Source organism: Podarcis raffonei, chromosome 3, assembly GCF_027172205.1.
Source record: "Podarcis raffonei isolate rPodRaf1 chromosome 3, rPodRaf1.pri, whole genome shotgun sequence".
Classification (NCBI taxonomy): Eukaryota; Metazoa; Chordata; class Lepidosauria; order Squamata; family Lacertidae; genus Podarcis; species Podarcis raffonei.
The window spans coordinates 61,330,949-61,391,896 of NC_070604.1; the positions used below are offsets into that span (position 1 = coordinate 61,330,949).

The window sequence follows — 60,948 nt, forward strand, 5'->3', positions numbered from 1 at the left end:
AGTGGTCTAAATACTTCTGCGAAGACATCAAAAGTGGGAGAGGAATTTTGAAAGAAATGTCTAGGTCTGAGAGTCTGTTTAATGTCACTTCAGCTAATGCAAACAAACAACTTGTGTTGGCGCTGCTTTTTAAAAAAAGATATGACAGAGTGTAACAGTAATTAAAAGTTATGATGGATAAACAAAGCACACATAGTAAATTAAAAAATACATGTGTAGCTCAAAATAACATATATAACCCTGCATTGCTCAAAGAGATAATGTTTTTAGTGTGTGCACTGTCCATTGATATGAGGCCACAAAAATGTTTTGACTTTTAATGATGACTCAACCTGAAACACCATCAAAGTCTGACATACTACTAAAATATCCACAGAAAGTGAAAATATAGCTGCTACAATCCAAAGCCATGAGGAATTCAATCCCATGAGCATGAAAAAACGCAGAGGATTCTTTTCTAATATAAATAGCAGGGAAAGAGGTTTTTTAATTTTTTATCTGACAGATGGTGATTTCAAAAGTCCTCATCTCTATGAGCTAGTAAGAAGATACTTATTATACCAAGCAAAGCTTGAGTCTGAGATGTAACCTTCTTTAAGTAGCCAGAGTGCCAATTCATAAGGTTGATGAGTGGAACAATTTCCTCAGCTGAGAATTGGCTGGATGTGTTTATGGTTCTTATACAGCAAATAGACCATCCTCTCTAGTCATTTTGAAGTAATAATGGTATACAGAATATTGTGGGGAACTAGACGTATATACTGGTCGCTTTAGGACATTTTGGACTAGGACTTGTGAGAAAATGTGGCTAGTTGCAGGGCTTTTTGGAAGTATCCCTGGTCTTGGCGACTGCAAGTTTTATCTGTTCATTCCACCAAGGACATTTCCTTAAAATACCAAGCACCTCATCTGCTTTTATGATAAGGTTCTTAACAGACATTCTTTACATGCTCAGTGAAGACACATCTGTCTGTCTGTGTGAAGATGCTGCATTATGCAGCATGATAGAAATATTTCCACGAATGCATGGCCTATGGGGAGAACTCCAGTGCAGCTGAAGTTTTCTGCAAATGCCATAATGAACGTATGAGGTTGGAGGCTGCTGCTGTGGTGTCACCCTCCATGTCTGTTCACTGAATGCGCAAGGAGCATCTCTCAGGGGCTCCTATGCCATTTCTCAGGCCAAACTGCCCCACAGTTAGTAAGGATATACAATAAAACGTTAAAAGCATCAAAAGCTAAGTAAATTCTCGAAATAAAATACAAAACCAGCACAAAACAAATAGCACATGTTACTCAGTACCAAAATTTAACCCACAAAGACCAATGGATGTGTTTTGTTTTTTAAGTGTGTTGAAAAGAGTTCAGAGACAGGGCCTGCCTAACATCATTAAAAATGAGGAGCTACTGCAGAAAAGTCCCTGTCTCATAAGCCTGGTAGTTTTTTCAGATGGGTGTCTCAGTAGATTGCTTCTCTCTTTGGCTTAATAGGTTTTCCTAATGTCAGTCATAACGAGACGTTTCTAGCCCTCATGGGTAAAAAAAATCCATTTTAACTCCTATAGTCAGCAGAAGGTCCCTGTTAGCTATGAATGTATATGGGTGGTTTTCAAGGCTGGGAAATACTGGGCCCTGGGGAGAGCTAGAACTGCGTGAGCTTGGAGATCACAGGAGCAAACCTAGGTTTGGGAACATAGATGTGGGCACCACAGTGCGGTAACTAATGTGGTATCTGGAATTGGATTTTGGCTTACACTGTGGATTAGGCTTCCACAAAGCCCCAGGGTTTAGAGGATTTGTGGGCTGCTTTTCTGGTGGCACTTTGCTGGAGAGACTAGAGCAGACAGTTTGCATGCAGAAGGTGTGAGACTCAATACCCAGCATCTAATCTCCAGTTAAAAGGATCATGTAGCAGGTGATGATGGTAAAGGTCTGTGCCTAAGACTGGCTGCTGCTGGGCAGGGCATGGAATGTGGGGCTGGATGAACAAATAACTTGACCCAGGAAAAGCTGATCATTGTGATGGAACAGTGAATTAGTGCAAATGATAGGAACTGAGCCCAGGTCAGTTGATGGAGTGTGGAGCAAGCACAACCTGTGAAATGATGTTGCAACTTCCATGTCATTTGTTTAAAGTTGTTATTACTCACTTAGGTAACCTTCTTGAAGTGAAGATGCCGATGTCTTTTTGCTAAAGTATGTGTACCCTCCACCAGTGCGTATCGGCTTCTCATGATGAAAGCTATAAAGCAAGAAGGGATATTATAGAAAGATCACTTCCCAGATCCTATGAAACAGAGCTATCCCACTCCCCTATAACATTCACTCATTCTAATAGCAAATGCAGTACTCCTGTGCTGATGGAAATTAAACCAGAAAGGATCTCAAGTGGTATTAAGCATGCTTGAGATAACCTCAAATATTGCAGCAGTGATGATTTAAAAAACCACAACAACCTTAAAGAGGGCAACTCCCACAAAGCCCAATAAGAACTGGACATCCTCAAACATCAAAAGACCCATGGGAAGTTGAGTGTCTATTGGAAAAGAAAAATGGGAAAACAGGAGGAAGAGTGAAGTGGCTTCCTGGGTCCCCAAACATATTACAGTATCCCAGAGAAGAGCATCTCTGAACAGGAGCAATCCTGTTAGGCGGAATACGGCAACCTTTTGGCAGTGGTCACCATCATTGTGAGTTTAAAATAGGCTGTGCCAAGCATTTTCTGATTTTAATATTTATTTAGTATATTCATCACATGGAAATAAATTGTCACTCAGTCAATACTCACTTCATAGATCATGGACATTGTTTAGAGCTTTTAAATGTGCTTTAAATGTATTGCCTAAAGGCAAACATTTCCACTGACTCTTTCAAATACTGCAGGGCTGTGACCATAGCTTCAATTCTTGTTATCACACGATAAAATGACGCCACGATGTGGTGTCTGAAAGCATTAAAGGTAAAGGTACCCCTGCCTGTACGGGCCAGTCATGTCCGACTCTAGGGTTGTGCGCCCATCTCACTTAAGAGGCCGGGGGCCAGCGCTGTCCGGAGACACTTCCAGGTCACGTGGCCAGCGTGACAAAGCTGCATCTGGCGAACCAGCGCAGCACACGGAAACGCCGTTTACCTATAAAGCGGTACCTATTTATCTACTTGCACTTAAGAGTGCTTTCGAACTGCTAGGTGGGCAGGAGCTGGGACCGAAAGACGGGAGCTCACCCCGCCGCGGGGGTTCGAACCGCCGCCCATACGATCGGCAAGTCCTAGGCGTTGAGGTTTTACCCACAGCGCCACCCGCGTCCCTGTCTGAAAGCATTTCCATGCTGCAAAACAAGCTGCTGTACAGTGGATATTTTGTAGATTATGGCCTGGAGCATCTGTCTGGAACAAACTGTGGCCCTCCAGATGGTGTTGGACTACACCTTACATCATCCCTGGTCACTGGCTGTGCTGGCTGGGGCTAATGGAAGTTGTAGTCCAGAAACATTTGGAGGGCTGCAGGTTGTGCACCCCTGGCCTAGGATCATAGAGGTGGAGGAGGCCTAGGCCATCTAGTCAACACCACTGCTCAATGCAGAAAATCTAGAGCTAGAACATGTCCAACATGTGGCTGACCTGCCTGTATTTGAAGATCGAGAGCCCACCATCACCCTAAGTAATTGGTCCCAGTAATGAACTGCTCTTACTCCCAGTGTTCAGTCACAATGCACCCCCCTATTCCTCAGTCCCACTAGAACTTAGCCTGTCCTCTGAGAGCAAGTTTTTGTTCGGAAGACACTTCAGAAGATTAAGAGGTAGAATAATGGTGGATATACTTGGGGAAGAAATGTAATCTGAAAGTCAGCTTCCTCAATCAATGGGAAGATTAACAACTTTGGGAAGAAAAAGAACTCAGCCCTTTCTTTGATGTTATTATTAGCTGCAAAGAAATACTTTCAAGAATTAAGTGACTTGCTACAGTTAACTTTCACAGGAAGTACTATAAAGCCGGAAATCTCATTTGTCAGAAGTTTGCACTCGGTCTCTCTCTTTTTTTCTGTAGAAAACAATGAAGCATATTCTAATACAGATTTCCTTTATTTAAGATCATTAGCCAAGTTGGTTTACCACTGATCCAGCCTAAAAAATTCTTGTTGAGAATTGAGACAGGATAAGTAGCTGTGTAGAATAGCAGGTACATATTATAATAAACTCTTAGCAATAGTAGGTACATATTATAATAAACTCAAAGCTATGCTAAAGGGGGAAAAAGTAGACATATTTAGTAAGTTATAACAGAATAACCACCACTGCTGGCTAAATTTGAATTTTGTTGTAAGTCAGGGGTAGATGAATTGCAACCTCACTACTATAATTTAATGACTAAGACAATTACTGCTCTACAGGTGATGTTTTGGGTGGGGGACCCTCATGTGTTGGTTTACATTAATGCTGTCCAGTGTGGCTTAAAATGGAGTTTGACAGCTTTAAAGGCTGATTAGGAAAATTCATGGAGAAAATTCATAATAGCTAATAGAATGTCCAAATTCAGAGGTGGTATTCTGGGAGCCAAACAACATGGGAAGCTGCTTCCTACCGCATTTGTGTGGATTTCCAAGAAGCTTTTGGCTGCCCATTGTTGGAAGTAGAATTTAGACAGGATCAGGGATCAGAAAGCTATGACCTTCCAGGTGTTGGTGGACTACAACCCCCATCATCCTTGACTATTAGCCATTTTGGCTAGGGCTGATGGATGCTGCAGTCCAGCTATATCTGGAAGGCCACAGGTTCCCTTACAGATTAGATGGACCATTGATTCCACATATTGTTGTGCCCCGAAGGGATGGCATCAACATGTTAAGTGAAATCAATGCAGGATCAAATTACACAACCCCACACTGCCACTAAAGGTAAAGGTACCCCTGACCATTAGGTCCAGTTGTGGATGACTCTGGGGTTGCGGCGCTCATCTCACTCTATAGGCCAAGGGAGCAGACGTTTGTCCACAGACAGTTTTTCTGGGTCATATGGCCAGCATAACTAAGCTGCTTCTGGCGAAACCAGAGCAGCGCACAAAAACGCCGTTTACCTTCCTGCCGGAGCAGTACCTATTTATCTACTTGCACTTGACGTGCTTTCGAACAGCTAGGTGGGCAGGAGCTAGGACTGAACAACAGGAGCTCACCCTGTTGCAGGGATTTGAACCACTGACCTTCCGATTGGCAAGCCCAGTCCAAATCCCAGCTCATATCTCAGCACCTACTTTCATCACTGCTTAACTCTTGAGGGTAGAAAAAGAATACTCTTAACTCCGTCTGAATGAAATCTGATTCACATTTTTCTCCCCCTCCCTGCCACTTCTAGGTACACTAATAATAATAATAATAATAATAATAATAATAATAATAATAATAATAATATCTTTATTGTCATTGCCCCCTCTCGGGGACAACGAAATTACTTGACTGCTCCATAAAAACACTAATTAAAACAATACAGTATAGTACAGCAAGGAAGATTAGATGACTTTCAAAGTCCAGGCTTCCCATTCAGGGCCGAGATCGCTTTGGAGAAGAAGCTGTTCTTAAGACGCCTCGTTCTTGTCTTCATCGTCCTGTATCTCCGTCCCGACGGCAGGAGCTCGAAGAGACAGTGACCAGGATGCGATGGATCTTTTACTATGTCCAGTGCCTTCCTATGGCACCTTGTGGCATAAATCTGCTCTAAGGTGGAGAGTGGGCAGCCAACAATGCTCTCTGCTGCCTTAACAACTCTGCACAACCCCATCCTGTCCTGGGTAGTACAGCTTCCGTACCACACACATAAGCCATAAGTGAGCACGCTCTCAATGGCACAGTGATAGAAGGCAAGCAGCAGTTTCTGCGGAAGATGGTTTTTCCTTAGAATTCTCAAAAATATATCCAAGAATGGCTTGACCATCCTAAAGAATGGATTACTCATATATTCAGTTTAGCTTCTACCAGCCACCAGCCACATACATGTTCTCTACCAACATAGAGTTTCAAAGTTGGGAGGGGCTAACTGCAGTTATTTATGATAACACATCTATGATATCATGCTAGCATTCAGTAACATAATGCAGCATAACTTTTAAGACCCTAAAACTACAGTCAAATTCTTGGCTGCTGGCTCCTCCTTGTTTAGTAATGCAACATGCATTATGTGACATCATGCATTATGTGACATTAATGCGTTGTTAGTTTCCTCCACCTGCACAAGTAGCAGACAATCAAGTCAAGTAGCTTCCCAGCCTTGCAAGATAATGATGCCACAGCAAAGATTTTCTACTGCTAAACTTTATGAGGAAAAGCAAAGGAGAGGCTTGATGCCCAATACAGTGGTACCTTGGGTTACATACGCTTCAGGTTACACACTCTGCTAACCCAGAAATAGTGCTTCAGGTTAAGAACTTTGCTTCAGGATAAGAACAAAAATCGGGCTCCGGTGGTGCGGCAGCAGCAGGAGGCCCCATTAGTTAAAGTGGTGCTTCAGGTTAAGAACGGACCTCTGGAACGAATTAAGTACTTAACCTGAGGTACCACTGTATGTGGTTTCAGCCTTAGGCTCCTCAAAGCTCTACACGGTCACTGCATTGCTATAGAGTTAATTGTGTATTCTCTAATGTAACTGCAGGTGCTTTATCTAACCACCTGCACCTCAGTATATTTGAAGAGAAGCCTTGTAGTGCATCATGCAAAACATCAGCCTGCATCAGAGATTGTAGATGGGAGAACAAAGTAGACAAATAGATATTAGCACACACACAATTTGTAGTTACATGATGAATCATTTCAGATGTCATCTCTGGACATTAGGAATCATTTCCCCATTTGATTATCTGACCATTTAGCAGGCAACACTATTGCTTTTGTCCTTAAAGAGGATACTTACTGTTTCTGAATGTTTCTGTCACAGCCATAGCAGAGTCCATGGAGAGGCTGGTTGTGGATTAACTCTACACAATAACTCAAAGGTTCTGATATCTTTTTGATCAACTGTGCTTGTTCCCAAAAAGGAACATACCTAGACAAAACCAGAGAATAGATGTTTTAAATACATTTGTTATAAGATTAGCCATAGAAAAGTCAACAACTTATATATAATATCATATGCCAGCAGAGTTAAGGAAGCTATTAACAAGAAGAAGGCAAATTGATAAACACATCACTAAAAAGATGAATACCAATAAATGAAAACCAATAAAAAGATGAAAACCCATTTCATATAACTTTTAGGTATATTAGAAGCAAGAAACTTCTTATGGAGGCAGTTGGACCTGTGAATGACAAAGGAGTCAAAGGTAGAAAGAGTAGATTGCAAAGAAGCAGAATGAACTCTTTGCACCTACCTTCACAGGAGAAGATGCAGGGCAGATCCCTTTGCCTGAATTCTCTCTCAGGAAGGGAATCTGAGGAACTGATCAAGCAGCAACCACAGAAAAACAATGTACTGGGCCTTACTAGCAAACTAGAAATGATAAAGTACTAGATCCAGATGTCATGACAGATGTGTGATGTTACCCATGTGACAGAGGTATGTTACATTATGCACAGTGTGGAGAAAGCAGATGGAGAAAAGTTTTTTTCCCTCTCTTAATAAAGCCGAACATTAGAAGATTCAGGACAGATAAAATCAAACACTTCTCACAGCATATTGTAAAACTGTGAAATTCACTACCGCAAGATGTAATGATTCCCACCAACGTGGGGAATTAAAGGGGAATTGGAAAAATTCAGAAATGATAAGGCTAACAATGGCTACTAGTCATGATAGTCAGTGAGGGGGGGAGTATTTGATCCCCTGCTAAATTTGCCCATTTCCTACCCAGCCCCTGAGATCATCTTCTGAGGCCCTCCTTTGTTTGCCTCCTCCTCGAGTGATCCGGAGGGTGGCAACACAAAAACGAGCCTTCTCTGCAGTTGCTCCCCATCTGTGGAATGCTCTCCCCAGGGAAGTTTGCCTGGCGCCTTCATTATACACAGGCAAAAATGTTCCTTTTTAACTAGGCCTTTGGTTGATCTGATTTACATCCTATGCCCTTTTAAAATGTGTGGGGTGTTTTTTTTTGGGGGGGGGGTATATCTTGATTTTATTCTGTGAACTGCACTGAGACTCCCGGGTATAGGGAGGTATAGAAATTCTAATAATAATAATAATAATAATAATAATAATAATAATAATAATACGTGACCCCATAGCTCCCTAGGTGATGAATAACCAGACAAGACAACAGCACATAGATTCTTGCATTGCAGGGGGCTGGACTATATAAACAACTACCTGACATTCAGAAGACATCTTAAGGCAGCCCTGTTCGGGGAAGTTTTTAATGTATGACATATTAGTGTATTTTTGGTCTTTGTGGAAGCCGCCCAGAGTGGCTGGGGAAACCCAGCCAGATGGGCGGGCTACAAATAATAAATTATTATTATTATTATTATTATTATTATTATTATTATTATTACCCTCATGGTCCTTTCCAGCTCTTCAATTCTGTGATTCTATGTCATGCTTGTGAGCGTCCCATAGGCATGTGAGAACAGCATGCTGCACTAGATGGGTCTAGCAGCCCTCTAGCGTTCTAACAGTGAAGCCATTTGAAAACTGTTTTGCATTTGTACTGCAGGCATGTTCATTGATATTAGTTGACCCTGGCGCAGTGTCCTTGAAAGGTGAGGTCTTACAATGTCAGCCTGTAAAGTGGATGCCATGGATATAGAGTTTTACTTCAACCTTTTTTCTTTCTCCCCCCCCCCCCTTATTGGCAAAGCAGCCCATTCTAGAGATGAAAGAAACCCATCTTGAGTTATGGCAGTTGTTCGCCATGCACAACATGTTTTTCAAAACAGTGGCGTCTTCTGCACCCTGTTTGGCCCACCTTCCCTTTTTATTTTCAGCATCAGAAAGAAGGTGTGGGCGCCACACACTCTGATGAGCAACACAGGAACCAAAGATAAAATGAAGAGCATCTTCTCTGTCCCATAAATAAGACCTTTGCTGCCAACGCTTTGAGTCTAAGCCATGGATGCAAAGCAAAGATGAGGTAGCTGTAAAATCTGGCTTCTCTCTGGAAGATACATTTTAAAAGGTAATTTATTGCTAGATGTTGCATGATCATCAAATTACATTCACTTTCCATTACCACCAAAGGTGAATGTTTACTGTTTGCCCAGGGAAGTTGTGGAATCTCCATTGAAGGCCTTTAGGGAAAAAATATCTGTCAGGCATGATTTAAAGCGTATACCAATTCCTCGTTAGTTTTGGGTGGCTTTAATGAAGGCTCCTTTCCAGTGTTTCATTTTTAAGGTTTTTTTTTAAAGGCTGCAATACCTCATCCTCTTTGCAGGCTCATTCATTTCTGCAGACTTATTTTTACAGAGTTAAGGAATTTAGTTACTAAAGTGTCAAGGAGAGAATCCAAAGAAATCCTGATTCTGAACTTCCAATGGCCACCAAAATTGCAGAAAACTTCATTTTTTTATTTTATTTTTTATTTCTTATTTTTGAGGTTTAAAGCAGCACTGCTGAATTAGAAGTTAAATGAATTTGGGTGGGAAAAATTCTCAGGCAAATTTTCCTATTTCCTATTTTGCTTTCATTTCTTAGCCTATGTTACTGTTGTTTTGGATTTGCCTTTAAATTCTGGGCCAATTCACATGCATTTCTGGGGAAGTACACTCCTCATGTGAGATATTTGTCTAGAATCATTTCCATATGACAGCTGCTGCATTTTCAAGTCATCTTCCTGAGGTAAGTTCTCTAACTGTCATGTATGAGTGATTTCAAACAAGCCAAAAGAGCTGGAAAAGTTCCTGCATGATTTAGCTAAAGGGTTTTTTTATGATTTGGGGTGAGGGAATTACTTTAGTAAAGCATTTGGGGACTCTGGCTGATGGCAGCTATTAGCAAGGTAAGTTGCTGGCTGAGGGCTTAGGAGGAACCAAGATGTTGTCTGAGGAACACAGTATGAAGATTTCTGTAGAAAATACTGTAATAGCCTTCTAGCCCAAAATCATATATATATTTAATGTTACTGTTCCAGTTTAGTGAGAATGGTGAAACAGCTGAGGTAAAATTGCTGCATGCTATCTCCCTCCAATGGCAAATGATGGTATTTGTTCCCCAAATAAAAGATGTTTTCTAGTTATCATTTAATATCTAATATTCATAAGGATTTTCTCATTTAGGGGAAAAACACCACCTCATCTGCCTAGTAGAATTTATGGAATGAGTTGTCTCTGAAACACAGAAGCTAGAAAACAGAAGAAATATCAGAGAAGCCCATTTATCAGAATTATCAAAATCAATGCTGAATCTGAAGTGGACAGATTTGCAAACCATGGTATACAGTAAATCGTTAATCTGATGTTTCTTTATTTGCCAGAAAAATATGATAATAGATGCCAGAGATGAAAAATGCTATCATCTACTGGTAAAGCCATTCTGCGTTATCCATGCAACAGGCCAATTTCTATGAAAATAATAAATGGAGATAAATCAGCTTTCAGAAAGGGGAGAAAATGTCAGCATCACAGGAAACCTTACTGCTGACATCAAAAGGAAATTTCAGGCTGAAACTGCTGAATTATAATTTAGGAGAAAATTAAATTGCAGACTTGAATTGAGACAATCAGAGGTTCAAGAAACTTTCTGATTTAGCTGCCTGACAGGAACTGTGAAATAAGACTTTTATCAACCTCAGAAGCAGGGACTGCACTGGCTTTCTAGGCAACAACTGACACTGGTCTGGTATATATTATTGTCTCTGCAAGCTTTAATCTAATTGGTTGGACCTTGAATCATTCAATTCCCCCAGTTACTGCACTCAAACAACTCTTTCTTAAAATAGATCTAAGTTCATCAGGTGACTCAATGGTACAAGGTGTGTATTGGCTAACTAATTTGAACTTTGGAGCACTGGAATAAAAATAAGTACCAAAGTGGGGTTGTTGTTTTTCCTTCCAAAAGTATCACAGGGAAAGGAAATAAAGTCCAAATGAAAAACTCTGCTAACTAAACAAACATTCAGAGATCTGAGTGGAACATGCCATGGAAACCTTATTAGACACTTGAAACAGCTCTTAGCACATAGCGTTCCCTCTCACCGGTTCCTACAGGAAATACTAGCGAACAAATATTTATTTCCCAAATTTGGGTCATGCTGGGAAATAATATTTTGTATGTTCCTTATTGTAGAGCATTAGAATCAAAGCATCCCAACTTTTTGTACCCGCTCAGTAGAAACTATATGCCCAATATTCAAGGTGGGTTGTTGTTGTGTTTTGAAACAGTGGTTTTTCCTCCACATATAGTGATGAAAACCCAGTTAGAGATTTAGATACATCTTCTACTAGAGGACCCAAGTAATTTGGGTGCAGGCCAAACACATCAGTTACGTTCTCGTTACGCTTCTTTGCTCCCATTCATAGCCAGGCCTACAGCCAACCACTTTGGAAAGTTAAAGGGAGCTGCATGTTCTTGAGTTGTGATCAAATGTTTCCTCACATATAGGCTGGGTGGGAAAGTGGGGTGTTCGAAGGTCAAGTAGACATTCATTAATGGGAGGAGAATGGGACTGGAGTTTTGTGGCGGGGATGAGATAGGTAAGGTTTCTAAGAGCATACTGCAAACCAGAAATGATTTGCACTTCAGGGAAGGGAAACAGTTTTGGTCAAAGGGGCTTAGCCATTCTCCAAAAAGAAAACAGCAGGACTCTCGTCTCTTGATGAAGCCTAAAGCTGGTCAGCATTGAATCAGGTGATGTTCTGACAACACTTCAGCAGTGAAATTGAAAAACTCTGCCGGTGGAGATTCTGTCCACATCAGACAAAATGTTGTTGTGATTTATGTCAGTAGTTATTTTTTGTCCCTCACTTAAAGAATAACTGCAGCTTAACAGGCCAAACTTATCATTATTGCTATTGATTATGTCTCTTGCCTTTTACATGAAAGTGTCACCAAACAGGGAGTGCCATAAATTACTGCTTCTCATTAGCCCAGGGCTGGCTCTGTTATGTAGCAGGTGGTACCACAATGGTGGGATAGAATAAGGTAAGAATTCATGCCTCAGTATTTATTATTTCTTTAGGAGATTTCTTAAGGTGCTCAAAATTCCCATCAAACAGTGCACAAAAAAGTTAAAACACAGCTAAATTGCACAAACCAATTAAAAAACAATATAAATGATCATTAAAACACAAGTATAATCAATGCAATTTTTTAATGTTGGAAACTAAACTACAGTTTTTTTAAAAAAAAGTTGGGCTCAGTGTAGGTGGAGGGAGAGGGGGCACAATTTGTGCTCTGTTTGAGGTAGCACAACAACTTGGGCCGACACTGCATACTTCTGAAAAGAAAACTGCCTGAGGCACTGAGGGTCGATTCACAAAACATGACAGTCTTATGAGAGCACATAAAGTACTGCTGATGCAGTCATGGCCTGGCCATAATAACATGGCAGCACAGTTTGTGGGCACATGGCATTTTTAGAGACCCTTTTAAATTTTGTTCAGTTGTACTGTCCTAGGAAACACTGGATTTTGAAGACAACCATTATTCTTTGCATCAATTTTGACAAGTTGTTAAAAGGGGGGGGGGAAGAATCCTTGCTGGCAATTTTTGTGGCCAGTGACTGTGGCTGCACAGCCAAACATCCACACACTTCTGACAGTGCTGATATTAAAATCTGTCCACTGTTTAACAGAATGTTTTGGGATAGTTCCATTGCTCTGCTGCTTGAACATATGCCTGTCATAAGGTGAGATTATCTGAATATTCGGTCTACCGTGATCTGCGTAAGTTGTTTTAGCAGTCATGTACCAACCGCAAATACTTGCCTTTCTCCTTCCTGTGTCACTGAGCTTTCTCCCTTTACCCAAGACACCCTGGCAGGCTTCCACAGACAGCTGTCTCGCTCACCTTGACTCGGTCATATTTATTAACTCCATCTGGATAAACACAGCTGATTAGAAGTAGCCTGGCTACCTTAACTCAGCAGACCCCCCCTCTTCAGAACCTCTGGGTCAAAGTAGCAAGCTGTCTTGATTGTCACAGATGCCTCAACAGGGTTGTATAGAAATAACTGGTGTCTCTGAGCCTGTGCAGCAGGAATGGAAGCTTCCAAAAAAACATATTTGTGAATGTTAGCAGCGCAAAGGAAATAACATCACTGGTACAAATTAAATAGCAGGGCTGAGGCTTACTAAGTACACAAGATGTAGCTTCTTTTCTACAATCACATGGTATATAATTTCTGTGAAACAAATAAATAATAGCTGCTGCGGAAAGGTCAGATATGGGATGCCCTGCTGATGGCATATGCATTACATACAGTGTTAAAGAAAGTCAGAGAGCCTGTTAACCACAGTGACTGGGCAAATGTATGTTCCAGTCAGGTAAAGAGGGGAAATTTCTACATACCCCAAATGTCTCTGCCCTAGAACAGCTGGCCATAGAACCAATAAGAGGGCAGGCCACCCTGGACTTCAGTGGCACCTAAGGCCTGGTGCAAGATGCAAGTGTTGCTGAACTAACTGGTAACAGTGATCATGGTGCTATCAAATCCAACATCTATGTAAGTGAACAATTAGACTGCAGAAGACAACACATTAGACTTCAGAAGAGGACATTTCTGAATGAAGCCAAATCTTGGAATATTTAGGTTAAAAATGTATTCCATATGCCTCTGAGTACCAGTTGCTGGAGATCATGAGTGAGGATAGCACTGTTGAACTCTTAACTTTCTCAGGGACTTCCCATGGAGGTCTGATTGGCCACTGTGACAACAGAACGCTGAACTAGAAAGACTTCCGGGTCAATTTTGTGGGTTTTTTTCTGTGACATACCTGACCATTCCAATTGTTCACGTGGGAGTGAATAATCCTTTCCCATTATGCTGTATTATGGGTTTGGAAGTGAGTCTGAATGAATGGCAGATCAGTTGAGGTACCTGCAGAAGCTCCAGGCTGGTGCAGTGATTGGGCCCAATGCTCATCAGGGCAGGCTGTGAGACTGGGTCAGGCAGATTCCAGGTCAAGTCAGCCTCACCCCTCACTCGGAACACCTGTTTCAGGCTTTCTGCTGAACTCCAGTTTTGGGGGTGCCACTGGTGAGCCTTCTGTTTGGCAGGCAGAAGGGGGGGGTTGCCAGCATCAACTGAGTGGCAGCCTGTCAGTGACACAGCTGGCAAGATGCCAGCTGAGCTGACTGAAGCAACAGAGGGAAGCCTCAATCCAACCCACCACCAGCACCACCAAGCATAAGGAGGAAGATCAGATTACAGCCTAAGGCTTTAGTGAAGAGATAATTCTCTAATTGTAAGGTGGCCTTCTCTGTCCGAACATCGCACACAAATGTTATTGTTAAGAGATTGTTATGTGTCATACACAGTGATCATGAGAAGAGAATAAGAAGAAGAGAAGAGTTTGGATTTGATATCCCGCTTTATCACTACCCTAAGGAGTCTCAAAGCGACTAACATTTTCCTTTCCCTTCTTCCCCCACAACACTCTGTGAGGTGAGTGGGACTGAGAGACTTCAAAGAAGTGTGACTGGCCCAAGGTCACCCAGCAGCTGCATGTGGAGGAGCGGAGACGCGAACCAGGTTCACCAGATTAGAAAGGATGCCATCTTTTAGGATGCTGTATACTAATTGACACATTTAATTTAAGATTGCTTCCTTTCCTCTTCAGTATTGCATTATCAGTATGAAGAAAATATGTGTTCGACTATTATTATTACTATTATTACTATTATTTTTATTTTAAAAAGTGGCTCAGAATCAACCATTCAGTGTGAAGATTGCAAAGAATCGCAGGGATGGATCTCTCTTTTTTCAGCAGATGGCCAATGCCTGAGGCTATTCTGTGTCTTTTTAGGGGTTTTTCCCAGGCTTGTAACTGCAACAGCAAAGTTGTTGCTCATCCTGGCTCAGAAAACAGCTTAGCAAATGGCAACAAAGGCATTTCTTATAACAAAGTGCTCCACCATTCTTTTCCATATTACCCACTCTTTTCTGTAAGGAAAACTTTATTTTAAAAAATCGAATGATGTCTCAAAAAAAAATCCCAGAAATAGCACATCTTCAAGTTTTAAAGCAATATGAAATGCTTTTAATGTACAGTTCAGCAAGTTCAAAAAATAATAATCATGGTTTCAGCCCTACAGCTTTTGCATGGAATGGTTTTTAGATTTAATCTCTAATGTGAGGACGCTGCTGGCTCTAGATACCTCCTGCCTTCTGCCATCCATACATTTGGCTGGCCTTGCCCCCCTCCCCACTTTTGGCTGAATGTTTGGTGAGAATGAGAAAGTGCCAAATCTAATTCATATCCTGCCTTTCTCCTTCCATGAATTCCAAGGTGCCATAATGTGTGTCTCACTCATCTAAAAACAGCTGGTGGCCTCAGAGGCCTTCAGACCATAACCCCTTGTGTGTAGGACCTTGTGTGCATAGTGATATGTGCATAAGGATTCTTCTCCTGCTTACTAAATGAGTAAGTGGTGGGGGTGTAAATGGGGCATGCATCAACACTAGAGGTTGACAGACATGATCCTACTTCCCAGGACTAGGCAGAGCTTGTCTAAGGTCCAAGGCAGGAGTCTTTTTGGAATAAATTTATAAACTCAAGTAGCATAAGTCCCGTGGGCCCCTGGTGGGGGTCCCCAGCCAGTTTAAGGCCCAGGGCAAGTATACCCAGCTGTCCCCCCCCCACCTTTGCATGATCCTTCTACTTCCCCCTTCTACTTATTGTTCACAATAATGTCATGCACATTTTGGTGTATGAAACATATGCCCAACTAAGCCTTCCATGGGAAAACAACATCAATGTGAATAGAGCTGTGATAGATCCCTCTGACACATCACATCATCCTGAGTATTTCGGTATGACATCTTTTGGTTCCAACTTATTGAAGTTAAACCATGCATCAACTAGGCTGATTATTATCCACAAAGCAAGTTTACCTTGAAGATCATATCCCCTCGGCCCAACAAAATGTACAAACTGGAATATTTCACCAATACAACTGATTGCATTGCTTAGTTTACAGATGCCCCACTCACTGAGGCAGAGCAAACTGCTCATTGCTCTCATCACTTTGCTTTTTAGAGATCTATTTTCTCCTGTTACCATAAGGTGGCAGCATCCACTCACAAAACACAACTACTGTGCCAAGTACCGTATTTTTTGCTCTATAAGACTCACTTTTTCTTTCCTAAAAAGTAAGGGGAAATGTGTGTGCGTCTTATGGAGCGAATGCAGGCTGCGCAGCTATCACAGAAGCCAGAACAGCAAGAGGGATTGCTGCTTTCACTGCGCAGCGATCCCTCTTGCTGTTCTGGCTTCTGAGATTCAGAATATTTTTTTTCTTGTTTTCCTCCTCCAAAAACTAGGTGCGTCTTGTGGTCTGGTGCGTCTTATAGAGCGAAAAATACGGTAATTTGTGAGCAAGTCTCCATCGTCTTTCTGGCAGGTTTTCCTTTGTGGGAGTTTAGCTTTGGTTTATACCCACCCTTGGAAATGTTTGTATGGATTGAGCAGTGGGATAGTTCTGCAAAACAGAAGCCCAGAGGTGCCTTTGCCATTCTTTAACTAAGGATCTTCAAAGGGAAGACTCCAGCATGAAACTGCTGAATTTAGAAGTGGTTGTGATAAAAGGAGCAAGTAAATTGGCTGAGGTATTGCCAGCTATGTTAGACTTTAGATATCACTGGAGGCAAGCCAGTTTTTCATCCAAATAACCCCAAGAAAGGTATTAAACAAATTTGTATCCTATCCCAGATCCCCCTAGATAAGTTTCTCTTCAATTCATTTACCCCCAATTACTTTCCCAACAGATCCTGCTCCAAATCAATTAAAATATGCTTTAATTATCCTCCCAAATAATCCACAGCCGTAGAAAATTTATTTTCGCAGTCAGTATCCTGCCTAGTATCAATATTGCACTTTAATTCAATGTTCACCAATTTTATTACCCACCCAGAAAAACTTAGAGAAAGATGCTCCATGGGGCCATTCCTAGCCATGCTGTAAGTTGGTATGAAAGGTGTTCCATGATGGTAAAAAATTGTATGGCAGCCTGCATGTTGAGGGGCAGGTTCAGGTTCAGGTTAATAGCTAGTGCTGCATTTGTCTAGGCAAATGGAAAGCAAAGAAAGGCTGTTGGAACAATGTGGGGGATACATAAAAAGGTAAAGGTAAAGGGGCCCCTGGCCATTAGGTCCAGTCATGACCGACTCTGGGGTTGCGGTGCTCGTCTCGCTTTATTGGCTGAGGGAACCGGCGTACAGCTTCCGGGTCATGTGGCCAGCATGACTAAGCCACTTCTGGCAAACCAGAGCAGCACATGGAAACACCGTTTACCTTCCTGCTGGAGCGGTACCTATTTATCTACTTGCACTTTGACGTGCTTTCGAACTGCTAGGTTGGCAGGAGCAGGGACTGAGCAATGGGAGCTCACACTATCACGGGGATTTGAACCGCCGACCTTCTGATTGGCAACTCCTAGGCTCTGTAGTTTACATGGTATAGGTAAAGGTACCCCTGCCTGTACGGGCCAGTCGTGACCGACTCTAGGGTTGTGCGCCCATCTCACTTAAGAGGCCGGGGGCCAGCGCTGTCCAGAGACACTTCCGGGTCACGTGGCCAGCGTGACGAAGCTGCTCTGGCGAGCCTGCACCAGCGCAGCACACGGAAATGCAGTTTACCTTCCCACTATAAAGTGGTACCTATTTATCTACTTGCACTTAGGGGTGCTTTTGAACTGCTAGGTGGGCAGGAGCTGGGACCGAACGACGGGAGCTCACCCCGCTGTGGGGATTCGAACCACCAACCATATGATCGGCAAGTCCTAGGCGCTGAGGTTTTACCCACAGCGCCACCCGCGTCCCGTAGTTTATATATGATAAGGTAAATTGTGGTGGTGAGTGAGCAGATAGTCACAAATATATGCATACATTCATAAGGAAGAGCTTGAGATGAAGACAGGGGATTTAAAACTTAGAGTTCTACTGGCCTGTGAGATTGTTGGCCCCTTATCTTTTCCAGTAATTCATGTGGTAGGTCCAAAGCCTGATTGGAAGATGAAATATAAGCTTCCATGAATTCCTCTAATCTTCTTTTAAAGCCACCCAAGTTGGTGGCCATCAAAACAGCTTGTGGGAGCCAATTCCCTAGTTTGGCTATGCTGTATTAAAAGGTCCTGAATATTCCACCATTCAGCTTTTTTGAAGAGGAAGAAAAACTTTTGTCTGTCCACTTTCTCCGCACTGTGCATAATTTTATACTTCTCCATCATATCTCCTGCTACTTACATTTTCTCTAAGTTAAAAAGCCCCAAATGCTGTAAGCATTCCTCAGAGGGGAGCGGCTCCAGCCCCTGATCATTTCACTTGCTCTTTTCTGAGCCTTTTCTAGTAAAGGGTAAAATATTAAGGCATAACGCGGATGGAGGAATAGTTTGCAGCACACTTTGGGCTACAATGGGAGTGGAATCTAATGTTAAAAAGGGAGGGTGATAACAGTTACAACTTACATACACTTAGGCACTGAGACTATCAACAGTACTGCAGTGAAAGTAAAATATCATATATACCAGAGGTTTTCTGGGTATTCACCCAGAGGTTTTCAAACTTTTTGAGTCCATGACTCCCTTGACCAACTATATTCTTTCTGTGGTACCCCTGTGGGATTCAGGAGCCCAGTTATGTCACCCCTTGCCTGCAGAGCTGGCAGCCTCTCACCCTTTTTCGAACACCCTCCCTTGTGGAGTATTCCCTCAGCCTCCTCTCCTCTCCCCTCTCCTTGGGAGTCCTCTGGGCAACTACAGCTGCTGTCCCTGGTCTCTGAACTGCCCCCTCCTGCCCCAAAGAGAGGTGCCTCCCAGAGGCATCATTGGTCTGTGGAGCTTATAGCCAGGGCTGCTGCAACAAACAGCTGTGCAAGCTTTTGGGAGGGAGAGACATGAGAAGGCATCAGAGGAGAGAGGGAAGGAAAGAGGGACAGAGGCCAGTGTTGCTCTCAGTACCCTGGTCCATCATTCAAGGCACCCCAGGGTGCCACGACACACTGGTTTAAAACCACTGATAGATAGATTGAATCTATCATCTATCTATCTATCTATCTATCATCTATCTATCTATCTATCTATCTATCTATCATCATCAACATCATCATCATCATCATCTATCATCTATCTATCATGTGTGTATCAATTCTTATTTCTAGTAGACTATTCAGTTACATGCCTCATCAGTTAGTGGATTGTATCAAAAAATTCCACACACAGGACACCACTTTCATTCTTCTCAGCTCTGCACAGATGTCACATTGTCAGAAACAAGCTGTATCATAAACCTTTCCTTTTCTGGAATTCAATACTGTACCATACAGCAATATGGCATACCATTGTGACATTTGTAGCTTGTCAGCAGACCACGTTTTCCATAAACACTCACATAAATTACATAATTTTCACAGACTAAGCTATTTCCTGTTTCTGAAGAAAAAACTTTTCACTTCTTCCCACTAACCCCTCAGGAAGAATTCATTGCAACACTTTATTGATAGCTCCGATGTCTCCAGAACCACCAAATGATCATTATCAGGAAATGGAATGTGAGGGATTGTTTCTCTTTTTTCAACCCACTAAGCCAATTAACAGATTTGCCTTTCCATTCAGAGGCAGCCACAATGGTAGTTCTGGTTTCGTCAGCCTAAATGCAGCAGAGACAGATTATGTCACGCTGCTTCACAAAAATATCTCCGGCAGACTGTTTGTGACAGAAATAAGTGTGCTGTTTCAGACAAAGGCTGCTTGTTCTGCTCGCTCACCCGATGCTCCGTAGCACTTTAAGTCTGTGAGAGCTGCTGCTACAGACATCCATCAAGGTCAAATGGCAAACTGGCAAATTGACCAAAATAAATGAGGCATGTATATGTAAGATGGAGGGCTTGTATTCACAAGAAAAAGGGCAGAGGGAGCATTAATGTACACTGCAGCTGGAAAAGTGGTTCTTGAAGAGTTTTAAATAATATCCTGCAATAGTGCAGTTCTCATGCTTCACAACAGTTATACTCCCTGAAAAGTTTTGTTTGTTTTGTTTAAGAGCATTAAGTGTTGAGAGGCCTCTTAATGATACCACACTAATTTCATGAAATGCTGTTGCCAAATAAGTGAATAAACCAGAGACTAGAAGTGCTGCATCACTGGGACACCACAAGTTGCCCTGTTATGCAATTGTGATCTGAAGACCTCTTCATATGTTTGTTGCCTCTTGGTGCTGTCCTTCTGGGGCCAGTCAGAGTGAGCAAGAAGCAGTGCTAAGCTCCAAGGGGCTCTGGTGGTCAGCCATGGAGATCCCTGCTGAGGTGGGCTTCAGGAAATGCTCATTGATACCAACTCCTATTGCCAGCTCTGCAGTGTGGAAAAGTGATGTAGATGTTTGGCCCCTTTGCCTCTGATCCCCTTTTCCCAACCCGTTCCCTGAATTTCAGCCCTATATTTCTAAGGTAAAGACAGGTCAGAAACCCTGGATACAGTAAGAGCGTTCACTCTCTCTCTCTGTTTTTCCATAGAAAACAGCACATGGAGGATTAAGCACCCCTCTCCTACTGCTTCCCCTTTTCCATGAGTGCTTTGAAACAAGAAAAATAGCTGCCAAGCTAATGCTACACACAGCTTTACTGAAAGATGTAGTTTGGCTGGGAAGCTCAGTGGTATTAGCAGCTGCATAACACAAGGTGGGGACAGGGAATCACACAACAGGTCTTGTTTTCCCATCCCTGCCAAGAAGAACGTCACTCATGGAATAGATTCCTGGTGTCATAAGGTAAGGTAAAAAGTAAAGGACCTCTGGACAGTTAAGTCCAGTAGTCAAAGGCGACTATGGGGTACAGTGCTCATCTTGCTTCAGGCCAAGGGACAGGGCGTTTGCCCACAGAAAGCTTTCCAAGTCATGTGGCCAGCATGTCTAAACTGCTTCTGGCACAACAGAACACCGTGACAGAAGCCAGAGCATATGGAAACCCCATTTACCTTCCCACTACAGCGGTACCTATTTATCTACTTGCACTGGTGTGCTTTCAAACTGCTAGGTTGGCAGGAGCTGGGACAGAGCAACGGGAGCTCACTCCGCCGTGGGGATTTGAACTGCCAACCTTCTGATTGGCCAGCCCAAGAGGCTCAGTGATTTAGACCACAGCACCACTTGCTCCCTGGTGTCATACTGCTCTCAAAAAACACCTTAGAATGCCGCCGCCCCATGCCAAATCCTGAATGACAGGTGGAAATTTTCTACAGTGTTGATATACTGAAATTTTCTTCCTGGAACTGGAGTAATTTATATATGGAAACAATGTGGAATCACAATATTCCCTTAGCAAGAGATTATTCAAAGCCTAGTGACATTAGAAACAGGGGGGAGGGGAGCATAAATGCATCCAAAAGAAACACTGTTGAAAGCAAAACTGATCATTTTCATGAGGCAATAAATGTTTCTATATCTGTAGATCTGGTGGTTGTAATGGCTGGTTACTATAATAACCACTGGGAAATAATAGAACAACATAATAGCAAGTTAAATAGCAACGGATTGAATACACATCTCGATTATGACAAAGCTGCTTCTGAGTTAACTGTCTGTGAACTGTGTTTATTTTAACAGTTGCAGCAAAAGAAAGTGGTAGAGAGTTACTTTCTTCTAAACTAGCAACATCAGTTATATCCATGCGGTTCCCTCACTGTGAGAAGCCAAGTTACAGGGAACCAGGCAGAGGGCCTTCTCGGTAGTGGCGCCCGCCCTGTGGAACGCCCTCCCACCAGATGTCAAAGAGAACAACAACTATCAGACTTTTAGAAGACATCTGAAGGCAGCCCTATTTAGGGAAGCTTTTAATGTTTGATGTATTAGAGGATTTTAATATTTTTTTGGAAGCCGCCCAGAGTGGCTGGGGAAGCCCAGCCAGATGGGCGGGGTACAAATAATAAATTATTATTATTATTATTATTATTATTATTATTATTATTATTATTATTCAGACATTGCTGCAAATTTAAATAGAGGGAGGGCCAACGGATGTGATTCTGTTCCTCATGCTAACATGCACATAAGAGAAATACAAAGAAAATACAAAATACTAATCTAAAATGATGAAACTGCATTCAATCTGTAAAACCAACAGAAAGAAAGACTATCCGGCATTACTTCCCTGAAAATGCCTGGTTGCTAAACAAACTTTCAGAGCATGTGGCACCTGTATGCCTCCTCCTTCCCCAATTTTGTCCCTGGCAACTCAGCCAAAAGTAACTTCCTGGTCCAGAAGAATAGCTATATGCATATTCTTTGGACTTATGTATTTGTGACTTGATTTTGTATCTGACGTTACACCATCAGCCAGCTGAACCATTGCATCCATTTTTAAGGGTGGGGGAATATTAAAAATATCTAAAGTGATTTCTTTCCTATCATGTGCTCTGCTACTGCATATAATCACACAATCAAAATCCCACGATCACTGCAGTGTCAGGCTCATGAGAAGTAGCTTTAGAACACAAATGTTAAGAAATTCCAATTTAAAAGCACAAATGGCATTTGACCTAATTCTTGCCAATGTTAACGCTGCCCTCGGGATTATGTATAGCATAAATAAATACAGACAGGAATCTGATAAAGCTTTTGAATCCTGACAAAATGTAAGCAGTGTGGAGTAATACAAAGAGGAAATTAATCTCAAGGGTTATTGTCAAAGGCTTAAATTCAACTAAACTTGGATAAAATGATCTTGAAGAGTCTTTTCTTCTTCATTATATGTAACATTACAAGATGGGTGAAAGGCCTGAGCTTTGAAATTTCAAATGAATAATTGCAATGATTTGTGGAAACATGTGCCAAACCTGGTACGTATAAGTCTGAAAGAAAAGTTGTACAAGCTGCTTTTTCATTGGTGCTTAACTCCTCAAAGGGATAATCATACAGTATTTATAATGGCTCTAACGAACACAGTTGGAGATGTAAATCATATGGTCTGGTCCTGTCCAGAATATATGGTCCTTTTGGCTTATGGCAATTCATGAAATTGAATAATTCACAGAATATGCTCTTTCTAGGAATCCTTTGGTTAGCCAGCTTCATTATGTTTATGATATGGTTCACATAGAAGCCAGAGAGATGGTTATTCACTTACTGAGAAGTGTGTGGATGGTAATCAGTCCCAACTGGAAAAAGCCTAACCCTCCTATATTGGACGATTGGTTATTGAAACCACGGGACATAGTTCAGATATGTAAGTTGTTAAATGTGGTTAGAATGTGAGAGGAAAAAGCATGACAATCCATTTATTGAGAAGTGGAGTCTGTTTATTTACTAAATACTAATAACTAAATAACTAATAACTAAATACAGGATAATATTAATCCATATACTGTTAGGAACATTATAAAATTTAGCTGAAATTGCAAATAATAATTGAAAAGGATATTTTATTTCATTATTATTATGGACTGAAGGATCAATATCTTTCTTTATTAAACCAAAATGTATCTTTCGGAAACTTGTACATTAACAAGTTAACATTGCAGGTCAAATGCCTGTCAGAATATAAATATCTTGGCCAATCAGCAAGGAGACTGGGGAATTAAAAAAAAACCTCCCAGGTAAGGAGTTCTACCATATAAACATGATGAAGACCCTTTTCTTCATCCCAACAAGCATCTAATGTTGTATTATCACAATGTTGTATTATCACATCACAGCCATACCTTGAGATATCTCCCCACAAGTAGGAAAAGCAACCATGAACCTAAAGAAAGAAAAGAATGAATTATTTTAAGTTAACATCTGTTGAGACTCTGACAAGATTTAAGGAGGACATGCTGAAAGGCTCTAAAAAAGCAGACAATATCAGCCCCATATCATGACTATATTCATCAGATATCTCAGCCTCTCTCCAAAGACCGATTTGTTTGTTTCTGTGGCAGCATACTAGCTGCCCCTAGCATGGGCCAGGGATAAACAAGTTTTAAGGCAATTGAAGGTGGCATTCCCTGTCCCATGATGCAAGATTACATCTTTGCATTTCTTTTGCATTAATATTTCCTCTGATCGAAACCCTTGTGCCAGTTTTGTTTTCTGGATTGAGAAAAGTGAGGAATGCAAGTGCACACTAAGGTTAACTGTAAAATACAGTTGTACCTTGGAAGTCAAACGGAATCTGTTCCAGAAGTCCGTTCGACTTCCAAAATGTTTGGAAATCCAAATGCGGCTTCTGATTGGCTGCAGGAAGCTCCGTCAGATGTTCGGCTTCCCAAAATAACCAGAACAGTCACTTCTGGGTTTGCAGCGTTCAGGAGCTGAAATGTTTGGGAACTAAGCTGTTCGAAAATCAAGGTATGACTGTACACAATTCTTATCTGCTTCAAATCTGTGCTTCAATTATGTGGGAGAGAGCTTTGGGAGGAATTCAACATAACCGTAAGAAGATTGCTCTGTCACTGAAAGCATTTCTGTTTTTCTGATGGAAGGATCTCCTCTCTCTCTTCTGCTGTGCGCTGCTCTGGAGCTGCTACCATGGCCTAACAGGTTACTCCAATATGTGTGTGACATTAACATTCAGATGAAGTCTCTAGTGCCTCATACTCTGTGCTGTTTCTATAGGAGAGTTCAGTGCCAGTGTATGTGTGTGGAGAAACAAAAGTCCATCTATGATAATCATACACAAACATGTTCCATTATGCTCCTTTCCCACTGTTTCTGAACTGTACTTACCAATGTTTATTACTCACAGCTATTGTAAAGGGATGTAGACTTAGTATGCCGAAACTGTACATGCCAATAAACAACTGAACAAGCAATTGACAGGCGTTATACTTTACTGCCTGTTTTTGTACAAGTGTGCAAGGTCAAAGGATGTTAGGCGACAAGTTCTTACCTTTTTGTTCTCACTGTTGCATTTAGGTCCAACATATTCCATTTCCACCTGAGTTTCGATTTTTGGCAATCTGTATCCTGATTTCCAGCTCTTTCCCTCCATTGCTGGGAATTTAGTATTTACACATTTGCTTCCATATTGTTTTGTTAGAAATGTCCTTTTGCGCATGTTTGCATATATTGCTGAATCAGACTTCTATTTCTTTGCCAGGTGTGATCTTTAAAAAAGCCTGCTGCCGTCAAAGCATAAACGATCCAGTGCTGCTTGCTATCAACGTTAGGAGTTTTATCTTCTAAATGCCTTTTGCCTGAATGACTTTCCATTATCTCAGAACCAAAACAGAATGGTTGGTAACAACAAAGTTGCATTTGTTCATATTCTGTTAGGTTGACTGCTCATGAAAAAGGAATAGGGCTTTGTTATATTTATTCCAAACCAAGTCAACAAAGGCCTTCTGCCATAAACACACATTTACCAAGCAATGAAAAGCCATATTTGGTAAAACACACCTACTTGTACCTACTTTGTAACCATTTGTATAGCTGTTCAGAAAGCGTAGAAGCTTTTTCTCATATGGCTAGCAGTGAAAAGTAAACAGGAAATCAAAGGTAAGGTATCTAAACTGTAAATTTCTCCAAAACCATTGGAAAAGTGAAGTGAGAACATTTGTTTGAATGGCTGCAATCTGCTAAGCATGTTTACTGGGAAGTACATTTACCTCAGATCAATGGGATTCCTTCCAAGTAAACATTTATAAAAGTTGTATAAAATAGCATTTCCATTTATGGCCAAATGATGTGGCTGAAGCTAATAGTATTTATCATGTCAAGTAAGCTGGCAATTTTTAATGCATAAAGTCACACATTATGACAGTACACTTGAATGGCAGACCAGAATATCAGGGTAAATTGCTAATCTGAGTGAGGGTTTTTCCCCCCACACAGACACAGGACCTCTTATATGGATAATAACCAGCCAGTATCACAGAAACAGACTTCTCTGATTCTGCTTCATTCATGTTTGTGATTTACAACACTTTTATGGCTTTTGTTGAAGGAGTAAAAAAGTATGCAGAACTAATATGGCACTGGCAAGAGCCAGCTCTACAGAAAACCACCTTTTTATCTTACATTTATCAAGAGCAGAGGTGAAATAATTCAACAAACTTCATGATTATTAAGGTTACATAGATAAAGTTTAGTTTATTACAATGGTATCCAAATACAGAGCAGCTTTTTTCATGGTGTGATGTGCCAGGATGAATAAAATGAAACAATACCAATCAATTTAGATTGCAAAAAAGAAATATCCCCCCCCTTTCAAATGAGGTGAACGCTATTTTGAAATGAATTTAGTTTATTAATATGTAAAAAAATAAATCTACAAGAGCAACAGTGCAAACATTTCAGGACTTGCATGGCACACAAAAATGAAAGTGAGTACAATCAGAGTTATTATACAAAAGGCCCACTCTTTCTTGCAGCAGTGGTTGACGTGTACAGAACAATCAATAGAGTTAAAAACAGATTGCAGTTTAAGCAGGAAGTTGAACTACAGACAATTGGTTCTGTCCTGTATGGTCTTTCTATTTGAGGTGGTGAAGTTATCATTCCTTGTATCTGAAATTAAAAATGAAATAAAATTATAAGCTGCATATACTACTGGGCTCTATAAAGAATTTAGCTGACATCTGTGCCTTATCTATATTATTGATGTATGATAGTTTAAGTCAGGGTGCAGATCCAAACTTCAGCTGTTTTTGGAGTACAGTTCCCATCATCCCTAACCACTGGTCCTGCTAGGGATGATGGGCATTGTAGTCCAAAAACAGGTGGAGGGCCGAGTTTGGGAAATCCTGATCTAAGTAAGCACCAGTACCAACAACAGGGAATACTCTGGCAATTTATTATTATTATTAAGCATTTACACTTATTTACACAGATTTATTCATCCCAACTAAACCCGATGGCCATAATCAACAGCTAGTTACTTTCTTAATGCCCTTAATATCTATTATCTAAATTCTTGCTACCTTCTAGCTGCTGAGAGTACTAGGTGTCTTGATAAGACTTTGCATTATCCCTCCTTTATAGAATTTGTGGTTACTAAAATACTTTGCAAATCCCCAAGACCATTCATACACCAAATCAGTATATTCAGCCAAGATATAAGTGAGCCCTTTTAAAGCACCTTTTGCTTCAGTCTTCACACCATCTGACAGGAAAGCAAGCAAGTCTTTCATTAATGATACTTTCCTGTTTTGTCTGAACTGGGAAATGATAGTAAACAGCTTTCAAACAAATCAGGATATTAATCAGACTTCAACCACAGCTTCTTATCCTGGCTTGTTCTAATGCCATTAACCAGTTGGAAGGAAATGGGAAAGAATAGTTAATGGAAGACTTCCTGGTTTGTTCACTCACTCATGCAAAGAGAGGAGTGATGGAGCTGGGTGCAAACTCAAATGGCTCATTCATATATTGCCTTATTAATCTCAGGTATGATTGTCCAATATGTTCCACAGAAAACTGAACTAGATGGTTTGATCAGGCAAGTCAATTCTTACATTGTTAAAGGATGCATTTTGACTACTGAGTTACATCCCCTCCTTCATGATGATTTGTGGTGTGATTTAGCATGGTGGCATCTGCCCTTTGGAACTCCCTCCCACTGCATATCAGACAGGTGCCTTTATCCTGGTTGGTATCTGTTCTGGACATGAATAGATTTTATATAGAGCAGGGATGTCCAACAGGTTGTTCGGGATTGACTGGTCAATCCCTGGGATGTTTTGATAGATAGCAGTAGATTGCTGGCTCCTTCATCTGTCCCTGCCCCCTCGCTGAAGCAGAAGTCCTTTGCGAGAAGTTTTCACTGCGAGGCTGAGTGTCTCAGTAGCAAACTCTTGGTGAGCACCTTTTTTTTAGCTATTTGACCTAAGCCCCTAAATTAACAAATATTACCTCCCTAAAAAAGGCTCAACAACATTGACCTGAACCCCTAAAAAAAGGGAGGATCTCTAAAAAAAAGTTCAACAAATTTGACCTGAATCCCCCCCCAAAATGGGAGGATTTTCCCTAAAAAAAAATCTCGAGAACTTTGACCTGAACCCCAAGGAAAAGGGGTAGATCACTGCCAGGTTTTAATCGTGTGAGTAGATCGCCGTCTCTTGGAAGTTGGACATCCCTGATATAGAGAACTGTTATATATATATATATATATATATATATATATATATATATATGCCATTTTATTGTAAATCACTTTGGCATTCCTCATGATAAATGATTCATAAATGAAATAAATAATAATTAAAATATCTGATGCAATCCAATCACCCTTTCCAACTTACAACCATGACACATTAATAAAATATACAGATTAGCAGTAGTTCAAGCAGTTTTTGGGTTTTTTTTTTTTAAGGATTGCACTTACTGTCCACTCTGCATTGTCAGTCTTGGTACATCTTACATTCACTGGTAACCTAAGAACAAAGTCATTGTAGGAAAGGCCCTGTTCTTTGGACCATTTAAACTTGTTCATTGCATCCATGAAAGACAGGTTTTTGTATTGTTTTGGACTCTTGATAATGAATGGCCAAGTCCTGAATTAAAAGCAAAATGAAACAAAACCCACCATTACTACAATAATAGTACCAAATGTTTAGAATGCTGCCTCTCTGAAAGAAAAATATATTTTTATCTGCTGTGGTATTACTGTATTAATACCAGCAACAACAGAATGACTAATGCATCCATTCTTGTCAATATTTATAATGAAAAGTTCCAATGAGCCAACTTTTATGCAGGAAATGCATCCCTTAACCAGGAAGCCTGCACATGAGTCCCTGACCAACCTATGGAAGAGGGAACCCTATAGATCAGAGGTTTTCAACCTTTTTGAGTCCATGGCTCCCTTGACCAACTACATTCTTTCTGCATCACCCCTGTGGGGCTCAGGAGCCCAGTTATATCACCCCTTACCTACAGAACTAGCAGCCTCTCACTCTTTTTTGAAAACCCTCCCTTGTAGAATGTTCCTTCAACTTTCTCTCCTCTCCCCTCTACTTGGGAGTCCTCTGGGCAGTCGCTGTTGCCACTCCTGGTCTCTGAGCTGTCCCCCTGCCCCACAGGGGCCTGGGAAGAGGATGTCCTCAGCCTTAGTGGCCCAAGGGAGACTGGCCAAAGGTGAATGTGAGGCTACCCCCTAACCTTGGGAGGCAGCAGGCACTGCTGGGCCTGCATGGTGGAAAGGCTACCTTTCAGCACTGGGCACTCAGCTCCAAGGCGGGCCTTGCACACAGCAAGCACAAGAAAAGCTAGTGCACCACCTGTCTGCCCGGCCTCCCACTTGTCTGTCCATTCCCAACAGCAAGGGCTGGTGGTCTAGCTGGCTGGGCTCCCTTGCCTGCTTGCATGCTTACTCCGAGGCCGCCTCAGCTCCTGGCAACCAGCATCTCTGGCCAGCCTCAGAGATACCAGGGCTGATGCAACAAACAGCTTCACAAGCCTTTGGGAGGCAGAGACATGAGAGAACATCAGAAGAGGGAGCGAAGGAAAGAGGGACAGAGGCCACTGTTGCTCGCGGCACCCCTGGCTATCCTTCAAGGCACCTCAAGGTGCCATGGCATACTGGTTGAAAACCACTGCTCTAGAGCATGTGAAGCATGGTGCATCTTGCCCACACCTCCAAATTTTAATACATTGATTATGTTAAGTATTGCATATCTTAAGGACTGCCTTCTCTCCAATGAGTGATATATCAAATGCGATATATAGTTTTGCACCACCTCAGCCTATGAAACCACCTTGCTTACCTCACTGGTCTGTATATTTCTTTAACTCCAATAAACTGAAGTTGTTCCATTATGTCTGGGATACTTGCACATCGGGTAAGATTTATTCTTGGATAATACAGAAGGTAGGATAGGCACATTTCATTTCTGGTGCTAAGACCACCCTAAAAATGTGAACAAATCAACAATACACACTTTTTTCCAGGATTTTTTCAGATCACTTGATACCTTTGTTGTGGCTTTATGAAGAATGTTTCCTAAACATTATCAATAATCATAAGAAAATGCAGATCATGTCCAAAGCAAGAGCAACAAATAAAACTATAAACTGTATGAATGGCATCCAAGCCATTGTTAATTTGCTTGCTGACTGCAAAACTTTTATTCTTTTCTTACTGCAGCTGAAGTAAAACAGTAGATGGATTATTCATAACAGGTGCTGCCAGACAACTGCAAAAGGTTTAAAAAAATAAAGAAAATCTTTCTTCTAGAAGCCTTCCTGCTGTGTCTTTTTTTTCTGAACTAGGACTGTGTGTGCAAATTTCAGAAAGGTAGTGTTGGCAGACAATTCAGTCCTAGAATCTAAGCTTCTCTGCTTGTTCCCAAACCTGACTACTACTGCCCTCTGGTGTTACCTCTGTATATCCATCATGGTTGCTGCTGCTGCCACTGTGTACATAAAACACTAAAAGGATGGCAAGAAAAAGGAGTAGCAGTTAAGGATATAGGACACAGGGCAGTGGCAAAGCCCACTGCCCAAATAACCTTGTTCTCTGTACCGTCAAAGTAAAAGTTGGATTTTGTGGCCCCAAACCCACAAGTAAATAACAGAGCCTTAATATGGTACATACAAGCTAACCAAAAAGTATGCTAAAGGGAGGTTAATATCTTATTTGCTGTGTAACTGCCATTAAAAATGACCCACGCAGGTGAGTCTTATGTCCAAAATATGTAAAGAATCACCAATGGCAATGAGGTCATTGTAATATATAAAGCATCGTTCTTGAATATTAGATTGGGTCTATTATGGTACACTAAAATTATAGGCAGCAAAGAGGGCCAGATGCAATTTCTCTGGCATCAGAAGTAAATCTGCTTTATAAGTTTAATAGATCATCTACAGCAAAGCTCTAGCAGCCTTGCAGCTATCTGCCAAGAGTACCTAAATGCCTCAAAACAACATTTCCTGCAACATTTTTATCTGAAGACATTTTCATTCTGCCATGTCATAAAGTTTCTTACCCAAGTCATATGTGATCGATTTAGGGTACTGTAATGACATTCGGTGACCAGATTATCTCCCTGAAACACAACATTTAAGGCAAACACTGTTACAAATGATAATGTTTAAGACATTTTTTTGGTGACTGTTTTAAAATATCTTAACAGTTTTGAGAATTTGAGTTTTAATATTTTGTTTTTTGAAAATGTAGAGGGTAGGCTGAAATTTTACTTTGTGCCATGTGGCATTTATATTTATCAGTAAAAGTGTATGTAACAATTAATTTGTTAAAAGGAACGGTAAAATACATTGTAACACAGATTCCAGTTTTCACTGTTTCTTAGAACCAAAATCTACAAGCAACACAATCACAAAAATCACACCTTTTTCTGGATTTGTGGTCAAATAGCAGCAATGCATTTCACTGCTGAATTACAGCATTCTCTCTTATAGCATAGTTTCTTTTCTTCATTACCAAAACAGAAGCAGCAAAGACCATAGAAAGAAAGGTTTTGTTGCTCCGAATATTTGGGATTTGGTTAGGAAGATAGTAGACCCATAGAGCCATCCCAGCCAATGAGAAGCAGAGTGGAGTGGCAAATCTCTCTCACTGGATCATGGGCAGAAATGAAATATTTAAGCCAGGAGGAAGCAACACTTTTAGTTTGTAACTTCACCAGCAGGTTCATGTAAAACTCTAGAAAGCAGTTGCCCCTAATGAAGACAGAAAAGGCAAAATACTCTGCCCTGCTAAATTTAATTGTTCAGGGCCACTTTAGTCGGCCAGAAAAGCAAGACCTGTGATACTATTTTCAGAAAGGACATTCATAGGTAAGAATAAAATATTTTTTTCTCTGATCAAGGGCAAGTCACTGCATGCACCTTGCTTACAAGCAATGTAGCAAAGTGGCATCTTTGGAAAAGCGTTCCGGAACAGCCAAGTTCAACTCTTCCCTGCACACCCCCACCAAGGTCTTCACAATAATCCTGAGAGATAGTGTCAGCCGACCCAGTGTCAGCCAGCGAGCTTCAGGTATACTTCCTTGGGTTTTGGTCCCATGGGACCCAACATAACTTACTTCTGTGTAAACATGGAAAGGATTGGCCTGCTCAGCTGCACACTTTCTTGGGAGTAACAGTCAAAAAACTCAATGGAAGTTATATCTAAATATACATGCAAGGGATTGTGTTGGTAACACAGCAGGCTGTGCCTTGGAACCAGTAAGTCTGCTACGTTCCTGCAATCTGACTGGGGGCAAATGAGGCACAACTGGGTTAGGGATAGGGATGAGGTGCGCCTCTCATATGGATGTATTCTGTTCTCAGTGGCATCCAATGAATGATAGGCCCCTCTTATACGTTACTGTGGAAGCACACCATGGCCTGAGAAAGATAGAAACTGGGACATCAAATGCATATGTTAAGTGGGCCTGTGAGGCATATGTGGCTGAGAGCTCATTCGAATGTACTTGCGTACAGCCAGTCCAGTCACCACCACACAAAGGATTAAACATTTTGTAGGTCACTGCAGATACTTCTAAATATTCATTTGCAATAGTGTGGGGAAAGCTTAATACTGCAAGGAGTGGTAGTAGCAGAACAAAACAGCTGCCCAAAGCAGGCAGATAACTTTTGGAGGATTATAAAGTGGCCAGCACATGCCCAGTGGTCATGTTTATGAATCTTAATACTCTTATTATTGGGGACAATAATGACAACACATCTCAATCAATGACACTAGGGTCATCTATATGCCACTGCATGCATCTCTCTCTCTCTCTTGATATCTCTTTTGTTATTTAGTAGTCTATTTGGGAGCTCAGAAGCAAGTTGACTATTTGAAGTAATATTTGATCTCCCCACAATAATAAAGTTGCTACAGGCAGCAAATTTTCCATGTTTGCAAATGCATAACAGTATTTGTCATGACTAGCCATCCTCAGAGCCCTGAGGTCTATCAGACAGGCTGCAACTGACAAATGCTGACAGATTTATATGGTGAGGAGCCTTTCAGTCTCAAGTTTCTGCAACTAATATTTAACTCTTATGGCAACCCAAAGTTCTTATCAGTAACAAAAACAGCAACAGCCCAAAGGAAAAGCTTATCTTAAACAGAACATCAGTTTAGAATGAAAGGCTGTGAACAGAGAATTAGGAATTGGAAAAAAACAAGAGCTTGAAAATGATTCATGCAAGTAAACATTAGGTTCATTGGAATATGAAGTAATAACTTTTACTGATAAGCCACAGCACAAGACGTGCAAATGTATGTAATTGTAGCCTAATTACCCTTCTTTAACAAGACATGCTGATTTGGGGTGGGGCCATGACTGGGGAGAGAAGTGAGGAGGAGGGGGGCTTAACCTGTCATTTCTCTACTCCAAATGGAAGCTTCTCTTTCCCTTCCCCCATCCCTGCATGGAACAAAATGTGTGTTTTGCAATGGCAAACATGAACTTTTGGTCCATGCTGTTGAGGAGGAAAAATGGGGGACAGCTCAGCTTGGAGAAATGGCACAATGGCAAAAGTATTATTAAATGAAAGAAGCACTGATTCCTACTGGCAAGATGGTCCTTTCTTCTTTCAGATACTGAAACTCCTGGAAGTTGAAGTCAAACTCATCATCATAGGCCAGAAGTTCCTGCTCGTCACCCTTGCGGAAATGACGCATCCTTATACCTCTACCTGCAAGGTGTGCATGGAGGAGCACTGCAAACACATGAATTCCACTTGGCCTCTCAGCATCCAGGGCCTGAAAAGGACCAGTGAAACTTATCAGATTACCACAGAGGGTGAGAGGACATTCAGAATTAGAAGAGCATATAGACTGCATTGTAATATGCTTACAAAAGCCATTATCCCCTCACCACACACACACACTGTAGACAGAATGTTAAAATAATTCCTGCACACATAAGAATTTATTCCTTTTCAAAATAATAATTTTAAGGCAGAGACAGTCCTACAAAAGGGAAAAAGAAAGAATCCTTTAAAAAACCTAACAGCAAAAACCATGGAAGCATGTGTAGATTTATAGAGCAGTAATTCAAGTTGTCAACTTAGTCACTGTCCTATGATGGCTGACCAGCAGAACAGACTTTTGAGCTGCTTTTGCTTTCCTTAAAACACTCAGACGTTTGCAAGGTGGTGAGGGAGAGTTTGGGAGCTAGAAAATTAAGCAAACTCAGTCTTTAATCACCTCAACTATTCCTGCTTTGTAAGTTCTCACATCCAATCTCCTCAACAGCCCTTCCAGACCAGTCTATTCCCTCCCTCCATGAGTTTCCAAACACAGTATTATTCAGTATTTTAAATAGCATTGTTCATTCATTGTTTTGCATATGTGCCATTTATTCAAAGTGGAACTCTCTTCCCCAAGAAAACAGCAAAGCACTGTCAATATTTTGAACAAAATATATTTGCCCAGCTGCCAGAAAACTGGTAACAAAGCACTACAGAATGAAAGTCAGAGTTATTAACTGTAGGTCAGTTTTAAAGCACATTCTGTAAAGATCAGCAGGAAAAGAAAAATAAAGATCAAGTATTTCTTTCACTATTTCCTGTTCTATTTTCATTTGATTTCATTTAACAACTTGCATGCTGCTGTCAGGAATCCAAAGGAATGGTATATGTGCCCAGGAGTTAAATTGGATTCAGGAGTTTGACTTTTTGCTTCCTCATTACAACTGTTGAAGAGACAGGTCAATTTTAATTACAGTGCAAAGGGTTTTTCAGCAGAGAAAAATGAAGTTAAAAGGCTGAGCTACACGTGCAGTTCTGTCTCATGTGCACACAAACAATCTTTTGATCCGGGACCTACTGTACTGCAAATGTCTGTATAGTAATGACTGTATCAGACCCACTAGTTCCTTCAGAAGAAAGCAATTCAAATGTGCTATTTTCAGATAATGCAAAGAATCACAATGAAATGAGCAAGGCAGGAGACATACTTCCTCTAGGCATTCCAAAGTGCAGTGACCCTCTGATGTGAATTCTGGCATGCCCGGTGGGATGTTGTGGAAGAGGCTGACCCAGAGACCTGCTTCAATAACTCCAGCATCGTAGCTCCTTAAATCTGGGGTATAAAACAGCCTCAGCCCAGAGTTATCTATCATTCCTGAGAACAAAAGAGCAATTGTCAGAAGCAGCCATAAATCAACACAAAGTATCCTATGGGGGGGGGGGTTAAGTCGCTTTGGGACCCACTTGTCAAGTTTATGCAAGAAAGTAACACAAGGGAGAAGTTGTGCTTAAGACCGGTCAAAGGGGGTCACAAAAACTGGGAAAGCTGTAAATAAGGTATTGTCACAAGAAAGTGGTTAATTAGAGCAGGCTGACTTCTGTACTTTTCTGACCTGAACAAAAAAAAATGTACGCATCTGTGTTCCTTGTAAGGCCTTTCCAAATAGCCACTCTAGCACAATAAACACATAGTTAACACTCCGTTGTTGTGGGGTATCATCTAAGTGTCTCTCTCCACCACCCGCACCAAGGAAGCACATCTGAACTGACAAGCACTTAAGATGCAGTATACATCAAGGGGGTGGAGGAATGGATCCTTCTGTAATGATCTGGAGTGCTGTCAGGGATATTTATTTGATAGTATTTGGTAAGACTGATCATGAGCAACTCTTTTCTGTCCCATGTTCTCTCCATTTTGTGATGTTTTTTAAATTTTATTTATTCCTTCTTATATACAACATATATATATAACAACACATATAATAGTGGTGGACAAAGGTAAGTCAGGATCTTGGGGTGATTTCTGGCAGATCAGCAAAACTTTTTGAATCCCAATTGTTTAAAAATAGCAACACTAACATACTTTTTAAAAAAAAGATAGCTTGCCAAAACAAATATTTTCTTTCCTGAGTGGAGGAATCAGGACTTGATTGGTATGTAAAAGGATTGTAAGAACAGTTCTGGTCCTAAAAAGAAATTATTTGGCTGAACATGTTTAATTTAATGATAATAATGTGCCAGTTAAGGCATCCTGGTCCTAAATTCTAAGCGTACAGAAGTTTGCCTGTGCCATCATTTTGATCTGAGTCTAGTTTGGGAATCTTAAAATTATGCTTAAATAAACGTAGATCCATCATGAGTGAAGTTTACCTTTTCCCTGATACACAGGACCATAGGTGAGGGGGTTTGTTTTCTGTTAAGCTATTGTTTAATTTGCTGTACTCAGTAAAAGTTAGGGCTGGAACCCAGGTCCCACTTCTTTCAATATTAGCAGCCTTTGATTAACTATATCTATATAAAAGGGGGGGGGACTGTCCAATACAATTGTAATTTTAAAGGAATAACAAAATTAACAAATCAGCAACACTAGGAGACAGAAGCAATCATTTTGTCTATGGTGAGCTGATTTCAACAAATCTCTGCAGTGTTTTTCCACTTTCGTAATATGACAGGACAGACAGTAATGTGTAGTTGGCTATCAGCATCACTGCATGTCTTATCACAGTTTCTCTTATGAAATATCTTATCTTTACTGGTCCAGACAGCCCTTTCTCATTAATATGAATCTTTTAAAATCTAAGACTTTAAAGTTTTTAAGTGGCTAATTGTTTTTTGGATTTTTCTTGTCTTTTAACATGCTACGAGCTGTTTTGAGTGGAGCTAATCTCTCACAGCCACTGTGCAAGAGAGTCAGCCAGACAGCCAGTCTAGGAGTAAATCCCAAGTCCCTCCCTCCTCAGTCAAGTAGTTCCTCGTAGTATCAAGATAGTATCTGCAAGGTCCTTGTTACCCTAGATAGGCGGGTCAAGTTGGAAGTGTGTAAAACCTAGTTGCACAACACACCCAGACATGTGAGGAAGCATTTGTTTTGGAAAGGAAAACTACTCAGCACATGCTCAGAGGCAGTCAGCCTATGTGCCAGAATTTCTGTAAATCAACATTTACAAAAACTGATGGAACTTGAAAAGCTTCCAAACTTGGCTATAAGTCACCTAGAGGCTGCCTTGTTTGGGTAACTGATGCAATAAATAAACAATTGTATTATTTCCCCCCCACAATATGTTGATAACTAAAACAGTACAGCTTCAAAATCTCATTCAAACGTTGATCTGTAAAAAGTCAAAATGACTTTGATGCCATGCAAAAATATTACCACCCATCACATCTTTAAGAGATTGAGAACTAAAAGATGTGCATGTTTCCCCAATTTTTGTGTGAAAAAGTTTATCCTTTGGAAATTCAGATTAAGTTGTGCAGTGCAAAAATTGTTACACTAGCTAGTTTAAATACCGTCAAGTGTCCCATGTGTAGATACCTTCAGGCTTGAACTTATCAACATCTGTGCACAGATGAAGCACCATGTGAATCAGATATATATGTATACCTGACTACGCTGTATTGCAGAATTGACCACAATAGCTCTATTGACCATACGTAATAGCTCCAAAAAGAAGAGCTGCAATTTCACATAAATACTGTACCTGGAAGTACAGCATATACTTTGTACTAAGGCATATGTCAACCTGTGCTTCCATGTACAGTATTTCAAACATTGCATTCTCCACATGAATATGAGCAAGAGCTAGGGCAAGCCCAGGATGTTCACAAAGAAGATTATCATCAGCACTGACACTTTAAGAAAAAGTGGAATTTCATTCCCTGTTAGCTGTTTCATTTACTGGGATGAGCAGGCTAGGAAGCCTATGCATTTGGCATATTTTACTAATTTAGAAAGTTAAAAAGTAGTTAAGAAACATACCCTCCATATATGATGGGTTGTCGTAATGGACTTCCATAAGCACATACTGAGGATCTGATGCTGTCCCGATAGATAAGCCAACATGAGGAGGATATGTAAAGCCCTAGAATTTGAAACATGCAAACACAATTAACCAGGTTCTACCAAAAGTTCTAATAATTTAGTTTGGAACATATTTCAACCTCATATGTCAATTAGAGAAAATGGCAGATCCCTTAGGACTGACACTTACCAGAAATTGCTGATACTAAATATATCTATGTCTGCATGTAAACATGCAGTAATTTGGGGGTTTTGTGTACATTTTGTGTATATTTCGTATTTCTTTACTATACATACATTTGCTCCCATCATTCTACCAAAGGGGAAAACTGGTACTGATACTTGGACCTTGTTTACCTCCTTTCCTTATCTGTTGTTGGACAAAGTGTAATGAAGGTACAGTGGTACCTCAGGTTACATACGCTTCGGGTTACATATGCTTCAGGTTACAGACTCTGCTAACCCACAAATAGTGCTTCACGTTAAGAACTTTGCTTCAGGATGAGAACAGAAATTGTGCTCTGGCAGCGCGGCGGCAGCAGGAGGCCCCATTAGCTAAAGTGGTGCTTCAGGTTAAGAACAGTTTCAGGTTAAGTACGGACCTCCAGAACGAATTAAGTACTTAACCTGAGGTACCACTGTATATCACTATCAGACACTATAGGAACAAGCCTAGGATCAGTGTACTGTATTCCAAATTCATAGATTTATAGCCTGCCTCTCAATGCATACAAAGATTTCAATGCATTTTAAAAAACAATGTAATTTTAATTTTTTTAAAAAAACCAACAGCTAAAATTCTTCAAGCACATCACATTAATCAATTAAAAAATGCAGACTACGGTAAAAACACTTCTCAGTTTTCCTAAAAACACCAGCAATGATCAAGTCACATATATTCCACTAAGGAGAGAGCTCCAATTGAGAAGGCCCTGTCCTTGCTCTCTGCTAATCTAACTACTTACTGGTAGACTAGAAAGGAGGACCTTAGAGCCTGATCCAAATGTTCAGGCACCTTGAATTGAGCTGCCTAGAAAAGACTAGGCAGCCAATGTAACCAAAACACAATAAGTTTGATATGATCTGAACAGCTAGCTGCCCCAAGCCTATAAGCTTCTGCACCATATGCAGTTTCTGAACTATCTTCAAGGACAGCTCATGTACAGCATAATACAGTAATCTAGCCTGAGCATAACCAAAGTATTTGTTGTTGAGAATAAGCGAGCTTTCTCTAGATAGGGGTGCAGCGTAAGATGGCAAAATGCCCCTCTGCCCACACAGATGTTACCTGTGCCTCCACAAACTGCATACCTTGCTCTTCTTTGGAAGCACAACCCCATCTACACCCAGATGCAATTCTCCATCCAAATCAGCAGATTTCTCAGGCCATAGTTCTTCCCTCATCTGGATTAAATTGCTTGACCTCATCCCACCCCAAACTGTTATTATTATTAGTAGTAGTGGTACTAGTAAAATTTGCATACTGCCCTATACCCTCAGATTTCCCAATTGGAATTTCCCAATATTGGATCATTTTTTTTCTTAATCTAGGCTGAGTTTATACAGGTTTATACCACAGGAATCATATTATTCTGAGTAATGACATATAATTTTAAAATTATTCATTGTTGTCTCTTGTTTACCTTGGAAAAATTCTCAGAATAAAGAAATGTGCTCAGCTAGATTTAATGTTGATGGTATTTAACCATCTTGAGACCAAGTTCAATTTGCTCCATGTAACAATTTTTGGCTCAACAAGACTCCGGCAACTGGGCTTTAGATTTCATCATGTTCAATACAGGCAACAACTTAGAGAATGTATATCAATCATGACTAATTTAAGTCCTACTGATTTCAATGGGCTTCTGCTGCCAGAGTTCATTAGGTGAATTCTGCCCATAGTGTCTATTAGCAAAATAAGCTACAAAAACCATATATCTTACCTCTCCTCCAATGGCCCAGGCAAAAATGACTGTTTCACAGGTGAGGAATGAATCCGGCATGTTTGGGTGATAGCACTCATGACCATAGTCCAATACACTATCATTCAGACTGCTGCTACACTGATAGAGTAGAATGTGATGAACCAAATTTTCATGGCCCTTCTGTATCAATGGTTCAACCTGTTAATGTAATAAAAGTCAATTAATTTAATACTGTTTTATCTTAGCAAATGTTAACAGCATTTGAAGAAGCAGGTCCCAGTCAAAATAGCTACAATTGCAATTATATATTAGCGATATAATGAAAACATTTAAATCATTTTGTGATGGGGCCAAACACAAATTACACATCTTTTAATGGTGTTATTCCTTAAAAGGATGCACTGAACTTACGTTGGTGGAGCTGCTATGAGATACTATGGTACAGATTATAGCTGGAAGGATTACGGCAGACATGTAAATGTCCCTGGAAAACACATGGGGGGTTTTGTGCCCTGACTTGGTGTTTGGTTTGCAGATTATTAATGTGCCTTACACATTGGGAGGGATCATAACTCAATGGTAGATTACACAGTTTGCATGAATTATTTTTCAGGTTCCATCCCTGTTTGTTAGCTAAGGCCAACCCATCTAACCAGAATGTTCTCTTCTCCCATCCTGAAGACATCCTGGATATGCATGCTTCCATTCTGCAAGCATAGGAAAAGAATAATAGAATCATAGAACTGTAGAGTTGGAAGGGACCCTGAGGATCATCTAGTCCAACCCCTTGCAAAAAATGAAGAGTGTCTGTGGATACATGTAAAATGGATGGCTGGGGAGTGTGATATGGCACAGCAAAGCATATACTTCTGAATAATATAATTATGTTATAATATGACATGGGGACGCAGGTGGCACTGTGGGACGCAGGTGGCGCTGCGGGTAAAAGCCTCAGCGCCTAGGGCTTGCCGATCGAAAGGTCGGTGGTTCGAATCCCTGCGGCGGGGTGCGCTCCCGTCGTTCGGTCCCAGCGCCTGCCAACCTAGCAGTTCGAAAGCACCCCCAGGTGCAAGTAGATAAATAGGGACCGCTTTACAAGCGGGAAGGTAAATGGCGTTTCCGTGTGCGGCTCTGGCTCGCCAGAGCAGCGATGTCACGCTGGCCACGTGACCCAGAAGTGTCTCCGGACAGCGCTGGCCCCCGGCCTCTTGAGTGAGATGGGCGCACAACCCTAGAGTCTGGCAAGACTGGCCCGTACGGGCAGGGGTACCTTTACCTTTACCTTTATGACATAACAGTCCCATGGACTGCAAGAAGATCAAATGTATCCATTCTTAAGGAAATCAGCCCTGAGTGCTCACTGGAAGGACAGATCGTGAAGCTGAGGCTCCAATACTTTGGCCACCTCATGAGAAGAGAAGACTCCCTGGAAAAGACCCTGATGCTGGGAAAGATTGAGGGCACAAGGAGAAGGGGACGACAGAGGATGAGATGGTTGGACAGTGTTCTCAAAGCTACAAACATGAGTCTAATCAAACTGCGGGAGGCAGTGGAAGACAGGAGTGCTTGGCATGCTCTGGTCCATGGGGTCACAAAGAGTCGGACACGACTAAACGACTAAACAACAACAAATGACATAACAGCAACAAAATAGACTTATATGGATATGGTGAACAAGAGCAGGACCTTGATTCATAGTTAAACTGGGGAGGACTTTGAGTAAGGCCTCCTCGCTGCTTTATTCTGCCCTGTAGGAGCTATCATGGTACCGCAGAAGCGAAATAAAACTACAACCAGTTTTCACACACTGATCATTTCAAAGTAAGTACAGTAAAGCTGCAGGGTTGTATCTCAGATTGATGTAGTTTCCACCATCTTACATGCCCCCATGTAAAAAGGGCAGGTGCTCACACTATAACTAGTTTCTGAGCTATCAGAAAAGGGAAGAGTAGAAGCATAAATGAAAGCAGCAGTCACATTGCCCTAAAACCAATGACTGTTTTTTTAAACTGAATGCTACAGCGTAACAATGAGGACAAAATCCACCCACTTTTGATACAAATAAAATAAGACGGGAACCAGCAAAAAGGCTAAGAGGATGTTCTATTGATCTCTGCTTGAAATAACGGAGTACTTGCCCAAACGTGTGATGCACCCACCTGCCTCTAAAGGACACCGACACCTGCTGTTCTTCTACTCAGAACTTAAAGCAACAACAACCACCTCTCCTTCAAAGCAATGGGTCATCACCAAAGTTGGCAATCCTTTCACTGTCAGTTTCCTAAACATCAATTCAAACAAGCATTCTTTTGTTCAGTTCCCTTTCTACTGAAAAAGAGAATCTTCCAAAAGGTAAACAGTTTATGTATAACGCCCTTCTGCCTTTGCCAGACATTTTGCAGGAGGCTTTGTAGTCTCTCTCTCTCTCTCTCTCTCTCTCTCTCTCTCTCTCTCTCTCTCTCTCTCACACACACACACACACACACACAGAGAGAGAGAGAGAGAGAGAATGAGAGAGAGAGAAACATTCATGAGAAGCATCAGCACATTAATTTGATAAAAATTATCAGGTGACAAATCACTGTCTTTACAGCTGGAGACCTGAGACAAGAGGCTGGAAATAACCCCTTAATTATCTGACTTGTGTAAAACTGCATGCAAATATATATTGTAAATATATTTTTCATTACCCATTAAAAGATATAGAAGTTACCAAAAAAATAAAATCCTTTCAAGCTTAAGATGACAAGGGTGAGAATTTCAGGACATAATAAAATGAGACTTTTATCTTAGGGTACAGAGACATGCATACATTTTCTCCTACAGAACCTTTTAAATATCCGATGGTTATATGTTGTGAAGTATCCAATTCTGACTAATACAGCACTTTTGTCTTTACCTATATATTCAAAGTACACTCAAGAGAAGCACTGAAGCGGGTGAGGAGACAGGATGCAAGCAGCCCTTCTACATTTCTGTTATCTGTGTGGCTATTGCTATCACAGAGCTAGTATGTTGGGGAACAGCTTCCTCCCAATGCTTACTCCACAGGTGTGGTATCAAGAGTATCTCACTGATGCTCTTTGCACACAAACCCATTGCCATGTTGAGCACTTGAGCACTTCCAGTAGATGTCAACACCTGCTGCAGAATATGAATGTGTCAAAGACCAATCGCTGTTACTGCACTTCTCCCATGGAAAGAAAGAGGCATAATGAGCCCTGGGCCAGAAAAATATCAGCAGCAATTAAATGTGGCAATGACAAGTGGTTTAAGTGTACACACTTGTGGATGTGTCTATAGGGAAGGCTTGAATGTAACAAGAGAGGCATTTGTACCTATTCCAAGGACAGGACAACTCAGTCTGTACTGAGGTGTGAAAGAGCTAGACAGAGCTAAAGATAGGGAAGAACAGGGTTGGATTTAGGTTTGATGAAGCCCTAAGCTACTGAAGGTAATGGGGCCCTTTATATGTCCAGCTGTCGTTTGTCAACAACAAATTGTAACTGTTTTTTTGTGTTGAATATATGCTATATGGTAATTTCTGGATCTAATAGGTATCTAAAGCCATTTGCTACTGTTGCTGTATGTAGGTTTCATTTTATTTGTTTTTTATCTTATATTTTGGAAATGTACATCCAGGGGTTTTTTACCTTTAAATTTTTTTGGGGCCCCCAAGGGACTGGGGCCCAAAGCTATAGCTTGTTTAGCTTATATGTAAATCCGGCACTGGGTAAGAACATAATAAGAGCTTGCTGGATCAGGCCTACCTAGTTCAGCATCCTGTTCTCACAGTAGCCAAACAAATTCTTCCCTTTCCACCCCGGTGTCCTCAGGTGCAATGCCATACTTTCCTTAGCTACCAAAGTAAAAGTAAGAGATGATATAGGGGCAACTGTGGAGATTGCTTACACAGCTACTTCCTTCCACGACTCTTATATGCCATACTAAAACTCAGATACAGGCTTAGTCCACATTTCTGCCCACACAGCCTCAGGAACAAATCTATTTTGCTATTAGCTCTATTCTTTGCCTTTGCAGAGTCCACTGGGCTTTTCCCTCTACACATCCCAAGGTCCCCCCAGCCAGAGGAATATTTGAAAGCAAAAGTTGCCATTTGACAACCCTAACATCGTGACCCCCATCACTGAGAACAGAGGAGTCAGCTCCTTTCTGTCTCTTCATCTTCCTAGGCACATCTTGGGTTATTTATATTATGAGTGCACAGCCAGGGGCATGTGCATTCTGCTTACTAGTGCCTAGTATAAAAAGATTCTCTTGCATTTTATCTTAACCTTAAACAAGCTGGTCAAATATTATACACCTTGCTGCTGACATCTGTAAGAGCTGGAGTAATGCTAGGATTCTGTACTCTCTGAAATGCTTTGGAGTGTGTGTTTGCCTTCTTAATAAGCATGTTTTCATTTTAACCAGAAGTAGTTAAGACATTGGGTGTATTAACTTGTTTTTTTCTGGGAGAAACCACCTAAATTCCTTGTACTTACAGTACCTTAGTATATGTAGTGTAGACGAGTTGACAAGAAAAACAATAACTGGAAGAAGGAAGAGGTTTAGAAGCTTTTATAAATCTAGTACTCCACTGTGAGTACTAGATTTCCAGACAGCCTGGTATATGAAGTGGCTTTGGTAATAACAGTAACAAATTATAATTGCAAACTACAAGAAAATGTCTTTTAAGTTGGAAGGAAAGTAAGACAGACTCCTTAGGTTCTCCATAATTGACAAAACACATGATGAAAACTAATCTAGGATTTCAAGGAGAAGAAATTGTGATGAAACTCCCTAGTTTGTTCTTCAATTTACAAAATCATTCCTAACAGTTCTGTTCCAATAATTATACAGTACAGTAAGCTCACAACTTACGCACATTTAACTTGGCCACATTCAGCTGTATGCATGTGGCAATTTTATTTTTTTATTTTTTTAAAGGGCTGCAAAAAAGGTGGCTTCTGGGGAAAATGCCTTTGGCAATCTCACCTGCCACTGAATCCAATGGTTTTTGACTATATGAGATTTTGGCAATCCCTGGAACCTAACCCCCGTGTAATTTGCAAGCTTAATGTATACTGTTTTGAGATTGGGAAGGAATAATGACATCATGGATATGTAGTTAGTTTTATTGTTAATTATATTTCACAAGTTTTGTGGACTAAGCAAAATAATAAGGATTTGGTAATCGATTAATTAGCATACTTTCATAGTTCACAATATCAATCTTGGGTGATAAACTAAATGGCTAAGCAATATAGCCAACTGCCCCTTTTGAGAGTAAATATACAGTATTTCTAAGCTGCAACGTATTTCCTATGTGTTGATTGATTTTATATATCATGAAATATTTGTGTTTGTATTTAGAACAAATATTTTTTCCTTTGCAATTACCTGCAAGATTACACTTACTCCCTTGCTTTCCCCAAAATACTTTTTTGCATTCTATACATTGCTAAAATTGCAAGATAAAAAAGCAGCTGTCAAGTTCAAGTTCCATGAACAAGTTGGCAAGAAATACTGTAATGTCACTTATAACTCTGATCATAGGCAATGTTGTTTGTCTGCCCGACATTCCCTAATGCTAGAGGCTTGATGCTAAGACCCTCAAACAGTTACTATCAAAATGCAATTAATATGAATTTAAAGGATTCAAAGAATGAAAAACACATTTTTAAAAATATTCCTCCCTATAAGACATCTCAAAATTATGTGTGATACTAGTTCTGATTAGCTTCTTTTATGCATACTGCAGCCACACAAGATGAAGTCATATCTGTATCAATGGGAAAGCATCTGGGTGGATGCTTAAGGCATGGGGGGGGCAAAATTATAGGAGCATCCATATGAAAAGAGCAAAATATATTTCTTTGGGGACCAGGGGCCATTTTTTAAGATACTTGTGTGGGTGGGTGGGTGTAGCCAGTGGGGCTTCAGGTGCACATTTTCATCATGATGTTTATGTGCTCCCCATTGGTAAAATTTGTCTTTTGATGCCCCCCCCCATATTTAAAACCAATATAAAGCATAAGTATTAGTAGGGCTCTATGCCGCACACTGTTATAAATCAATACAATTCTCAGAACAAAATAATGTATGTGCCACAACTATTTTGTCTTTCCATCTTCAAAGAGATTGTGAAATAACATGTCAGAGACTTTCCCAAAGGCACATTTATGCAACATTTTACCAGAAATTGTTCCTTTTGGGTTGAAATAAACACTGCTTACTGGCAGTAAAGAGAAACAATGTTCTTTGTGGCTGGCCAGTTCATCAAAATTACAGTCCTTTACATAACTGCAAAATGAGAAACAAGAAAACAGCCAGATGTCTAGTTATTTGTTTTGCATGACAAGCTTTCTAGGGAGAGATTTGGTTTGAACCGTTATTCAGCATTAGACAGACATATCCTACTGTCATATTATGTTTAACTAATTAACCTTACAATCCAATGGTCCTTGGTAGGATTTCCCAGGGCTCACGGGAAGCATGAAATTTCCCTGTACAAGAATGGAGAAAGAGGTCTAACCAGAGAGGGAGATCAGACATTGGATGCCTCCGCCACACTGAGGAAACCTCCTTGGCCCTGGCCCAACTGATGTCACGCTTCCAACATAGGTAGGGCTGAAAAGGAGCAGGCACAAAGGATATATAGGATATATTTCAAAATAAATAAATAAATCAGTGCTGGACTTAAGTATGTGTAGTAAGAATCTAAATCAACTGCAATTTCTAACTTCCAGATTGTTTTGTGATTACCACATTAGAAAAAAAGAAGCCTGGTTGCTTCCTTCTGCCATCACTCACCCAGGGCTCGTCCCAGTTGTCCCATGCCTAGAAAGCATGAATGCAAGAGATTTTCCTGTGAAAACCCGCTCTTTAGTGCTGAATTGGAGCAAATGTCAATCTGCAGAAAACCTGGTTAATGTTTTCTCCGATTCAGCAGCAAAGATTGGGATTTCCCAGGGCAAAGCAGTGGGAGAAGCAGAAGTGTGGACAAGCCTCGAGCTATTCAACAACTGCTCCTGTCTAAGCAAAATAAACATTCCATCTATGCTTTATAATAGCTTTGGAAGTACTTTGTTGTACCTTCTGGGAAGCATACATACAAAATAATGGCAGAAACAGGGTGAATGTCACAGCGTTCCATATATTCTGTGTTACTAAATACTAATAGGGCATACTGAATAGGATTAAAAAAATAATAATGTAGCATTTAAAATGTCAGCTGGAATGGGTATCAGATTTAGAAAGGATTACAAGCGCAGTATGCAAACAAACAGAAAATCAGGAATTTGTCATTAAACAACAAAAAATAAAACTTCAGATGGCTGAACGTACACGTGGAAGCCAGACCCTTTTCCAGGGTGACATCAGAAAGACATGGAACTTTGCTTATTATAATATCCCATCTCCCCCCCCCTTTTTGTTTGCTTTTCTTCTTTTGAAGTTGCAGCTGTAAGCTGTGTGCATGCGTATGTACTTCAACAACTATTCGTCCAAAATTTGGGCAAGTGAAAAAATGATACTTACTCAACATTAATCTCATCTCTCAAAAATGATTTGGAAGATTTGGTCAACTGAAAGTAGGAATGTAACTAAGTCATATGCTAAGTGTTCTGCCTTGCCCACTAGATCCTGAGGTCTTCTAGAGGGTCCTGCAGCAGGACCCTCTAGCAGATCTCCACACTGCCAATGATCTTAGGAGATGTTGGATCTGGACTGCTGAGGCTGCTGAAGAGGCCAGACACCATCTTGGCTCTGCAACCTGCAAGACCTGCTCCCTGCCTTGCACGCCTTTCCCCATCTGGTCCGGAAGGGTGCTGTTGTGAGGTTCTGTTGCTGCTGTTAATGCTATTTTTGCATCTTTATTCTGATCTTATGATTTATGTGGAAATTGTTCAGTCTGGTTGTACAGTTTTTGATGCTTTGTTGATTGCTTATGACTACTTTTTCTATGCTTGTAGGTAAGTAATCTTAAAAGTACGTTGTAAGCCACCTTGAGCATGGTTTTAACTTTGGAAAGGTGACATACAAATAAAATGATAGATCGATTGATTGTCACCCCTGCCCCTGGACTGGAGGCCATCATATCAGCTGCCTGGGTTCTGGACCACTTCTCAGACCCCTACACCTCACATCTGCCATAGGGTCACAATGCTCATTCAACTCAATGGACTTAAGTTACTGGAATTAATTTATTTCAATGGGTCTAGCCTGACTTAGATATCACCCTATAAATTTATTGTGAAAGAATCAGAATCCATCTTGAGCATAATTTTTTTAAATGTTTTTAGAACCTTCAGCTGTTGATCATCTTCAGTGTTCTTAGTTACTTTGAGCCTTTGAGGATAAAGTGGGTTGTAAGTCAAAATAAATAAATAATCTTGGAAGTTTAAAAGGCATAGCCAAGCTTGCAAGAAAGAGAAAATCCATCAGATCAAAGGACCCATAAACAAATAAGAAAGATTTGTGATATTCAGCTGAACATTTTACAGACAACTTGATTTTATGGAGCTGTGAGAGCTTTGAACAGGTAGCAAATGGTTAGAATGCAAAACTTCACATCACTTTTTTTGGGGGGGTCCTTTTCAGAAAAAAAAGTGATGCAATTTGCATCAAGCAAGATGCAGGGCAGGCCACAGAATAATAAGTAGGTACTGTCTATCATTCAAGATAAGAAACAGTGCTCCCATTAAGTATCAAATGCTGTGGCTGCCCCTTTGGCTTCCGATCAATCATGCTCTCAAACTGGAGCCCCTTTGTGTTTTGCACACTGTTGGATTTGGCATTACTAATACGTTCCTGTGTCAAAAAGCCTAGTTACCCATGGTAACAAGATTTTTGAGAGTCTCTTTTTAATGAGACTCTACTATGAATCTAAAAATTATGTTTAAGTAGCATCTGCTAGCCTGTTCCAGGGCAGATAAAATATTTTGGCAACTTGTTCTTGGCCCCTGTCAGAGGCACAGAATTTTGCACTGCCTGCCTGCCTGCCTCTATTTAAAAGTATTTATATGCAACCCAATGAGGAAGTTTTGGGAGCAGTTTACAACAAACATAAAAACAGATAAAAAATACAATAGAACAGGTCAACAGTAAATACAAAAACAAATAAAAATGCAACAGAACAGGTCTATCTGCTTCTCTTGCCACCCATCAATACATTTGCTACTCATTTTCACACTGTTTTTAGGTGCTTTACTGCTAATCTGGAACAAAAGAATTTACACTGAATCTCTTTTGCCATTCTGTTGCCTTTCAGCCAGTTTAAGGTGTTCCTTTTGGAGCTTTTTGCACAAACCCCCAAATAATTTGGTGTCATTCACGAACATGGCTTCTGTGAACAGCTGAATGGCCTACCAGCATACAAAGCTGTCATATACCATGTCAGACCACTTCTCAATACTAAATGAATGTGGCTTCTCAGAGCTTCAAACAGGGATTTCCCCCAGTCCTATCTGGGATTTATTTATTACATTTATACCCCATGTTTCCTTCCTGGAGCTCAAGGTGGTATACATGGTTTTTTCTCTTCCCATTTTATTCTCACAATAGTCCTGTAGGGCAGACTGGACTGAGAGACAGTGACTAGCCCAAGTGACTGTCCCAATAGGTTGCCAATAGTATCACATGTGCTTGTGATAGTCATCTATGTCCTTACATGCATAGCCTCCTGCTACAGGATAATGCTGATGGGGTTAAATCGGGTTAGAAGGGGTACAAAATGGAAGGTTGAAATAAAGAAATGATTCCTTTGGAAATTATGAAGAACACCTACTATGTCCAGACCCTCATCTGGAAGTTGCAGCTAGGATGGTTAAAAGGTCAAGCACACAAGTCAAAGGCCACTCATGACATCTGTTGATTTAAGAAACTTGCCAAAACTAGGTGGGTACAAATTACAGTAAATGATGTAAACTTGGTGAAAGACCGGTGCAATTTTTTTGAACTTAGGAGGTCAACTTTTTTAGCCATGACAGCTGGTTGTAGTTACTGGCCATAAAACTGAATTGTGTTTCTGATCAGCATCTCAAATTCTCTCCCCCACCCCTTCTACCTAGCCAGGTTCAGAAGAAGTTTGCAACTTGGATGAGGTGGAATCTCCTTAAATTACCAACTACAGTGATCTTACAGAGCAATCAGAACCTCTGCCTGGAAGTGGCTGGCATTGACGAAACACAGTAGGTCACAGCTGCATCCACAGCCCCATCACTGGAACCAATCTGTGTGCCAATCAATTCCCAAAACACCCTGTTTCAGGCTTTTTCCATAGACTTCGGCCCACAGGGATACCACTAGCGGTAGCTTCCAATCCACGTGCCATTGGGGAAAGTGTATAGGGCACACTTCTTGCTGCCATGGCTCATGTGCTGGTGCCAGAATTCCCCCACCAGCAGCATGGCAGATTGGGAGGTGGGCTAGTTCTACCCATCCTTCCCCCCACCTGCTAACTTGACACTGAACAGGTGTTGAAATATACAGGAGAAACAGTTTCCAACTCATTCAGCTGCGTCTTAATACTTTAATCATGTGAACTAATGTGAAACTGTGGTACTTCATAATTTGTGGTTACATATTAAAAATGTGTGTCCTTGTTAACATATACTCCTGGTATCTGTTTATTATCTAGGTACCAGGATCAAAATGAAGTCTGTATCTAAGAATGGAGAAATAAAAATCTTCCTCTATCACAAAAGGTATTTGTGCCAGCTATATAAGAGCCCCTTATACCATCTTCAGTTGGCATATGAAGGGCAAAACAGTAGGTCCCCCCCCCCTTAGATTTCTGTCTAACAGAGGATACTCCCTTCTTCAATATCTATAAAAAGTATACAATTTGTAATCTTCATATATTCATTTAAATAAAACAGATACCCAAGAAAACAATAAGAGAGGCACACACAATATTTTCGATAGTAGCTATTTAATAGTTTTAGTGAAGGACTTGAGAATCTTAATTTTCATTACATGGGAGCTAGTATTTAAGAAAGCCTTGAGTGGTATACATAATGCATAGGCTGGGTTTTTTATTTTATTTTAGAACACTCAGGACATTAGTACTATATATAGGCAAACATCAAATGCATGGAATTGTGCCTCTGGCATCTGTGGAGTCCTGCAACTTAAGCAAACTAAAGCATGATGCAAGTGCACATCTAGCCACAAGACATGTTTGCAGGCATAAATAAGTGTTGTTGGCTCCCTTAAGAAAATTGCATATACCTTGGGTCTCAAGATTTGTAAAATTTCGTAACTCATATGAACTTTTTGATTTATGTAACATATTTAGCCGGATAGGCATTTACTTTCAAAATAAAAGTAGCAGATTAAGAAGTTCAGAAGAAGAAACAAGTCTTTCTGTAATCTTATAACTTCTTTGGTAAACCCACACAAAAACTGTGGAGTTACATAAAGCCATCTTTGCACAATGTGATTCAGAGATTACAGTAAGCCCGCAATTTACATGGGGGTTATGTTCTGGGAATCATGCCTAAAGCCAAAATCGCGTATAGTCAAAACACACTGGGTTCCATGGCAGGTGGGATTGCCAAAGTCTTTTCCCCTGGATGCCTGCCTCCTTTCAACACCCTTTTTAATTAGGTAAAATTGTTTTGCCAAGCACATAAACCTGAATGCACCCAAGTAAAATATGTGTACATTGCAGACTTACTGTACACCAAACTACCTGCCTAGATCCTATACATTTGCCTCAGCATGTTTGTATCATGCTAAACAGTCATAAATGTTGGCACGAGATCCTGAACATTAATGAACAAGCACAGCAAGTCTTGGAATTCCATCGTATCAACTGAAGAAGCACAAGTATATCCAGCAGTATTAAAACAGCTGATGTTCAAAAACAGTATTTCTTAAACTTAACCAAAATGGCTTTTATTTGGGGGGTGGAAGGGGGAGCTGTTTCATCATCATCATCATCATCATCATCATCATCATCATTTATTATTTATACCCCGCCCATTTGGCTGGGTTTTCCCAGCCACTCCCGGTAGCTTCCAACAAAGATTTAAAATACATTAAAAATACATTTCAGTACTCCTAATCAAATCCCATTTCAAGGGAACTTTCAAATAATCATGTTTCTATCCAAATTAGGGAAAACCATTTACGGGTTGATAGTAATTCTCTCCCCACACACAAACATGCATGGATGACCAACCAAAGCCCTTTTTTTCTTAAACTTCTCTACAGTAAATCAACATAACCAAGGCAGGACATAAAACAGAACTAAAGTTAATGCAGCAGTTCAGATTTTTAGATGCTGAAAATATGATCCTATATTTCAAGGATCTTCACTGTTTTTAAAATGTGTGTACAAAAAAGAAAGCCTTAGCAAAAAGTGCTATCTTATAAATACATACATATATGTATCTTGATGGCATACCTGTATCACATGATGCTTTTCATGTAGTGTAGGTATCTTAAACATTTGGCACCAATATGTTGTATCTTTGTCTGGTATAGGCACCTGTCTTAATAAAAGGAAAAGGAAAGGCAAATATAATATAAAAGTATCTTATTTCTGCTCCCTGTACAGGTAGCTAACAGTTCTACCCATCTTACCCTGATACTTAATAAAAGCAAAACCCAAAGAAACTTACGCCTTGGTTTGTCAAGTCAAAATACGGCAATGAGGGAGCGATAATAGCAGTCTTCTCTGGGTTCAATAAACGAAGACTCTTTGTCCCTCGATTTGAACCATGGTAATTTTGAACTCCTTCTCTAAAGTCTTTGTCATGGTATGCCCATATCACCCTCACTGTGCTTTCCTAGAAAGGAAAAAGAAAAACTTTCCTGATTAAGTATGCAAGAAGATGTCTCAGTCAATCATGGCAGCTTACCAGATGAATCTGCCCATCTATAACAGCCTTTCCTAATGATACCCTTCATATATTTTAGACTACAACTCTCATCAGTCCTCACCACCTGGCTAGATTCTTTAGTAAGGGATTGATAGCTGCATTTTACTCTTTTTGTTGTTCTATCACTCTGCACTTCATTTTGTTTTGTTTAAATTTGCTGTTAAAAATAGTTTTGTCTGCTTTTTATACAGCCTATATATGATCAAAAAAGCAGTCTATAAATATTTTAAATTTTAAAAATCCAACATCATTGGTTTCACCTATCCTAAAGTGTTCTGTACTTCAGGCAATGCCTCCTTGTGGAATTGAGATACAGTGGTACCTCTGGTTACGTACTTAAACCATTCCGAAGGTCCGTTCTTAAGCTGAAACCATTCTTAACCTGAGGTACCACTTTAGCTAATGGGGCCTCCTGCTGCGTACGCGCCACCGGTGCATGATTTCTGTTCTCATCCTGAGGTAAAGTTATTTACCCGAGGTACTACTTCCAGGTTAGCGGAATATGTAACCCAAAGTGTTTGTAACCTGAGGTGTTTGTAACCCGAGGTACCACTGTATTCTGATGAGTTAATTATTCAGGTGCTGCCACCAGAATCTGTAATTAAACAAACTTCTATTAGGCATAGAGCTTTTCAGTGAGGAAAAAAAAGCTCAACAACTTTTCTGTCCAGATTTTCACATTTTGAAATATGGCAACCCTAGCATAGCATAATGGCTAATTGATCCAAGAATGTGAAGCTCACAAATGGCTTGGGTTTTTTGGGGTTTTTTTGGCAGACTGTTTTATCTCTTCATTCATGATTTAAGTCTTACTCTCCTCTCTCTGAGTCAGATTGATCGTCAACTACTTACTGTTATACTCTTGTCATTGGGGTCACACGTGTGAAGTTGCCGGCTGAAAGCTAGTATCGTATGGGTACTATTTTCCATGGCATATTCCAGATGGTAGTCCTGCTGAGAGTCCCTTTTCAATGTTCTGTCTGCATTTGTAAAATAATCCTGTTGAAGAAACAAACCAGAACATTATCCTGCTGTTACTTTTTTTGTTTTGCTTTAAATAATCTGAACTCAACAACCTTTTGAGTTTTCTGGGAAAGAAGTGTAAAAGGATAAGTTGTAATTTTCTAAGAAAGTATTTTATATTAGCAAACAGGAAAACATCAGAATTTAGCCACCAGAATTTATTTTATAACTGTATGCATATATTTTCATCTGCGCATCTTACAAAAGAGGGAAGGAAAGAGCAGAAAAAGAAAACAAAGCAAATTTCCCAACATTGTCACCATGAAAACATGAAATACATGGTAATCAAAATAGTTACATTACAAGATCCACGTGAAACATATTGTACAGATGATACTTCTTTGCATTGCACTTGTGGGTTAGAAGTGTATCCATTATAGTTTTGCTTTACATTCGTAGAATGTATAAACTAACTTTTAAAAGTTTGTTGTTAAAGTGTATCTATTTCAAAGCCCTCTTCGGTTTCATGTTTTAAAATCTAGGAATAAAGTGTCTGCATTAATGAACAATCTAATACCCCAATCCTAAACCTATGTTCTTAGTTCTTTCTATTTCCTTGGAACCTACTTCCTACTCTACATATGGAAGGAAGTTATTCATAACCAAGTTATAGTGTGTGTGTGTGTGAGAGAGAGAGAGAGAGAGAGAGACAGACAGACAGACAGACAGACAGACAGAGAAATATTAAATAGGAATATGATATTGTTGTACACTTTGTATGTGCCAACCCACAGGAATATTTTAATGTTTTTCTGAGGGAAGATTATCCTACTTCTCAATGTTAGCAGACATATGATATAATGCATAAGCTGCATTATAGTGTCATTAACCTCTTCACCTCTGAATTCTTTGTCATAATGTGCAGCTGGCTTTCTGACTCCTCTCTAGGTCACCATAAGTCCTGTGACTGACTTCAAATTCTCTGATGCTAATTCACAAAAACCTTCCATAGACTTAGAGACCAGGACAGTAATGTCATCTAATTTTCTCTTCTTAGCTTGTGGGGGCATTTGTGCATTTGCTTCCTATTTTGCTCAGAGTGAGTTGACCAGGACCACACTCCAAAATGAGGTGTTGAGTAAGCTGTAGCTACTATGCTTTCGGACACATTTTTCCAGCAGTTCTTTCTTTCTTCTTAAAAAAGAATTTTATTAGAGATACATGTAAAAGAAAAGGGGTGGGGCAGACAACAGACCAAATAAATAAACAGAAACTAAACACAAACAATTGGGTGGATAAGCCAAGGTATGCATCTCCAAGAAAACCAGTATATATTAGTGGACAAACATTTCCAGTCCACAAAAGATAACTCATGTAACAGTTCAACAAAGATATTGACATTCAGTCAGTTCACTCGCCTGCCTCCCGTACCTCCTATGAGGCAAAATATTCTGAGTTTACATGTTACCTTGAATTACTCTATTATCATGATCATCATAACAGCTTTGTGTAAGGAGTTATTCTCCGCCTATGATGTGGCACTGTGTGGCTCTGCATCACAGTGGCAACCGTCAACACTGTATATAAATGTAGTCTGCCCTAACCACATTGGCAAAGATATATGAGAAGAACTATGATAATGACTCCTTGACTCCATCAGGATGTGGCTTGGCAACCCCAGGAAGGATAGGAAGATGGGTGGGGTGGGGGTGGGGTGGGGGCTGGAAGGTTGGCACCCAGAGATGGAGGAAGGAGATCCTCCCCTTTTGGCTCTAGAGGCCAGAGAGGGGGAAGTAGATTTGCTAGTTCTCTCCATCCCCCCAACTATGGACCAGGCACCACCTTTGTAGGTAAGATCACATGCACCCCCCAGACAGAGCAGACATGTGTACCTGTGGCAGACACACAGGACAAGACAGTCTTATGGCAGAGTTTGCCCTGTCTTATCTTTGAAAACTTGGCAGGAGGGGAATGTCACTTGTTGGGACATCTTCGTAGCTTCCATTTGCTTATGGACCTCTTGCCTTTCTCATGAACCTTGGAATCCTGACTTCTGGGACTTGTGCTTGCCACTGAGCTTGTACCACTATGAGCATGAACAGAGACATCTTCCTTATCCTGAAGTCACAGATGCTACCAGTGGGAGCCTGTCAATGGCAAGAACCATGTCAGCTCAAAATATTGTGTAACGAGAGCTTTAGATCCCTGCTGACCACATGTGATGTGCTGTTCATCCTGGATGTAGACTATATAATGAGAAAGTTTAGCATGTTTTGAAGTAACGATACTGCCGAAAATCAGCACTTTTTTTTTTAAAAGAAAACTACCGTAAGCAATTATTGGCTTGTGGGTGTAGTCAAACAATTAGATGTCTTTCATGCACTGGAAGTAATTTAGAAATTGAAGCAACACATGGTAAGTTGATTTTACGGATCATAAAAGATGAGGTATATAATTTCCTACAGATGAAGGCATTGATGATGAATTGCTCCTCACATGCTGTTGACCCTGCTCTCGCTCTCTCAAAAGGGATTTGCAGTTGATATGGTTTCTGATTAGTGCTATACAAAATGGCAAGGAGAGTACTTTCTTATGGATGTAGTAAAAATATGTAAATAAGCCCTGTTTTATCCTTGAAGAATGTAAGCAGAGCTGCACAAGGAACCTTGGGGGGGGGGAGGAATCACAGCTGTCATTCTATCCTTGAACAGGTGTTTTTATGGAGAAGATACCCTCTAACTACTTGACAACCTGCAATATATGTTGCCTCCTTTCTATTAGTAAAGGAAGTGAGAATAATATGTTCAACTACACTGGGGCACTCCAACACAAAGGGTCACAAGATTATTTGATAGCTTGATTATGCAATTTACTGGGGCATATGGGCCATTATGCTTGTGAGATGTAAATTTTGTTCCACGTGAATGCAAATTATGGATGAGAGTTTTCATTCTGTACCACTCAAGTCAGACTAGTACAGTGACTAGTGTGCCAGGTCCACATTCACATTTGGCACTAGTTAAGCTCTCAGCTTAATCCACATGGTTATGTTGTGAGGGTAAAATGTCAGTCTGAGATTCACTGGAAGGATTCAAATGTAATAAAGAACCAAAAAAAAAATTGCTTCAGGCATTTTTAGGTGGGGAACCATTTAGAATTGGCAAGCTGACAAGTCCTTTATTATCATTTAACCTGGCTTTGGGGGATTATGCAGGTTTACAAACTAACACAACAGAGACCACACCCTGCCCCTCTGGCTGGGTTTCCCCAGCAGGGCTTGATTAATTATAGCAGAGGGTCCCAACCAGGGCTATAGGTATTTTGTGTATCTATGAAAAGGCTGAGAAGAGGGGGGTGTCTGTGAGGGATTTTATCTTACAAATAACACTTGTTTCTACACCTCATGGTAAAAGAATAAAACTTCAGAAATCGTGTCTTTTCTTCACAATTTGTTTCAGCCGTGTTGAAAACCTCTATCTGTACTCAACACTTCTTAAAAATGGCTTTGAATTAATGCAGATTTAAACACATGTTGAAAAGAAGCAGGTCTGCTGTGTGGAAGGCCAGTAAATATGGAGCAAGATGCCAACTACTATGCTTGTTCTGGTTTCTCAAGTGTGAATGCTCTTACACTACAAACTCACCCCATAGTTAAGTCAATACAGGGAGGCTTCGTACTGAAATGCCTCCAGCCAAACACCAGCTGACATATAAAGTGTGTGTCACACTGACATATCTCCCCTTATTGCTTTTCTATTTTGTTTTCTTAGCATTTCTTTGTTTATGTTGGCATGAGTGCATTTAAAAGAAGAATATGGTTCCGTTCACCATTTTCTCGATTTTCAAAATCTATTCTGATTGTTCCTCTGTAATATCTCAAAACTGATTGTATTTGATAAAACAAATATTCTTCGTTATGGGTGTCAGCTAACAAGCAAGGGTTATAATGAACACAGCACTATCAAGTATTAATGAAGAGCTATTCACAAAAGGATTTATGCCTCAAGTAAGGGCTATTTTTGTGCAAGAATTCAACAGAAGGATTTGCAATGCAACGTTCTGTAGAACTTGCACAAAACAAGCATTCATAAAGAAGGATTACCCTCTGCAAAAATGGATCTCACAGCTACTGCAGGCTGCGGGTGGGGATGCACAAGTCCAGATGGGGGTGGAGACCACGGAGGAGGCAAGAAAATGCCAGCTGTGTCAATTCATGAGCAAAAAAGAGAGGGTCTTTCAAAAAGCTAGATGCAAAAATTAGAGCTGCCTTGAGCACTCTCATGGCAAGTAATCCGCCAAGAAACCCACTTTGGCACTATTGCAGTGGCAATATAACTACAAGTGCAGACAGACTGAGCGATTTCTCTGAGGCAGCACCAATCAAGTATCTTCGCTCCACTGCACTGAGGTACATGTGCTTTTTCCATGCTTAAATGTATTCATAATAATAGCTCCACCCGTCTGCAGCTACTTTGCTGCCATTGGCCTACAAATATGTCTGTAGTGAGTGCTCTCTCTCTTTCTCTTTCTCTCCCCCCTCCCCCGCCACCTTAGCTCAACTCTCACTCTTTTCCCACCCCTCATAGAACAGCTATTAAGCATGCTTGAGAGACCACTCTTATTTAGACACAAGTCTTGCACTTTCCAAATAGTTAGAGCTGGGTTCCCACTCTAATCTCTGAGCTTCTGGAATGCTCGGCCACTAATGCATCATTCCAGGCTCCCTCTCCACTCAACCACAGTTTTTGAAAGAATGTGTGGACCCTTTGTAAAGTTCTTTTTTGTCTCCATAACATAATTGCACCCTTCAACCTGATTGATCTATTTACAAGGAGTTAGTAGAAGCATCTTTCAAGTTCTGTTTCATCATACCAGATACTGAAGCAAAAGCCCCAGGTAACATCAAGAGGCACACAGAGAGATAATTATTTATGTTTTTTATTTAAAAGTTTTCCTGATCTCTAGTACTTGGCAAATATTTTCTTTTTTGGGTGGGGATGTGGGAAATCAATTCTGGTGGGGCATTTTAAATTTTTAAAAGTCTGTGAAAAAAGAAAGCTCTGGCTTGTTTGTATATATGTGTGTTTTTCTTCTAAATACTATGTAAGAACACTTCAGTTCCACTGTTCAGATCTTCCACTATGAACTTTCACAGGTCGATCAGCTAGATGTTGATCTATATCTTCCTTGATGGAAGCAAAGCAGTTTTATCTAATGGAGCATATGAATTGCAAGTTTCTTGAGAGCAGGGCCTTTTTAAAAAAATAAATATATAAAGCCATGTAAAGCACCATATTGTGTGCACCAATATGGTGCAAACATAATAATTCACTTCTGTTTACTTATATAAACATAAGAAAATAAGTATAACTAAAGGAAAAAGATAAATGCCTACTTTGTGGTAATCAAACCTTTATATTGTCACTAATCTGTGCTAGATGATATAAAGCAGTTTCCTGTGTTCCTACGATCTTTTGTCATGTGGCTGGCTGCTAAGTTGACTCATGAGCCTTTTGTGAGGAACTTTATCAAAAGCATTTTGGAAGTCTAAGTATATATAATGTCAACCAGATCTCCCCCAACTGAATACTTGTGGACACACTAAAAGAATTCCAAAAGGTGTGTGACACAAAACCTCCCTTTGCAGAAGTCCTGCTTGTCAAGGTTTGTTCTTTTATGTAACTGCAAACTGATGTAGAAATCTGAAGAGAGTGGAAAAAATGAGAAACTGAGGAGAAACAAAAATCTCCAGATTCGCCCATCCCTACAAGGGGACAAATATTCAATGTTCTATTACTAATAATATTAATTCCTGAATCTGTGCACATGAAGTGTGAACACAGTCACGTGAACATTGGGCCTTGTCATCATTAACAATGCTAAAACTTGAGGCAGAAAATTACTTGTATGCCACTGCCTTTAACTCCAATGAGCACGCTACCCATCTGATCACTCATCTGCTCACCTTAGAAGGGTCTTAGATGGACCCAAGTCTTGCCCAGGGATCAACCCTCAAACCTGTCAAATTCAGAACCAGCTTCAGCACTAGGCTTCTAACCTGGGAGATAAGGCTATTCATAAAATAGGTCAAATTTTAAAAAACCCTTTTAAGTCTTCTACTACTCTCTGTCTCTCATAGGATTGCTGGCACACACCCTCCCCATAAAAACACACGCCCCACACATGCCAGAATAACTCCAATACATGTTTGAATGTTTCCTCATATTAATTCTTTTTACAACCCAGCAAGTTCACGGAAAACGCGTAAGGAGGTTTCCCGAAACCTATCCCTTAAGAAGCATTGGCACCACGGTTGTTTTGTTTTGTTTTGTTTTGTGAACCGCCCCGAAGATCTTTTCATGAAGGACGGTATATAAATCGAAAATGATAATAGTAATAATGGCATGACAGTAATGACTATTCAGGAGAAGCAAGCATGAGATCCCATTTTGCCCCTTGCCCCAAACGGTCGCGATTTAGTGGCTGTCCCGTTGTTGCCCTTCACTGCACCAGCCACTTTATAACGGACCCTCGTGCTCTGAGCATGCACAGAGTGCACGGCTGCCCATTCCACTGAGTAGCTGGAGCCTGGACCCCTAAGGAGCTTGGATCCCTGGTCCTGGAAGGGGGAGCCAGCCCTTCTTCCCCTTCCCTCTCCCCCAATGCACTTGTGAGCCAGACCCCCGCCCCTGATCAGATCGTACTCTGCCCCCCCTCCAGCGCTGTCCAAGGCGCCCGTCCGCCTCACCTGCAGGTAGGGCTTCCCCGCGTCCAACCCGCCCAGCACGATGTCCGCCGAAGCCATGCCTCCCGTGGGCGAGAAGCCGAAGCCCACGTAGCCCGCCGCGCGCACCTCCAGGCGGAAGGCGATGGAGCTGCCCTGCGCAGCCCACGAGAGTCGGTAGCGGGACGCCCCGTCCAGCACGGCGCTGTGCGGGTAGTGGCGCCCGGGCACGACGGGCAGCCCCCACAAGAGGAGCAGCAGCAGCGGCCAGCGGCGCATCCTCGTCGCCCGCGGAACCCGCGCCAGGCGCGCACCTCAGCCGACCGCTAAGCTGTGGGGACTGAGCTGGCCGAGGCAGCCTCCTGGCGCCTCCGCCAGGCGCCGCGCCTGCTCATTGGACGGGGCGGGCGCCCGGCGTCACCCCGCCCCCGCGGAGTCGGCGGGCCTCGAGGGCTGAGGAAAGAGCGGGAGAAGAAGGAGGAGGAGGAGGAGAGCGCGACCTGCGTGAGGAGCCCTGAGGAGAGCCGGGGTGGCGGCGAAGGTCCTGAGGGGAAAGAGCGAGGGGGCAGAAGCTCGCGACTGGGCAACGAGGAGCCCCCTCCTCCCTCGTCAGACAGGCAGAAGTTCAACAGGAGAAGCCTTTGACACGTGCTCCTCTTCAAAGTCCTGCTGCTGAGAGGCGGAGCGGAGGAGAGAGGTGGCACGTGCCTCGTGGACGCCGGAGGGAAAGAGGA

At 40.9% G+C, this 60,948-nt stretch overlaps 1 protein-coding gene across 1 annotated transcript; it reads right to left on the bottom strand.

The window, feature by feature from the left end:
• Positions 1–26,102: 26,102 nt before the first annotated feature.
• Positions 26,103–60,566, bottom strand: MOXD1 (monooxygenase DBH like 1). The gene is made up of 12 exons (XM_053381933.1): positions 60,239–60,566; positions 53,380–53,526; positions 52,267–52,434; positions 52,050–52,133; positions 39,653–39,832; positions 37,668–37,770; positions 34,897–35,063; positions 33,507–33,698; positions 30,967–31,026; positions 29,746–29,888; positions 28,365–28,533; positions 26,103–26,548 (listed from the first exon to the last, which is right to left on the bottom strand). The coding sequence occupies exons 1-12, from the start codon at positions 60,491–60,493 to the stop codon at positions 26,384–26,386; spliced, it is 1,833 nt and encodes a 610-aa protein (XP_053237908.1). The 5' UTR covers positions 60,494–60,566; the 3' UTR covers positions 26,103–26,383.
• Between the last annotated feature and the right edge of the window lie 382 nt (positions 60,567–60,948).

What these genes read in the sequence shown, in the direction of transcription:
- MOXD1 (XM_053381933.1), bottom strand. Translation starts at nt 60,493, where the DNA reads ATGCGCCGCTGGCCGCTGCTGCTGCTCCTCTTGTGGGGGCTGCCCGTC. An exon ending in TTGACTTGACAAACCAAGGC is followed by an intron (nt 52,134 to 52,266) that starts GTAAGTTTCTTT and finishes TTATTAAGACAG; the next exon opens with GTGCCTATACCAGACAAAGA. An exon ending in CTTTGGAATGCCTAGAGGAA is followed by an intron (nt 33,699 to 34,896) that starts GTATGTCTCCTG and finishes GGTCCTTTTCAG; the next exon opens with GCCCTGGATGCTGAGAGGCC.